The sequence below is a fragment of the Chelon labrosus genome (genome assembly GCF_963514085.1).
Source record: "Chelon labrosus genome assembly, chromosome: 2".
In the NCBI taxonomy this organism is placed as follows: domain Eukaryota; kingdom Metazoa; phylum Chordata; class Actinopteri; order Mugiliformes; family Mugilidae; genus Chelon; species Chelon labrosus.
In genome coordinates this window covers 23,228,570-23,300,049 of record NC_140338.1, presented here as the reverse complement: position 1 = coordinate 23,300,049, position 71,480 = coordinate 23,228,570, and the positions used below count along the sequence as shown (strand labels likewise).

The window sequence follows — 71,480 nt, the reverse complement described above, 5'->3', positions numbered from 1 at the left end:
TCGTCCAGACGTATCCTGTAAACGCATAGCCCTAAAACGCACTTTTCTGAAAACGGGTCCCAGGGTGGAGAAATTCGCAAACGCACCTCTTGCGTTTCTGTGTAGACGGCGAAAACGGAGAAAACGATGATGTCATCGCCACACCCCCGAGCAGCCTTCCACCTCCCGCGAGACGTCTCGTAACAACATCAACAACAATGGCGGACTACATGCTAGTTTTCCTGCTGGAGAAGATATTGAGCCTATTAGGGTTACTATGGCAAAATATCATGCTCCTGTGCCACCACGCTGAGCAAAAAAGGCGATTTGTAAACAGCGCTCAAGATTTGTGCGCATGCTCCGCCTCTTCCTCTCCGTTTTTGGTGAATTTCTGAAACTGAAACAGCACCACCTATAGGCCTGGAATATGAAGTAGCGTTTTCGGTCGTGCTGAAACGGATCTGTGTGGACGCGGATATTTCTTGAAACGATGCCATCGAAAACAGAGAGGGAAAAGATCGTTTTCGTACGTGTGGACGTGGCCCAAGTGTGCCAGAGTCTTACTTGAATAACAGGTTCGTCACAGCAGGTGGTTCACATGCTCCAAACCGACTGTCAATATTCTGACAAAACCCTGCTTCCATTTCCAGGGTCCTGTCTCTGTGAGTTTTCTGCAGTGACGGCAACCAAAACGAAATTATGAAGTAGACCGGACATTAGGAACACATGCTTGAAATGGTGACATAGACCATAAGTGTTAGACACCACCAGCAGGCAAGGCTAACAGTTAGCAACCTAGCTTAATGTAGGAGACGTAAAGGCATACCAAATGTCAGGAATCAGCATTTTAAATCAGTATCCGTATTTTACTCATATACAAAGATACTTTTTATATTTCACAATACATGCACTGAATGTACATACGAAATCAGACTAGGGTTTTAGACACACACAGACACACAGCGTGAAAATGTGCCTTCTAAAGTTAGGTCATAATATTTGTTTTGACTTTTTTGACTCCATGACACCATTAAGCCATGTTCATACGGGTCGGGTGGAGAAACACCACAAGTAACTGATGTCATTAACCTGGCCACACACACACACAAATGTGTGTTTCTATCTTTGTGGGGACATTCCACATGTGAGGACATTTTTTTTTCTTTCGAAAACTACTTCCTGTTCAAAGATTAGGCTTTTTGTACCTCTTAAATTCTACTAATCCCAAATACCATGGAGAAATTAAAAATGCACAGCAAACAAAAGCCCAGGTCTCCGGAGGTTAAACCTGACGCATTCCCTATCCCGTTGCCCCAACCATAACCATTTCAACTAAATGTCTAACCTTAACTTAATTTGAATATTTACCTTTAAGTCACATCTTCTCCCTCAAAAGTTGTGGGTCCCAACAAAAAGGACCCCAAAGTGACAAAATAGCCAATGCAACAGTTTGGCCCCCACAAGTTAATAAAAACAAAGACCACACACACACACAGACTCACCAAACCCTCTGAATATCCTTTAATTACTGTTATTTGACACTTTCTTGACGTGGCAGGGTGAGGTAAGTCAAAGAGAACAATTAAACATGACTGTTGTCTGCGCAAAATCAGAAAAACAGAAAGGGTGGCCCCAACTCTGCAGCTTGCACAGGAAAACTGGGGTAAAAAAAAACCCGCTACAATGGATGAAATGTGTGAGGGGTTGTCCCACCCTGCTGTTCCTCTCAGCCTTACTGAGCATCTTTAAGCACACTGTTTTGGTTTTGCTGGCCATAACTCTTAGATTTGATTACGGCACTGTTTTAAATCATTTTATGGCATAGGTTGTGTGAGAATTTAATTCTTATACAGGCTTTCAAAAGACTGGCATCTACTTGGATCAAAGTAATATTTCTCCGTGCTGGATTTGTCAATATTTAATGTTATTTCTACCCTTTAATGTGATTAAACAAATGTGCCAATTAACTCTATTGACATCGCTTTACTTTAAAAAGTTGAGTTGAGCATGTTTGATTTCATATTCCTGCTTATCTGGAAGATAAATATGGTTCATACCAAGAATGCCACCACATAGGACACTGACCACCTCCAGATGCAGATTGGGTCATCCAGTTCTTCAGACACCTTCACACATGTATTTTTTTGTCTGGTTATGATCTCCATATATAGATTGTAACACCTATGCAGGCTCACATCTGGCGTCATCATCTGCTAGTCTTCATACATACATCAGCCTCACTCTGGTCTTCCTAGAAACCATGCAGGCAGCTCATTCAGTGTTTTTGATTGACGCTATCAATATCGCAGCAAACGCTTGTTTGTGTCTCATGCCAGCTTGTTTGTTTGACCACATACAGGACAGGAAACCAATTACCTAAAAGAACTTTTAGATGAGTTCAGAATCATTTCAGTCATGCTGCAGGAGATAAATTTTTATTTGGTTGAAGTCACTCTGCATCATGCAGCTAATAGCGGTGGGAGGATTAAGCCCGAGGCCCCTGACAGGGGGCCCTAAATGCATCTGTTGTCTCTGTGCAGTGGGTAAAAACCTTTGTACTTTCGAAATGCCAACTTTTCAAGTAATGAGATAAATAGCCTCTTTTAAGCTCATCTAACATGTCTCATTAAGCTTACCCCTTGCTTCTGAGGGAGTTCAATGAGCCCAAGTGCTGTTAAAAATTGGTTTGATCCAAAAGGACTCTGCACACTCTTCCATCAAAGAACTAATATATGAAAATCACAGACTATGTTTTAACAAGACAAACTGTCTGCTGCTGTTTATGGATAGAGGGTGTTGGCGAGTCGTTCCTTTGTTGTGCTGTTGGGCTTTAGGGTTAGGGTTAGAGTTAGAACAAAAAACTGATTGTCATCAGTTTTTTTACTCTGGCAGGCAGATGCAAGTTCAGGATAGTGCGTATCTCACTTGTGCTCAAAATAAAAACATAAAGTGTGCATATAATAGTTGCTCTCGAAGGCGTTCGACAAGCTTATAACACTAACAGCATGAAAAACAGATGTTTATCAAGCAGAGAGGATCTAACAAAATGACACAATCACAATATATTACAGGATCTGCATGTGTGAGGGTTTTTAGGATCTCAAGTTCCTGCAATTCTTGAGTCTATTTGGGCCCTAGAGGCAAAAATGTCCACACTGGACTTGGTCATGGACAACTGAGGTGGACACGCTGTCTGCTTGCACAGTTAACTTTTGTTAGGTACCAAAGAAAGAACAAACCAAATAATGTGATCCTAGTGGAAGGTATTTCATTCAAATCTCTCCACCACAGTTGAAGCTCGATCAGTAGCATTCAGTCAGCTATTTAGTACAGCTATTGATTGCCATTCTCTGCTTCATGTAGCTTAGCTTTATCTTCTCATCTTCCACTTTCTTTCTTTTTTTTCTTTCTCTCCCAGCTGGATAACTTTGTTGTATTTTAAATTGGCTAGCATTGTTATACTTAACTGCTTTAAAGAGTCATGCACAGGACATGTAATGGGATAGAGTGTGAGGATTTGTGTCAGGGTGGTCTCCTACTGTAAGTGGCCACGTTCAGACTTCGCACTGACATGCGTCCCGGCAAACCGATCGCAAGCGGCCAGATTTAAGTACAGGTGTGAATTCATTTTAATACCAGGTGTGAACACAGATACTTAAAGCTGGCCACTCGCAATCAGATTGCAGTGATGGATGATAATGCAAGGTCTGAATGGAGCCGGACAAAACATAACACGTTGCCACTGCTGTAGTTTAAAGTTTGACAGACCATGGTTGTTTCCTACTGGCCTGAGAACCCAAGTGGTTGCAAACCGTGCCTGATAACAACCTACAACTCAGCGTCTTTTAACTTTTTGTACTTTTCCGTGCCGTGGCGCTGTGGGAGACTGCAGCTACTCCAGTCGCTCCGCAGCACTGTTCTTTTTCTTTTTTCTCTTCGGATTTATTATTTGTATCCCATGGATACAGCGGATTACAATTCGTGTACATGTATCTCTGACAGTGCTGTATGCGATGGAGATGTCAATTTCCCTGCGGGAACCTCCCAAAGGGATCAATAAAGTTGTCTATCTATCTATCTAAACCACAGATAAAAGACAAAGCAAATACAGTCTTGGTAGTGCTGTGGACTAATTTTAATATGTAGCTATTTTATTTTTGCACAAAAACAATTGCACCGTATGCTAGCTTGTTGCCATAACGTCTGTACCTGACTTCTTATAATGCGTCATTTAATTACCCCATAGACCTCTATGCTAAACTTTACTTCATTACTTTACAGCAGAAACATCTTCACAGACCCATACAACACACAGTTTTGGTCTTTGTAGCTAATTTCTTTATTCATGACAACTATAATGGGGAGATTTTTATTTTTTTTAAAAGAAAATTACATCAAGGTTTAGTGTTACGCAGAATTAAGAACATTGCTGCTGTTAGTGACAGGTAGGTGTCCTCATAGGTTGCTAGCTGCTGTCTTTGCTCAGGCTTCACTTCTTTGAGCACTTTTTAATTAGCTGGGAGTCAAGATGGCGACAGTCGGCGATGCCACACTCTGTCTATGTGCTTTGAAATGAATGAATCTTTATTTATTTATTTTTAGTGGGGAATGAAGACATCTTTGTTAAGAAATACTTAATTCATTTAGTATCACACCCAAAGTCATGCAGACTCGGCTGAGCTTAAAGATTGCATCAGAGGAGTTTTCTGATTTGAGGAACCTCTAAAACTAAAGAAACAAGTCACTGCTGAAAAATAAACAGCAACATTTTATATTTTAGAGAAATAATCCCAACAAACTACAAGCAACACGCTGTTGCAGCAGACAGTGGAGCAGGTGAGGCTGGTGACTGTTAACAATCCTCCACCACAGCTCAGTTCTGTCCTGCGGTTCCCGGAGTCTAAAGAAACGTCAGCCAACGAAACTCCACTCCGAGCTCAAGTATTCTTTCAGGAGTGTGCGTTTATGCTCACACCGCCGAGTGTGTGTGTGTGTGTGTGTGTGTGTGTGAGTGGGATGAGACTGAGGCAGGAAGAATAGAGTAAGAGAGGGGGAGGAGAAGAGAGGAGGAGGAGGAGGAGGGGAGAAGGGAAGAGTGGGGGGAAACATGTATGGTGGAGATCGTAAACTAAGACTGTAGCTTTTCACGGCTGCCTGCAAACCCTGGAGTGGACTTCCACCCCAACAGGGTAGATAGAAAACTTGCTTCCTCCTTGTTAAGTTCGTACGTTCAGTTTCTCTTGCAAAGTGATTTATTTCTTCACATTGTAAGCATCTTGCACATACACTGATCAGCCACAACATTATGACCACCGACAGGTGAAGTGAATAACATTGACCATCTTGTGACAATCCAATGTTCTGCTGGGAAGCATTTAGACCTGGCATTCATGTGGATGTTACTTAGACATACTATACCACCCACCTAGACCAGACCAGGCACCCCCACCCCATAGCAATGACACTCCTTGATGGCAGCAGCCATCCTCAGCAGGATGCAGCCTGACACAGACACACACACAAAAACAGTTTAGGAACAACTCAAAAAACATGAAAAGCAGCACAAGGTTTTGATCTGGCCTCCAAATTCACTAGATCCCAAACTGATAAAGTATCTGTGGGATGATCCAGAGAGACCCCTCCCCTCAACCCATAGGACCCAAAGGCCCCCCACTAACAACATCCTGTTGCCAGGCACCACAGGACACCTTCAGAAGGCCCATGTCCATTCTCTGATGAGTCACAACTGTTTTGGAGGCACAAGGGAGACCTACACAATATTAGGCAGGTGGTCATAATGTTATGCCTGTTTGCTGTTTACAGTATTATATAAATCTGTATTAGGTATACAGTGCATAGTGATGTTATATACATTGATGTGGCTTTTGATATTCAGAGACCAGAGGGAGACTTGTTTAACTTCCACCCAGTCAGAACTGTAATTATCAAGAATCAAAGGTAATCGAAGCTGTAGAATTTAATAACTGCAACTGTCAAATTCTGTGCAACAGAAATGAAACACAACAACACTGTTTCCATTTTAATCATAGCAGTAGCGTTGCAGGTGGCCTCTTGGATGTGGTGGCAGGTTGCAGCAGTAGTCTGTGTTCATCCTTCAGAAGAGGAAACAGGAAGAGCTTAGCCTGGAAGCCACACCAACTTCCCTTGGTAGAACTGATTTATGCGGTGATGGACAGAAGAGTAATAGCGACAAAGTCACACACAACATCTGAGGGCGGTAACAGCAAATTCACTGTAAAGGATGAACCATTAACAGAAATTAAGATCTGTTGAGAATGCTTTAATCGCTTGGTGTCATATGGTTGTAGGACTGTCCCATTATAGTATTTTCTTTGTATCAGCTGAAACACACCACATAATGAAATCCAGATGGAGTATTACCAGATTCATTATCGGATAAGAGTTGAGGACTACGATATTCCATAATACTACTTGGAAAACTTGGAAGAGTATATTTCTCTCATATATTTGTTTATTACACTCGGCAACTCACCTGTAACATAACTACCATGTCACTGACATAGTTTTACGCCTTTGTCCTCCCATTTATGTATTTATTTTCCTGCCAGTAGCTTTGTGAGTACACTGTATACACGCTCAGCTTTCTATAATGAATTGTCTAAATAACTGCTTGTCCATTATCTCTATAACCACAACTAGCAGTTGCACAACTTCAGATTTGATAAAGTCGCCTGTTGTGTGATGAAAATCAAGTCGATACTGACTACTTGCTGATGCTGTCACTAATAAAAACACAGTAGAAAGTAATGCTTTGCAACCATGACATCTTTATATTCTTCACCTGAATACATATGTATAGTGTGTGGTGAAGATATGTATAGCCTGTATAAAAACAGGCTGCAACTCAGCACCATCGATAGCATTCAATAGTACTAAACAGCGTGTCGTAAGATGGGTTTGTGTAGCCGGGTTCAAAAAATGCAATATTTCTCTGAAACCTTCTCCGTTTACTAAACAGCTAAAGGTCGAATAACTTCAGACAATGAAATTAACCAACATGTTGTTTATTTACAGCCTACTTCTCTCTGTTATCGCAGGGTGTTTGGTGAAGTTATTTGGACCGTTCATCTACTAGTGTTCATGGATGCCTTTTCAGATGAGTGTGCATTCGCTGTATTTCAGGACTGACTTACATATTCTGCATGTCACGGTAGTACCTTCTGTGAAGTATTTCCACACACTTGATAGACAGCTGCTAGTTTGCTGCAATGACCCACTGGGCTCCTCACCTGTCTTCGAGGAGGCGTCCATGTTGTTATTGTCACATGATCTGTGAGTAGTAGACATGATACTTAAAGCGTCAGGGCACAGCATTGAAGTAAACAAACTGACTAGTCGACTAGTCTGTACAACCCCTATCCACTACTACTCTCCCATGCTGCATGCATGACCAGTATCACGCACTCTTGCTTGCATGTTCTCTATATGTTACATATACAGTGTGCACTTCACCTGTTTGCTTCTGCTGCTCTTCTGTGCCACCTTCCTCTTTTTTCTGTCTCTTCCTGGCTGGCCTTAAGCAGATGGTTGTCCTTTACGAGTGGGGTTCTACTTAAGGTTTCTTCCTGTTAAAAGAGAGTTTTTCTTCCCACCACTACACCTTGTACCTGAATCACACTTATCTGTTGGTCTACAGTTCATTCATCCAAGACAATCATTTGGTTGGGAAAATATGTGTGAAGCTGAATGTTCAGATAGATGAGTCAAATATATAAAACTAGAAAATAAACTGTGCGCCCTTTGAACTTGCTTTCCTTACTTTCATCACTTCCTTTTGTCTTCCTCTGGTTCTCTAAGCTAAACAGCCAACCAGAGTCATTTCTGTCGGACTAATGGCAGCGGTGTAAGAGGTTTTACTGCATCCCAAAATTGGGTTGAATTCCCTAAATTGTTATAAACCGGGGGAATTATTTAAAATTTTTCCACAGCGCTGAATTTAGCTTCCACAAAGCAGAAATTCACTGCTAGACACAGATGTGCTCACACTCAATACTGAGGACACAGCAGGAGACACAAACATGCTGATGTGCTCAGCAGCAGAGTAGCCAGGAGATGGACAGATGGACGAGTGCTCTTTTACAGCCCCTTCTCCTCCCTTGTGCGTGTGTTTGTGCACATGCATGCATGTGTGTGTGCGTAACACTGCCTAGCATAACACTGGCAGAGCGCTGGTGCCAAAGTGGGCATCTGGTCTGTGGACTATCACAGGGGGGAGAGAGAGAGAGAGAGAGAGAGAGAGAGAGAGAGAGAGAGAGAGAGAGAGGACACACACTCTCCCCTCTTTCTCTCTGTAAAGTTGTGGATGCTGTTAATCCTACCACAGATCACGCTGAGGTTCTTGGATGACGCTGTGCAGCAATAATTAACTACAAACACACATGGGGAGAGAAAGAACACACTGGCTGCACTTGGTCCACCGAACAAACAGTTGTGAATTCACTAACAAAGGGACACACACACACACACACACACGGGCCAGAACAAAGGTCACACACACTTTGTTTCTCAGTGGCTTCAGTTTTTGCCAGAATCAAGCTGTGGTGTGTGCGTGTGTTAACAGTGGACTATATCCAGGTTGTTTAAGGGTTAAACCGTCTCTGGGGGCCGCACCACCCCAGGTGACACGTACCGATCCACTCTGAACATCGTCTTCCACCAACCTGCTAACTTTGAACCGTATCTTTCCAGCGTTGAGGGTGGAACCACCAGTGCCGTTCTTTATTCTGTGTGACTGATAATAAACTGTATCAGCAGCAGGACTCAGACTGAGCTGGTCAGGAAGCTCTCTGAAGGTAAGGACTGGAATATCACTAAAACACTCCCATAAATGTCAGATTCATCCCAGTTTAACGGGGTGAGTGAATCCTCTGCAGGTTACTGCATGCAAACACACTCAACACAATAAAAATAAGTGTGGTAAAGATACTCAAGTGGTTAAATGTTAAACAAACCAGTATAAGTTTTACATTTTAAATACTTCACAGTATCTACCTTTAGCTTTTAATGACAGCTTTCTACCCTTGCCATTCTCTCCATCAGCTTCATGATGTAGTCACCTGGAATGGTTTTCCGACTGTCTTGAAGGAGATCCCAGAGGTGTTTAGCACCTGTTGGCTGCTTTGCCTTCACTCTGTGGTTCAACTCATCCTAAACCATCTCATCAGGGTGTAAGTCAAGTGATTGTGGAGGTCAGGTCATCTGACGTAGTGTGTGCTCATATTAAATAATTTCATTTGTGTTTGGATTTATTTATTTTTTTAGTTAGTTAACAGCTACAAGGACAGAATATTTTAAAAAGCTCTTATTACTAATGAACAAGCACCACTTACAGTGTTTTGTCCTTGACAGGTCATCATTTATAATAGCAGTTGTGTGTTTTTTTTCTAAATGAATGAGGCAAAACTCAAGGGTGCTGTTAAGTGTGAGGCCTTTAATCCTCCCTCGGGATTCATTGTGTGTTTACACTACCAAAGGAATGCGGACAAATGCTGCACAGACCACCTCCAAATGTGGTCAGAGATCTCAAATGCGATCTCAATGCGTCCTGGGTTTGTTCACACCTGTACTTCGCTGTGATCGGATTCCTCAGGATGGATGTTAATGCAAGGTCTGAACGGGGATATAGAGACATGCACAAAAACTCACAAAAAAATGCAACAAACCACATACTGCTGTTATCCATACTATCTGCAGAGCAAGCAGTTATTAATTTTTTTATATTTCCAGTCCTTCCTACTATTATTATCAAGCAGTTCTTATCTTCTTTAGCATCAGTATTGTCGACATACATCTGACATAGATGACTTCCTTTCAAACCAGCCATCTATGTCAGATTAGAAAAACCTTCTGGAAACAGAGGAGGTGGACTGAGATTTAATCTGCCATCAATTCACAATACGGTTTTCATTTCTGTCCCAAAGAAGTTTCAACCCCATTCACACCTTGAGACTGGAGCCTCTGACCATTCATAAGGCAAGAGGACAGGGACAACAGCCCCCCCCCCAAAGGAGTATGGATGAGTGATGTAACATCTCCAAGTAAACTGTTTAATCTGTTTTAGGTACATGAAGCCTCTCTCGTGTGAGTGAGCTGCTCTTCTAGCACAACCATGATGGAGTCTAATCTGCAGTGTTCAGCTTCAGCCACCAGAGAGCAGGCTGTAACCACAGATCGGATGCCTCCTCACGAATGCCCTCTCCAGTCATTCCACTCTGCACTGAAGCATTTAGCTTCAACAGGCTGAAAAAACACTCAGATAATCAGCTGTGATCCACGATGCCCAGTGAGTTACAGAGCTGCAGACGCTTTACCAGCACACACACTCCAGATTAATGTGTGACCAAGAGTGTGTGTGCGCCTTTCTTATGACTGGTGGTTAAACTTCGACCTCTGATAGCTTCCCTGTCGGTTGGGACGCTTGGTCTCATGTTTTTGGTTTAGTGGTTGCCATGGTGATCTATTCCCCTGACAAGTATGTAACCTGAGCTGCCAGTCAGGTAGGACAGGTAACCGTGACATGTGAATGACTCCAAATGAGTCAGGTGTGTGTGTGTGAGAGAGAGAGAGTGGAGGCCGGGGCAAAAAAGAAAAGAAACAAGAGCAAAGAAACAGTGTGTAATGCTGGAAAACGTATAGACGGTTACTGTGTGAGATAAAAACTGAAAGAAGAGACCGAGCTGGAGGACAAAAAAGAGACGCAGGCCATGGAGGCCGAGGTGGACGTGGATGACGGGACGTTCACTAACATCTCTCTGGCAGACGACACAGGTAGAGCGATTCTTTCTGAGCGTGTGAAACAAACAAATATCTAACAACCTGCTGCCACAGTGCCAGACTTAACCATCCTTAACAGGATAGACGAGACTAAAACCCTCATGTCAAATAGTTTTGTTGTGATGTGTTTTATGTAAGACAATAGGGCATATTGTTCAAAAACACATTATAAATATAACATCAGGAGTGCCGACACTGTAGGTCGAGACTTCACGCAGGAATTTAAATGGATCATTTCATTACATACTTATAATCTGTTTGTAGTTAAAACAGATGTTATTTGACAGAGGCAGAAACAACAGCTTGTAAAAACAAAGTGTTTATGTGGGTTCGTTGTGCAGCGGCCAGGCTGACTGAAGTGTGGCCCTTTAAAGAAACCCCATGTCCTTGTTCTTGGTTTTCACACACTTGGACTAAAGTTTAGATTTCAGGTCTAAACCTTCATTACTGACATTGGAAGATACGCACTCTTGTGTCATGTGTCATGTGCCTAACAATTCTTCAATATGTGGGCAGAGATGATAAGCTCATTGTCACAGGTGTTCCTAAAACTATAAAGTCCCATTTAATTTGTTTTGCAGAGCTGACTCCATAAGACCTTACCTTACAGGTTGAGTGTGTGAATATGTGACCGTGGCTGCATAAATAGGTTAGGAGGCAAGGATTGGCAGCTGACTGTAATGCACACTTCTGCCTTCCAGCTTTCTAGTCGTAGAAGGTTAGCATGTCCATCTACATTGCACCAATCATTGACACATAAAGATGGATGAACGCTCCCTGACGTAACCTATAATCACTGGACACAATGAAGGCCTACTGTGACGTCACCTCACGTTGCCTGTTTTTGGACCAAAATGTTACGTATCAGCGGGTGGCAGCGGTATAGAGGAGAAACAGGAAGAGCAACTATTAGCTTGGAGGCTAAGAAGAGCTAGGAAGAGTTTCAATGAGATGAGACGATAACAAAACCACTTTACCATTTCACTTTTGTCACTTCTGTTTCTCTTCGCGTGTCGTGGTTCTCTAATATGAACAACCGATCAGAGTGGTCTCTCTGGCTGGCTCGTCCTACCACCAGCTCAACATGCTGAATCAACAGAAAACCAGCAGACAGGGCCAACGGTGGGCACACACCAATGGCACGCTGCTGAAAAAAGTCTGACTGTCAGCATACGTTTCTTGAAGAGCAGTTTTGATGCTCACCGTCTTGACAGTGCCTGACTCCACCTAACTCCTACGCTAAACCCGCGGCTACTTCGAAATTGGGAAAAGAGGCAAAGAGTTAGTGGAGCTGAGGCAGACACACTGGCAACCTGTGAGGACACCCACCTGACACTGAAATCACCATGATGTTGCCATTAATGGAGAAATTAGCTAGTGTAGCAGGCTGTAAATATGTTTATTTCTGTTGTAAAGTTTCTCCAGAGAATCAGACATCTGAATATTTATCTTTATAAGGTTGCGGACTCGGCAGGACTGGTGATCAGGATTAACGTTGTAAACGCTAACCTTTGGATAGCACTATACAGTTCCCTTGTCTTCTTTAGTATGTCCTCACAGCTGAATTATTCCAGGGTTAAATCTTTAATTGAGAGTTACTTATGATCCACTTTGAGAAACAGAGAGATTATTTTCATGGAAATAACTTCTAAATATGTAATTTATATGATCAGAGATGAATTCATAAGGGTTTAATCAATGCCAGGAGAGAAATGAGGAATATATGCCTAAATACGGTATTTCAGTTAGGTATAACCTGTTGAAGCCTGTTAGCCACAAATTATTATAAAGTCCTCCTTTGTGTTGTCGGGGAGTGCTGGATCTGTTAGAACCAGTGGAGGGATTACCATGAGATCTGTGCAGACTTTCTGCAAGAATTTACTTGATCCAGACTGTCGACCGACTGGGCCAGAGCATGTCCACAGCTGCAGCTCTCCTGGGGTGTTCCCTGTCTGCTGTGGTAAAGTAATCCAAGCAAAGGAAAAGAGTTGAACCGGGGTCATGGGTGGTCAAGGCTCATTGATGCATGGGCAAAGGTTACACACACACAAAAAAAGAACCACAGTAGATCACAGTTTGTTTTATTCGGGGCTGCATAGCTGTGGACATTAGAACTGGACCACTGAGCGATAAAGAGGATGGTCTGGTCTGATGTGTTATATTATTTTTTTTGGCATCATATGGATGTGTGAACTGTACCAGGGGAAAACGTGGCACCAGGCTGCTTGGTCAGCAACATCCACATACTGCAGACCCTTAAAGTCACTGATAAACTTTCAAGCAGAAAGGCCTGATCAGTCACTGATGAACATCTGTTAACACTGCAGTGTGTTCTGTGTATGGTGTGTCTAGCACCCACTATTGACCAGTGCAGCGAAGTGACACACGGATGACGATGTGCATAGATGAAGCACAGCTGTTATCTTCCTCCTACTCCTCATCATCACCGCGTAGTCTGTTTACAGTAAAACTCCGTTAAACGGAGAGGACGTTTTTCGCGTTGGGTGAGTTTCATTGCCAAAATGTTGCACGTTGTTTTGCTTTACATTCAAGTCAAAGATGCTCATTCCCAGCCTTTTATTTTTGCCATATTTTCTTTGGAAGCTAAAGCTAGCTAGCTAGCAGCCGTTAGCATGTAGCGGTTAGCCTGTCTGCGTCCAAGTTGTAAAATATATTTATCTTTTCTAAACACGCCGCTGACAATTTGGTTTCGTTTTGTTGCGTCTAGTGAGATACTAACCTTGCATATAGTGCTGAATTATTTAAGATATTTTGTAGCTTCGTTGGCGTTACTAGCCACAAAGCGTGTTAGCTTACATAGCTAACGCATACGTACCCATTATCGGACACGCCTTTGTTTTGCCAGATTTTGTCCGTAATTGTTGTTTGACATCCTCAAGAGTGTTTGTCCGATAATACGAGGAGTGGCTCTGAATGGGATTTGTGATTACTGGAGGTGTATTTTTTTGTACTAACGTGTTTTCGAGATGGCATTTAATTGTCTTTAAATTCAACATGGAAGCGATTATTCAGAAAATAGACGCATTTTAGTCATCCCTTATGTAAAACAAATGTATGACTCATACTAAGGATTTTATTGTTACTTCTGATCAGGCAGCATCGCCTCATAGCCTGGGATGCGGTGTCTGCTCATCAATGCTAACATCACCCACCGCTATATTAAATAAACTCAGTAGCCAAAACATTAGGTACACTATTGAAAACGAATCCCTTCTTTTATATCGGTCCTGCACTAAATTCATCTAATGATCAGTTGATGTTGTTGTTAAACTGGATTGAATTAAACACTAAAGTGTTTCTTGACTGACTGAAATGGGGTGGTCAAAATAATAGAAACGTGTCTGAACAACAAAATTCAATTCAGTGAATCAACAGCTCTCGGTTATTTGAAACTAATGCTGAATACCATAACCCTCATGAAGATAAGATTAAGTCCATGACTTTGTCACTAGTGTACCTAATGAACTGGCAAGTGAGAGTCAGATTTGTGGTTCAGTGTGTGTGTGTAATTGCCCTTAAATATAATGCTTACGGTCTGTAAAAGCTGCATTTTGTCATTAAAAAAACAACAAAAAAACCCCAACAGTTTACTCTAAAATATAAATGAAATAACGTATTTTTGGAGACTGTACCGTTGAATTGTACAGGGTTGTACTGCTTCTCAACATGTTTCTATTATATTAATTATTTAGTCTAGCACAATGATTATTATAAGCCTGTCCAGAGCATGTACTTTCTTCAGCACCAGAAAGTACGTCCACCAAAATGATCGTCCGGTTGAATCGTCACCTTTCTGACGCTGTTCCAACATTTTCAGCGTAAACTGAACAGTCATGAAGGAGGATTTATTGAGGGACTGCGATATAACAATGCATTTTGTTTCACTAGTGTACCTAATGAACTGGCATGTGAGTGTATATAACACTGTACGCGTCTTGACGGTGTGGTAACACTGAGGTCTGTGCCGCACCATGAATTTACACTGACTGACCGTTTTATTAGGTAAAAACAAATGTTGCATCAGACATCGAGACTCCTAAGACCGGGCGTCATTTTTTCTATTTGTGAATTCTATCTTCACTTTCCTGTTCTTAGTTGACAGGATTGGCTCTTGGTGTGGTCTGCTGCTGCTGTAGCCGTGCTTCTTCAAGGCCTGACATGTTGTCGATCAGAGATGCTCCTGTTCACACCTCGGTTGCAGCTCAAACCAACCTGGCCACTGTCTCCAAACCCTAACATTAACAAGGCATTTTGGCCCAGAGTACTACTGCCCTACAAATGGTTGTGTGTGAAAATCCCAGTAGATCAGCTGTTTCTGAAATACTCAGATGAACATGTCTGGCACCAACAACCCTGTAACACTCAGAGTCACTTATATCACCTTTCTTCCTCATTCTGATGCTCGGTTTGAAACACAGCACATCGTCTTGACCATGTCTCCATGCCTAAATGCTCTGATTTGCTGCCGTCTGATTGGCTGATTAGATATTTGCATTAATTAGCAGTTGAACAGGTATACCTAATGAACTCTTGTTTTCAACATACCTGTAAAGTAACATTACAGCGTCCTGTTCTCCGGAGTACGACCACTTCATGACGTGTCCTTATTCCTTATTCTCTTACAGTGGACAGTGGATCTGCAGCCCTGCATACTAAACAGGAGAACGAGCTTTTCATCATGAACTGCGACATAGATGGTACGTCTACAGCCTACATGAGTTTGCATCGTGTGCCAACTGTGATGGGATGTGATGTATAAACAGCAACACTGTTTGTTTCAGGAGACATGGAGAACCAGGTGGAAATGGAGGAGAAGACGAGGTTAATTAATCAGGTTTTGGAGCTTCAGCACACACTGGAAGGTAAGAGAGCCTCTCACACATTAACTTCATGAAAATGAAGGGTTAATAAAGACCCCAAAATGAAATAACAACATAAATCAAACATACCTTTTGATTTACGGAGGGACTTCTTTGATTAAAATGTTTGCACTGCTTGTTCTCTTCACTGAAACAAATCTTTCACGTCCCGTTTGAGCATTGCGGATTTAAAACACTGGATGTTTCTGTCAGCTCTGTCTAGCCCTGTGCTAATGCAGTCAGTGACGGGAACCCCAGCTCTTTTTAATGAGACTCAGCTCAGCAATTAGAGCTGGTGTTGTGGTGATCTGGCAGAGCCGGACGCAATTGGGATTTCCTAATTGAGTGCTTTCATCCGTCACAGAGAAAACATACCTCTATATGCAACTGGATAGTCGTTTTGTTCATCTCCTCAGAGCTCAGATGACGTGCATGACTATGTTGCTATTACTCTTCTGTCCATCGCCGCCTAAAGCCTGCCCATATGATTTGATTGGCCTGGGAGGTCTTTGCCAGAGCATAATTGCTTCCCAACAGAGCGACTCCACACCAACTCTCCCTTTTTTCTTTGGGCACACTTGTGCTGCATCTGTACTACCTATTGATTCGTGCTAGCTGGCAGTACTGCACTCGTTTTCACCCTCAAATCTGTGCTCAGTAGTTCTTTGAAGTTAGATTGGTCTGTCCCTTCCTCAACATTTAGTTTAAGAATAGATACCAGTGGGTTAATTCGACAGCAATGTGGCGGTGTAGTCTGAATTTCACCCTCGTGCTTTCTCTGTTGCGTTCCAGACCTGTCGGCACGAGTCGACGCTGTTAAGGAGGAGAACTTGAAGTTGAAGTCGGAGAACCAGGTCCTCGGTCAGTACATCGAGAACCTCATGTCAGCCTCGAGCGTCTTCCAGACAACCGACACCAAGAGCAAGCGGAAGTGAGCTACCCTCAAAAGAAGCATAAGGTCCTGGGCCAGCAGCTGGGAGAAGAAACCCAACGTGGTGACATGGAGAGGGGTTTCTTTCCTCAGCAGACCTGGCTGTTTTCTGTAACTATTTACCTGAGTCAATACAATGTAATTATCAATAATGTAAACTGACTTTATCAGCTATCCCTTTGGATATAGATTTAAGAAAATATTAATCCGGCCCAGGGCTGTCTCTTCATGCTACAGATGATTAAGACATCACCCTTTAACCACTAACACCTAAACAGAACCAGAAGATTGAGTGTCTATGGGTCATTTGTATCTTCAGTTTCTCCTTAATGCTTTGTAAGTAGTGTTTGTGAAATAATGTTAGGTTCTGATTTGTCAAACTGACCCAGCACGCTAAAACAAACCCTGAATATTTCTATTCGACCATGAACCTCTTTATCATAACTGGTTTCATTTATTTATTTTTGTAAAGTATTTTGTATGACAGCTTGATCTGAGTTTCCCGGTCGGTCTTGGATGTCATCATGTTAATAGAAAGCACGACCACGTTCCTCCACCTAAAAGCTGGCAGTATTACGGAGAAGGAAAACGAGCATATGACTGTATATGGGACATAAAATGACGAGTCTTTAAATCAGTAGTCACTGAACTGCAGAGTGTATAAAGCTGCTTTTCATCAATAGTAGGTGGATGCTAGATGTGTAGGTACCTTAGAGAGCTCAGCAACAATAGAAGTAAAAGCACAGAGAGACTAGAAGTTAAGCACTCAGTAACAGTGTAGGTCTTTACTAGCACCAGTGATGTTTGGTTTATTAATCACAAACACTAGTTTCTTTCTTTAGATAAAAATATCAGGCCCAATCTATGACAGAAGTCATAAATATATCTGAGACAAAGATTGCATTCTTCTTCTTCTTCTTCTTCTTCCCTGCTCTCATAACAGTGATGACGATGAGGGCACAAAGCGATGTTTTCCCTTTAAAATGCGGGAACAAAAGCAGTTAAGAGGCCTTGAGTGCTATTGATCCACTCAGTCTGGCCTGGAATTCATCGCCTGCTATTGAAGATTGCTTTGACTGTAAAGTGTGCTGATGTCCTGGGCGTGTCCTCCAAGATGTCTGCTGCCTCAGACAAGAGCGATGAGGACGGAAGGACCACAATTATCCTGAAGGCAGTACATCATACGCAAGTGAATCGGATTGAAAAGGGAGGGATTGGTAACAGTACGGGAGGCTGTGGACGCTGTATATGCTGTAATTTATTGAGGTTATTTTGGTATTTTTAACAGTTGTATAGCATTTCTTTCTGGCATGCTGACTATGTCCTACCTGCACACATCCTGGTACCATGTCGTGTGTAGACAACTCTGCACCTTTGCCTTTAAATGTTGTTTTTGTTTTAATAAAACTTATAAGATCACTTCTTTACTGCAACTTGTCATCGGCAAAGAGAACGGGTGAGAAAATAAATACCGTGCCTCGTTTAGTCAAATTATTGGATCAAGCCTTTTCATATTAAATAGTTTTATTTTTAAGAGCAATGTACAACTTGCAAACAAATGTAAACAGGGATATCCGCCAGCATCTGCAGAGAAGGTGAACTACAAAAGCTTAAAACAATATAAAACAAAGTAGCATCAGTGTCTTGGCCAGGCAACAAACAATCACCTGACCTCCAGCTAGTCTAGATATTCTGGGAGCAGTGCGTCTTTATTCTGGCTGACTGACTGACAACGTCAAGGCCAAGGCATTAAATATTACCTATTTTTGCTGCAAGCCTTGACGTCAGTTTTTCTTTGAAATTTTTCCCAGACGTTGGCTCAAAGTAAGCGTATATAATTTAAGAGAAAAAAAAACGCCTTGAGTCACTCTTAACACTGCAATATTACAGAATATTTTTATTCATACGGGCATTAAACAACTCATAACCAAAATAAATAGCGTCATCAGTGCTAATCTTCAATTGTTACAACTTAAAAAAAACACACAGAAGTACCTGATGCTCATTACAAACTACCTAAAATCTAAACAACATCCTTTTTTCAATTTTTTTTTTTAAAGAGGTAATCTTTAAATCTAAGCTGAGGCAAATTTTTCTGCTAAAACGTCCTGATGCCGCAGACACATCTCACACAGACTTCATCACAACCCAGCGTCCTCTCTCGTTACCGAATCCCCAGCAAGTAACTCGGAACTGCGTCCTCGCACGTGTTAAAACAAGGACACGAGAATAAAGTATAACGTCTGAGCTGTAGCCCCTATGATATGCTGCAAAATGGAACGAACGACAGCAGCAGCGCAGACACTCCCTGCCGCCGTCCCTCTGAGAGGAGACGCACTGGTGGATCTACGGTGGCATATGTTCAGAGAGAAGGCTTGGCAGCAGAGACGAGGGTGAACAGGAACCAAGGTGGAAGAGGCGGGGCTTTTCAGGCAGACAGGCGTTTTGACAGCAATGGCTTATTGAGGGGAAGAAGGATGAAGAAGCTTAAGATGGAGGAGGAGGGTAAACAGCTAAATGCACAACACACTCTCCCGGGAGCTCATCTGATACTTGAATGAGGAGACAACAGGAAGTGGGAGAAACGAGACATGGGACAATACAGGATGTGGCCCGGGAGACCGCAAACCTGGGAGGGTGTAGCGGAGGGATGGAGGAGACGTGGATGGGGCAGCCGGGGTGACTGCAGGCTACCAGTTGGTTTGGAGGAATTGCATGCTGCTCCGCTCTGGGACGTGGGAGCAGCAGCAGAGACGACCCTTCCACCTCCTCCCTGTCGAAAGGAGACCGCAGGCGTGGGGTTGGCCTCCTCAGTCTTTCCGTACCCTTCTCTTTCTCACAGCTTGTTTGTGGCTCTCCTCGGTGACATCTCCTTTCTCTTTCGGCTGCGGAACAAAAAATTGACAAAGGAGGCGTAAACAGCACACTTGTACTCATGCACATGATTTAAAATAAGTGTAGAATCAGCCCAAAGTGTTTAGATTACGCAGAAACTTGAGACAAATAAAGACCAGTTAAACACATTATCAGCGTTGAAGAAACAAGAGCAGCTCAACTCCCTGACGGCACATTACTCACAAGGACACAGCAACAGAGACATGAAGTAGACTAAAGTGAAGGACGGTGAGGCAGTGACCGCAGTGTTCACCGATGTCTGGAGGTCACCGTAGATTAAGAAGACTGCTGCCTTCAGATGCAGCTCGTGAACTTGTGGTTACGATGTGGGAACTTACAGGCTCCGTGTTTAAGTGATAACATTAATCCAAGTCTAAAGACCGATGTGACTAACTGAACTAATCTCATGTTTGAGGCTAATGACTAATGGGAGCGTGTGATACATGACATGAACAGTTTATCTTAAGGAAACACTGTCCGTGACTAGGGATGGACATCGCTACTGATTTCCTTCAATTCAGTTCCAATTCACAAGGTCCTGATCTGATTCATTTCCAGATATTTCAGTTTCAAAACTATTTTTACTTAGTTATCAAAGATATTTTCACAAAACTAATGGTTCCAGAGATTTGTGGCATGGTCCACCATATTGTACCTCTAATTGGCTGGTTTTATAGGTCTTTGCTTTTGTCCAGCTCTTCTGTGTCTGCCACAGTTTGGATGTCCCTCACACATGGTCTAATATTGTTGTACATTACCATACCATTAAATGGACAACAATCGAGTCTGAGGACTATATAAATCGATATAGATCTATAGAATCTATTGAAATCTATTTCTTAACCCCAGTCCTAAGTTCACCACGCTGATAGCGGGGTGGGAACAACGGGCGGACTCAGATGGAGCGTTGTCATTGCTGACAGTGGTAGTAGTGGTGGTGGCATAGAAGAACTAGTTCTGTCCATGCACTGACAATATTTTTATGTTCTGCTTGATGGGATGGGAAATACACAACGGGGTTACCTAGGCAACCAGAGCCTGGAACAGCCAGCTGTCGGCAACAAAGAGCGGATGAGGCCATTGGGAATAGCAACCCTTTCTTCAGACGTATAACATTTTAAAGCTAAACGACTCGACCCCTGTTTTTTAAACCAATGCACAACCAATCAGCAACCTTTAACCCCTTAACGCCTGAATTGATTTTTCAATTATATAAAGAAATGAATTATTTGTATATTTGCTCACCACTCTGACCGGTCCCACGAGAAACTAGTGCTTGCAAAAGGTTCCTAGGAATTTTTTGAATGTGCACAAACTGACATTGGAGTATTACATGTGTTATTTCGGCTGCAGTCTGAGCGGAAACAGTGCGTCGCGAATTCGCGACACGAGGCGTTAAGGGGTTAAAATTAATAATTACCCTAAAACCTGAGATCTGTCACTTGAATACGAGCTATGAACACAACACTAACAATGTAGTGCATCATAAGTTGGTACAGCATTCATTTGGACTTGTGTTTATGGTCATGTGATGAGTCCGATACTCTCCTGGTGACTTCTGTTTCCGGTTTAACATGTGTTAGAACAGGTGTAGCTGCTAGTTCACACTTCATCTCTACATCTACTGCTCTTAAAATATGTCCCACATCATTTAGGGTCTTCATGAACACGTCATTGATTTTCTCATCCCAACACCAACCTCATCTTCTAATGTTCTCTCTGGAGCTTTGCTTTCATCTTCCTCTTCCTCCTCCTCCTCCTCTTCTTCCTCTTCCTCCTCCTCCTCTGCTTCATCTTCATCATCATCACCCTCTAGATTGTCCCCTCCAGCATCTGCGCCATCGTCCTCATCCTCAGCCTCTTCTTCTGCTGCTGCTGCAGAGGGAGGAGAGTGAAAGATGAAGAATTACGATCCGGAACAAAGCAGCAGTAAAACACCCAATACCATACAGATGTCCTGTGTTTGACCCCCTCACCTGCAGCTGGTGCTCCGTCTGTAGCCTCAGCTGCTTTGTCTTCCTCATCTGCTGCTGCCGCATCCTCTTCCTCCTCCTCCTCCTCTTCTACATCAGCTTGGGGCAGATCCACCTTTTTGTACGTGTAGTCTTCCTCTGATTTCTGGGAGAAATGGTTTCATAGTTACGACGGATTTTCATAAATATGAACAGAAATCTAAAATCAGTTCTTGGTACCTTTGGCCAGCAGAAGAGGACAGCCAGACCTACGGGCAGGCCGACTGTGAGTACGTATATCACCCAGAGCCACGGTCTCTCCTCTGCTGCCATCATCAGCTGAGAGAAAATCCCTGGCTGTTGAGGAGGGATGAGGAAAAAAGGAATTAAAGATCAAGAACAATCTGGGAGCATCTCTCCCCATCATCCCTCACAGAAATGTGATGGCCCTATGATAAGTTCTATGCACCCAGTGACACTGTACAAGTGCTGCCCTGCTCCTGCTGCTCATACAAGGCAGCAAACTAACCTCGTTAGCGCTGGCCACCAGTTTCTTCAGCCCCCAGCTGTCAGAGGCCCAGCGGTCGGCCACCTCCTTGTGAGAGGTGATAATGAAGTTGTCGAAGTAGATATCTGAGGTCATGGACCACAGCTCCAGCCCCAGAGCCTTGAATGGCGTCATCCTGAATGGCTGCAGATCCTCAAAATACTCCGGGTTAATGATCTTACGTGGCTTCCAGACTCCCTTCAGAGAGGACAAACGTGGAGGAAACAATTAGAAGAAAAGACTTCAGCACGTTGGCGACCGCAGCACAAACAGAAAAGCCTGTTTGTGGAAGTGAAATGCGTACAACAGAAGTATAGACAGTACATCCAGGTACTGTAGCAGCAGCTTCCATGAAAGCTAAAGATCAGCTGCTACCTGATAGTTAGGATTGTCCACCAGAGGAGCTTTCCATTTGCCCTTGTACTGAGGGTTGTTGATCATGGGTCGCTTCCACTCCCCGCAGCCAGGAGCAGTCTCACAGGCTGGGTTAGGAATCTGCGGGGCCTCCCATTCTCCGTCCATCTCCTCGTCCCTGCACACAGGTGGGGACACACATGGATGAGCTGTCAGGCTGCATCGTTCCTCATTATAATCAACACGATTCAAAAGCCAGTTGGAGTGAATTCCTTTACCAGTCTTCTGGTTTCTCTGCATTAGGGTCAGGGACAAACTCTTTTTCATCATGCAGCCAGCCCTCGGGCTTCAACGCGTCAGGGTCCTCAATCTTGGCAGGTGCATCCTCATCCCTTGGACACACACATCAAGGGTTGTTTATTTACTGAGATCACTCATGTAGTTCCATTTAATCAAGCCTCATCTGGGACAATAGTATCACTACACACACGAGCTGAAACTATGCATCAGTGTAACCCATGATGTTAGTTATATTTGAGAGAAAGATCATCATCAAACAAAAAATAAAATAGAAAATAAAAAAAATAATCAAATGATCCAACAAATCATCTGTTAGTCAGCAACAAGAACACATGAGGAATAAAGTTCCTGAGGTAAACTCATGTGGTTTACCTCAGCATTAGCTATATGAATGGTGTAAGATGTTAGCTAAAGAGTTCTAGCCACCACTGGCGTGTCTGTCAACTAGTGAGAGGGTTACCAGTCATCAGGCTTGGCAGCCTCCGGGTCAGGAATCTTGGCTCTCTCGTCCCAGTCCTCTGGCTTGGAGTCATTCGGGTCGTCGATCTCTTTAGGAGGGTTGACTGGAGGCACCACGTCGTGCAGGAGGTTGCCGCGGCTCACGCTCGACTGGTCGATGAACATCTCATAGCTGTTGTCTGGGTTCAGGACTGAAAATAGACAGAAGTACATAAAACTAAATCTTCAAGGCAACATCACCGAGTGATCAGTACCAATTATTAAACTGTACGATGATCATTCGACATACCCAGAGTGTAGAGGTGAGTCTTCTTGTCAGTGTAGAACTTCTTCAGGTCGACGTCGGCCCTCTTGGCGTGCTTCTCCTCAGTGTCTTTGTTCAGGGGATTCTTGTGGCGGAAGATGAAGTGCAGCTTGTAGTCCTCTCCGCATTTGTCCGGTCCAAACATGATGGTGTAAGGTGTACGGTCGTGGAATTGCTCCTACGGGGTAGAAGAGAAAATAATGAAACAACATAGTGTATTTAGTGATACATGTCTGATATTTACTTGTTTGATAATAACTGGATACTTAGGATTTAAAATCTGAAAGATTTTGTCAGTATTTCCATAAATGATGAGAGAATCGAGTCCACAAGACCAAGGTTTTAAGAGACAGTAAATATTCTAGGTGTCTAGGCTAACGTTAGCTAGCATGCTACAGAGTTTTTGGTTTAATTGGCAGTAGTGCAACTTGCAAATACATTATCATCACCTACTACATGAATGCTTGTCTCTGTTTAGTGTACATCTGCTTCCCTGTGAGATCACAGTGTGAGTGTGACCTGACAGGGCAATCCAAGAAACATCTTGTCGTGTGTGCAAGTTAGCAAGTTAAGTGTCAAAACTAGGGAGGATACTAAATCACCCGTAGTCTTTGCTCATTTCAATTAGGAAAACATAAACATATACGCACTAACCAGATTGAGACTGCCAGTGTCTGAAAGTAGCTTGATGTACGCTCCACCACAGTCGATGCCATCCTGGAAATTCACCTCATACCTGCGACCAGAGCAAAATATTTCAACAAATCCAGGTCGTTATTTTTTTTTTTACACCAGAGATTAAGCGTTTCTGTGGACTCACTGGACGACCAGGGGTTCATCCTCGAACACAAAGGGTTTGTCCAGCATCGCGGCGATGGCGTGGTGTTTGGCGCGGGACTTGAGCACCAGGCCCTGGTCTCCTGGAACCTTGTTCTCTTTCAGCTGCTCCACAGCCCACTTCCCTACGGTTAGAGGAAGATTACTGCTTTTAGTTTGCGAAGGTTCTCAGTCATCCTGCTCATGGTGTGAATAAAAACAAAGCTGAAACGAGGGCGACTGGACTGGCAGGGTTTTTTGAAGACGTTTCACCACTCGGCTTCTTCGCTAAATGACTGTTTTTCTTTTTCGTTGGCTGGTACTCAGATTCAGCCAATCACAGGTAAGCAGCTGGTCGTTACAGACCCTAGCCGTTAGAGTTTCAGGTGGACAACACCCACAGATGATCTTATTTAAACCACAACTCCCCACCAGTCTTTCAGAACAGAAGAAGCTACTTGGATGAAACATCTTCAAAACAAAAAACGGACAACAAATCCAGTTGCCTTTTGCATTGTTGTTTAAATATTACTTCTTTTAAAAACAGCCCAGGCTTTGTTTTCACAGCCACAGCTATCACTTCTGCGGGTTATGATAATGTTTTCCTAACAGCTTAATCGTTGGCATGTGTGGTTTCAGACATTAAAGCATCTCGAGCTGAGGAACTGTGAGGTCGTGCTGCAGCGACAGCCAACTGAAGTGTTATTATGGCAAACAGGAAAGACGAACATTAGCTTGGCGGTAGCAAGTCTTTATCCTTTGAATCACACGTGAGAGAAGTGATTCTGGGAGACGTACAGACATCAAACACACATCTGGTTTAGCAGAGAAAAGAGAACACAACGGACCGTCGTATTTGGCGATCTCCTCTTCTGCGTCCTCTTTCATTGTTTTTGACAGCTGCCACCTGCAGATCACAAAACACTTCATTCAATCACACTCTGAGCACACACTCTAGTGTATTCTGGTCACTCGATGACCCAGCATGCACTAAACATCTACACTGTGTTTTTTTTACTCATGTCAGCAATACCTGTCCAGTGATCCATCATCAAATGTCTCTGCAAAGAACACATCTCCAGTGGGAATAGGAGTCTTGTACGTTACCTATTAAAAGATATCATACATGGTTTTAATACAGTGCTTTGCAGCTGTTGATAAAATATAGGTTTCGATTCATTTCAGCTCCACATTTGACTTTATCTTGATTTATGACCAATTTCCAACCTGGAAGGAGACGTCGGCATCATTCCCAGTGCTCCCACCCTCTGTGCCCTCGTCGTGTGTCTCATCAGACTGCTCTTCATCCGTCACCATCGCTTCCTCCTCTTCCGCCATGAGAACCTTTAGCTCCTCCTCGTCCAAGCCCAGATCGTCATCCAAGTCATCGGCCTCCGCCTGCTTCTTGTGGGCCGCCACAGCCGCCACGGCCAGGAAGGACAAGAGCAGCACGCGCCACATCCAACCTCTGTCCACCTTCATCTGCAGCAGGAAGGAGAAAAAAAAAAGGGGGGCGTTAGCGGGAGGGGTGAACGCGGTGTGAGATAAGGGAGGGTGTGAGAAGCAGAAGGAGGAGGGAGTGGTACGGGAGGAGGAGTGAGGGGGGATGGAAGAGAGGGCAGGTGTGAACAAGATAGCTTTTATTTATGGAGAGCAATGGGGAATGCGCGTGGCGGCCGTGGTATGAATAGATGAGCGTGCAAAAGAATGGAGGTCACATTAGTACACGGTGTTTTATGTTTTCATAAGATTTCTTTCCAAAAACCTTTTCTGCTGTGAAGGTCCTGAGGAGATACCAGCTTTTAAAATCTGCCTCTCTGAAACCTCAGTCCCTCCTTTTCACCTTAATAACCTCAATTTGTAGCAGCGCATGCACAAGAAAAATGTGCATTCGAATCCATAAAAGGTAATCTGATGAATAGCGGTATAATCAGAGATCTGCTACACCAAGCAACAGCTTCAACGACCTCCTATTGATCGGCCCACACCTGCTCGCTCTCCCTGTGAGCAGCAGGAAATGAAGAGCGTCACAGCAGACAGCACAGCGGCACGCTTTCCTTAATTTCTAATTAACTACAATTCCTAAACTGCTGTTGTTCTGTTTGCTCACAACAGAGCACAGGAGGAGAATCAAAGGCGTCGGTGTCTCAGGAGCAGAAACACTGACGGTATAAATTCTTCAGAGCTGCTGCATTTGTGCTGCACAGAATGAAGTCGAGATATTAAACGGAGTTAATAGTTTCTGAACGAATAATTGGCTTCTTCATGAGTTTAGAGTGAGCGGTCAGTTTCCTGTCTGCCCTTTCTCACCACAGACAAATGTGTCCTACAGGGTCTTTTATCTATAGACGGACGTGAGCATGACTCTAGCTGTCAACACACCACACACTTTTTATCTTGTGCTATCACATGTCTCTGTCAGGGTCTATGAACCGAGCCAAGGTTAGAGCTCGATGGAGGGGGACTAGGTTAAAATATAGCTTTCAGATAGAAACTTTAAAACAACATTGCTCACGGATCTTATGGTTATAATTTTAGTATACATTCAAGAGTCCTGCACTAAATCCTGCTTCATGACTGCTCTAATGTTCAGTTGATGTTGAAACAGCATCACAAAGATGGTCATTCAAGTAGATGATAATTAGGATGATGCCCACTGACTAAGATGTCAAAATAATAGGAACATCCTCATCTTCTTCTTCATCTTCTGTAACCGCTTGTCCTGTGAAGGGTCGCGGGGGGCTGGAGCCTATCCCAGCTGTCATCGGGCGAGAGGACAGGTCGCCAGTCTATCGCAGGTCTAATAGGAACATGTGTGCCTAATAAACTGGCAAGTGAGTGCATTTCCTCGTATGTGAAACATACACCAATCTGCCACAACATTAAAACTACCTGCCTAATATTGTGTAGGTCTCTTCTGCGTTCAGTTATGTGTCCTGTGGTGTCTGGCGCCAGGACCTTAGTAGTAAAGGGAGTCTATGAGCGCTATGGGGCCTCTGTGGATCAGGTTTGTTTCAGCACATCCCACAGACACTCGATCGGATTGGGATCGATTGAATTTGGAGGCCAGGTCAACACCTTGTGCCGTTTTTGAGGTATTTTAAGGTTTTGTGGCTCAGTAGGACGTATTGTCCTGCAGGGGATGACTTCTGTCAACGCAGGGCAATGGGGTCAGCAACAATTTTAAGGGTGGCCTCATTGAGTGTCTAAGCAACATTGCATTGTAACTATGTTATTCGCTCTATCACCATCAGCTGCATGTATGAATTCATCTCATTCTTTCTGCTGCTTTCCTCTCCCGCCCACCTCTCTGTCTCGCTACCCACCCTAGCCTCAAGCAGATGCCCTCCCCCCATATGAGCTGGGTTCTGCCTAAGGTTCCTCAATTCTTCCTGTTAAAAGGATTTTTTTCTTGGCCACTGCCTCATTGTTGCCTACTCTGGCGGGGTTCAGGCTCTCTGTTCTGCCTTGAAACCACTTGGATTGTTATTTGCGTTGTATAAATAAGACTGAATTAAATTTAACTTCACCGGTTTTCATCTGATCGGCATATGCAGCTAGGCCTTGTATGCTTTCAAACAGAAATCTGGAGGTCACACCTAAAATGAGCTGCAGGGACACATTGATAACATCTGTCCTGATGTCTGTCCAACAGTTACATTTAGCTGGGTCCAACTAAACAGCTGTATGATTATTACCAGACACAGTCATTATTACCAAGTGTAGGCAAAGGGACTACTTTGTGTTATCCAGTGTATGTGGTGTAAAAAAACAAACAGGCCACCCTCAAGCTTCAACCCAAGTGCGTTGTAGCTACATCCCGTCTCAGCCCCTAGTTGATGCTAGATAAGCAAGTTTTTCGTTAATAATCTCCATCTAGAAAAAAACTAAACGTTGTAGTAACACGTGCACTAAAAAATAAAGGTCATAGGACAGAGACGTGGAGCTAACATGGCTGCCAGCGAACACTGCAACGTCCAAACTCCTTTTAGATGAATGGCTCTGGCTGCAGCACCTGCTCCGCTAGCTAACGTTAGCTAGCCTGGACGGCGCGCAACGACAAGCACGAACGGCAAACGTTAGCATAACATCAGATTAGCTGGTAAAACTAATGGGCTTATAATACAGGCAGCCCCCTAATTAAAAGGCGCCCTGGCGTTTGAAACACAAAAAATATTTTTATAAGTTAAATGTGAAGAAAAAAAGTCCTGTTAGAATAGATAGCAACGGTTAGCCTGCTAAATAACGGCGACGGTGTCGCACAAGCAGGGATGGAGAGATTGAATGAGCGCACATAAACAAACCTTCTTGGAAGTGCAGGAGAAGAAAATCGCGATAAAACTGCTTCTTCCGGAAACAAGCAGAGGAGAAAATCTTGTGCGTTGGGCCCGCTGAGGTTTAGCACTGACGTACGGCTTGAAGGAACACGGTTCTCGGATGGAGAGACTGGACCGTAGATGACAGCTTCGGCCGGGATAACGGTGCGCGGCTGAAGTCCCTGCAAACTGAGCATGCGCAGTTCGAGCAGATGCAGAGCGTGAATGGTGCCTTCATGATCCGTAGAAATTGTATGAAATAATAGGCTTAAGTGATGCCGAAGGTGTTAAAAATAATTATTTGTCTTATTATTGCATTTAATATAAATAGTATTTAATTTTAATTTTTTAATTTGCTTATACTACTTACATTTATTTCATATCCGTGAAGCAAAAATATCCAAGTAGATGTTATACTAATAATATTTATGTTGGTCTTTATTTCAAATAAAAGAAAAAGAAAACACATGCTCCAAAAAGGTTTTAAATGGCATTGACAGATTGAAAAATATTTTTACTTGATGGTTGTGAAGTTCCGAATTTGTCCAAAGGTTAAAAGGGTGCGAGTTCCTGAAAAATGTCTAAATTACGAGCCAACATTTAATGCATCATGCAATCGAGCGGCACCAGCATTTCAAAGTAAAAGCTTATTACTATTAAATCATGCTGTTGTAATTCTTGTAATTCAATACAAAAAAAATGGAAAATAATCATTTGAAAAAGTTGACATAATAATGACAGTAAGTAACACAAATACACACATAACACACTAACGTATTTTGCGGCTTTTAATATGGCATGTGTTTTTTTCTCTTCCGGGTTAGAGTTCAGACATTGTTGATGGCGGCCACATGCTCGTTGGAGAAGTGAGTGATACCGCATAAAAACACGCAGAATGAAGGACACGCCGCTGTCCAACTGTGAGCGGGATTTCTTGCTTAAAGCCATCGAAGAGAAAAAGGTGCGCTTGATTCTCAACGAGTCCCTTTTTACACTAACAGCACTGATGCTTTCAAGAGATTTTCATGTTATGTGGTGTACCAATATTCTCCTGTCCTGTTCTTGCAGCGGCTGGATGGACGACAGACATATGACTACAGGAGGATAAAGATCACATTTGGGACCGACTATGGATGCTGCTTTGTGGATATGGGAAAAACCAGGTGAATCTGTGTTTATACATTTTCTACTGAAAAAGAAATACTCTGTATACACTGATGAGTATGACTTAATATTGTGTAGGTTTCCCTTTTATCACCAACACAGTCCTCACCCGTTTGGGGCATGGACTCTGCTAGACCTCAGATGGTGTGCTGTGGTATCCCCCAGCACATCCCACAGATGCTGGATTCAATTGAGATCTGGGGAATCTTGAGGCCGTGTCAACATCTTGAACTCCTGACCCATTGTTGTTTTGTGGCAGTGAGCATTATCCTGCTGAAAGAGGCCACTGACCTCAGGGAATACTGTTTCTATGAAAGGGTGTACGTGGTCTGTAACAATGCTGGGGTAGGTGGTACGTGTCAAGGTAACATCCACGTGGACGGCAGGACCCAAGGTCTCCCAGCAAAACGTTGCCCAAAAGCATCACAGTGGTTTGCCTTCTTCCCATACTGCATCCTGGTGCTATGTTTTCTCTTGCTATGAAATGCACCCAATCATCCACGTGATGTAAAAGAAAACCCCATGCATCAGACCAGACCACCTCCTTCCATTGCCCTGTGGTCCAGTTCTGGTGCTCGTGGCTGGTTCACCACCTTTTCTTCCTCGGACCACTTTTGATAAGTACGGACCACTGCAGACCAGGAACACTCCACAAGAGCTTGTCACTCGCTGCCTAATATTTCCCACCCACTGACAGAAGTCATAATAACCAGATCATCAGTGTTACTGTCTTCACCCGTCAGCGGTCATAATGTTATGGCTGACCGGTGTATGTAATGCGCTGCCTTCCACAGGGTCATGGCCCAGGTATCTTGTGAGCTGGTGGCTCCTAAAGAGAATCGACCAAACGAGGGGATCATGTTTTTCAACATCGAGCTGTCACCGATGGCCTCTCCAGGATTCGAGCAGGGAAGGTGAGGACAAACTGAAGGGACGGTGTTTGCATTTAACTCCACATCATATGTTTTTATTTGAGGGATGTGTTGGAGTGTGCGTGCTTCATTGAGTCAGACTGTTGTAGCGGTAAATCATCTTTGTCTCCAGGCAGTCTGAGCTGTCAGTGAAGCTCAACAGACAGCTGGAGAGATGCCTGAGGAACTCCAAGTGTATTGATACAGAGTCCCTGTGTGTGGTGTCTGGAGAGAAGGTAACACACGCACACACACACACACGCACATACATTAATATAGGAGCTTGTAACAGACAGGAACTGGACCCTTTGCTGTGTGTGTCATCAGGTGTGGCAGATCAGAGTGGATGTTCACATGCTGAATAATGATGGAAACCTGATGGATGCTTCCAGCATAGCCGCCATCACCGCTCTGAGCCACTTCAGACGGCCCGATGTCGCCATCCAGGGAGAGGAAGTCACGGTGGTGAGTCGGCAGCTGCTTCACTAAACCCGCTGAGGCTCACATTGTTTTCTTTAACTTAACTTCCTCTTGTTGTGTTTGTGTCCTCAGTACAGTCCAGAGGAGAGAGACCCTATTCCTCTGAGTATCTACCACATGCCCATCAGCGTCAGCTTCTCCTTCTTCCAACAAGGGTGAGACGTCACGTTTCAATTCAACATATTCTGTTCGTTTTTTCTTTTTTTTAGCAATATCTTTATTAAACATAAGACAAAAAAGGTCCACTCTACAAATGTAACTTAGGGAGGGGGTGCCATATCCTTATCTGACATAATTCGTGTTTCTCCACGTACAGAACATCACTAGGAGAGGAGAAAATAAATAAATAACGACAAGGACCAGTAAAAACTGCATAAACTAACAATCAAGCACAACTAAACAACACAAAGCATTCTATTAAAAGAAAATAATAATCTGGATGAATGAAAGGTTGGGAACCAGCCCCATCGGAGACAGCTTCAAAGTCCTGCGTTCATGTACAGGTCATCCTCAACATATTACATAGCCCAGGCTGACTATGATCCATCAGATCCTTCAACACAGTCTGCCACCAGTATACACCAATCAGCCACAACATTAAAACCACTGACAGGTGAAGTAAATAACATTGACCATCGTGTGACAATTCAGTGTTCTGCTGGGAAACTTTTGGACCTGGCATTCATGTGGATGTTACTTCGACATGTGCCACTCTACCTTAACCAGACCAGGCACCCCCACCCCATAGCAATGACACTCCTTGATGGCAGCAGTCATCCCCAGCAGGATGCAGCCTGACACAGGAAAGCACACAAAAACAGTTTAGGAACAACTAAAAAAAAAACATGACGAACAGCACAAGGTGTTGACCTGGCCTCCAAATTCGCTAGATCCCAAACTGATAAAGTCTCTGTGGGATGATCCACTGAGGCCCCTCCCCTCAACCCATAGGACCCAAAGGCAACCGCTAACAACATTCTGTTGCCAGACACCACAGGACACCCTCAGAAGGCCCATGTCCATTCTCTGATGAGTCACAACTGTTTTGGAGGCACAAGGGAGACCTACACAATATTAGGAAGGTGGTCATAATGTTATGCCTGATCGGTGTAACGTGCGGACAATAAGGGACAAGCAAGCTGTCTTTATTTCGACATTATGATGGTCTGAACGGTCCACTCTTTCCTCGTACCGCATCTCTGCAGAACCTACCTTCTGGTGGATCCATGTGAGCGTGAGGAGCGAGTGATGGACGGCCTGCTGATGATCGCCATGAACAAACACAGGGAAATCTGCTCCATCCAGTCCAGTGGCGGCATCATGTTGCTAAAAGAGCAGGTGAGAGGACGCCGTGTGTTGGTTTTGTTTCTGGGAGTGTCGGCTTTCATGAACTTTTCCGAGAAAAAAACAGAAAGATCTTCAGATCAACTGAACAAATGTTATTGCGCTAGTTATTTATTTATTTTTTATTGTTGAAGGTCATGAGATGCAGTAAAATAGCCAGCGTCAAAGTGTCTGAAATCACAGAGCTCATCAACCAAGCCCTGATGAATGACAAGAAAGCCAGGTGAGTGGAAATGTAAGCAAAACATAACACCTGCAGTGTTTTCAGGACCTAAATAAAAAATACTGCATTTTAAACTTTCCAGGAAGGAAGGCGGTAGGTGTGGCTTCGCGGAGACCATGCCTCAAGAGCGAATCACAGCTCTGAAAATAGACGAGACTCCCGTAGAGATGGCAGATGCGACGGAAAAAGCCAACGACATCGTCCAGAAAGCAGAAGCCCCGCCTCAGAAGTATCCTGAGCTGAATGACTGCAGTGGAAATGTATTTATTTTTCTGTCACTTTGTTATTAGGACACTACCTTAACTGCGTAATTCAGGGTGCCGTCCCCAGTGCTGCCAGTCCCAGGTGTCGGTCAGGTGGGGCAGGGTCTGCAGAACAGCTGGGGACTGGAGGAAGAGGACGATGAAGAGGAAGAAGAAAACGATGACAGTGGTGAAGAAAAAGTAACAAAGATGGAAGAGGAGATGCAAGAAAAAAAGGAGATAAGAGGTTATTTAATATTTTAATGTAATGGTTAGGTAGAGGAAAATAACACATTAAAAGAAAGTTTAATGTGAATGAGCCTTCAATTTGTTTCTCTTCACAGGAGATGTGGTTGAGCTATCAGACAGTGAAGAAGAGGAGGTGGTCATACTTCATCCGGAGCCTCCACACAAAGCAAAGTAAGCACACCAGTTCCCTTCCGTATATAAAAGCTGAGGAGTCCTGGACTCTTTAAAGACTGTAAAATTATTTGGTTGTTTTTAATCAATGTTGTTTTCCTGCTTTCAGAAATTCAGGCTCCAGTTCTCAACAGAAGGGGGCAGCAACGTCCAAGAAAAAGCAGAGAAAATAAGCGAGGGGTTCTTTTGACTTCAAAGATGTTTCCATCTACAGCAGCTCTCCCTCATCATAAATACTGCTCCGTCTTTACATTAAGACGTTGATTGCTTTACAGAAACAGAATTAAGTTTGTAGTCGTTTGGATCAGTTCAGAAATGGATGTACAGAGAATTATTTTGTCAAATAATGTATTTTAACAGTTAGAGGAAGTGTCATTTATTCATTTATTGACTTTGTGTTTCAATTCTGTCTACATATTGGTATTTTGCCAGAATAAAATGACAATTAAACCGTATTACCAAAAAAAATTACTTCGTGTTTCAGTCAAAGTATGTGGTAATTATACTGTGGTAACAGAGAATCCTTTAACGGAGAGTAGTGTAAATAATTATTTTTTGTGTGATGCGGTCACAGTGACACATGGTTCTGATAGGAAAAAATACACAGTGTTAAGGATATACAGAAGGGCGACTAAAATCACAGGTTCCACCGAGATTTGAACTCGGATCGCTGGATTCAGAGTCCAGAGTGCTAACCATTACACCATGGAACCACAACCGCCAAACAGTGAGATTGTTTGACCAAAGAAGTCAATCACTAGTGATAGTTTATATTGATGGTCATATAAATGATAAGAACTACATACATATAGACTAAAGATCCTTTTTGTGTTAGTACCTAGTATATACAGTCAATTGTTAGTACCCATTATGACGTCTTAGTGGGCGGGGCTTAGTGTTAAGGCAAAACAGTCCTTACCCAAGAAATACAAGTTTTGATGCAGCTAAGCGATGCTCTGTTAGCTGGGTTATAAATAATGAATGCAAATAACTGAACTGCATGTTTTTCTTACCATTGCTCGAACTTTGGGAAGGAAGGAAAAGGAAAGTGGCCCGTACGGGGATCGAACCCGCGACCTTGGCGTTATTAGCACCACGCTCTAACCAACTGAGCTAACCGGCCATGTGTGCGCCATGGTGTTATACTCTTTAAATATACAGCGTGTCACGTCTATTGATTGATGACAGTAAAGTACCTTTTGATTAGACTTGTGATTTTAATTTCTTTCTAAATTATTTCTTATAAATATCTTATCTATATATATATATGTACATATATATCCAGCTCAAATCTGAAAATAAATTATCACGTTCCATTGGTGGGTGCTACATGTCTGAGCAACATCCACACAAATGAATGCCAAGTCCAGAAGTTTCCCAGCAGAACATTGTGTTGTCACAAGATGGTCAATGTTATTTACTACTCCTGTCAGTGGTCATAATGTTGTGGCTGATTGGTGTATACCACATGTAATACAACACCAGGGACAAGGGGCATCCTTGACAGACTGCCAGAAACATGCTAGTGCTGAGGATAAGTCACATTATTCTGAAACCTGCAAAATATCATCACGTGATTGCTGTGAGTTAAATGATAATACTAAAAATCACTGTGATTTATCCAACTATTTTTCACCCTTTGTAGCTCACATGTTTTAAATTCTCTCTGGCATCTGTTTCCAATCTAAAGAACTCTATACCTATTATACATCAGACTCAGAGATGCAGGCCTCCTATTGTAAAAGCATTTTAAAGCTGGCAGTGAAACTGAATATGCTTTACTGTTGAAGCTGACAGAGCCAAGCTCATTCCACATTAGTTTGGTTAGTTTTGTTGCAGTTAGATGAAGCTTCACAGTGGCAGTGAAGAAAAAGTTACACGTAAATTCATTCAGTAATATTAAAACTAAACCAGTTGTTCTGGTTGGTCGGCCCGAAGCACAGCAAAACCAATCAGGTGTTGATTCAAACCAACCGTGGCCTGTGTTTGGTTTCAAATAATAAAAGCACTCGCTTTTATTTTTTTACTTCCGGGTTTGCCATAGTTTAATTTGTCAAGATTTTAGGTGACATATTTAAACAGTGGAGACATAAAACAACATGGATTTACTGAACAACTCACTAGGGGTTGAAGGACTTCCAATTTTTTAAAGTCGACTAATATGTGGTGAAGTTGTTAATTGACTGTTGGACCGTTTTTCTGCTAGCGTTAGCAGATGTCTTTTCAGATGAGTGTGCATTGCAGTAGTACATTTGTTGTATTTCAGGACTGACCTACATATTCTGCATGTCACGGTAGAATGGGCTTCATCTTTAGTGAAATCCTTCTCTTCCTCGAGAGTTCAGGGCTACTTTTATCTCTTCTTCTTCGTCTTCTTCTTCTGATTGACTGATAGGGTGCAGCGAGCATTGCTGTAGCATTTTTTTTTTTTCACACAAGACACCCACACATGTGCAAGCCTGGTAGCTCAATCAGCGGAAAAGTACTGGACAAAGCAGAGCCTGCCCTCATCACTGCCATCGATGGTCTGACACACAAAGACACGGCTGGGCTTCTCAGAGTATTAAATGACCCACATGGGCGGCGCGTGGACTCAAACTCAAGCTATGTGACCCTTCACTGCACAAGCGGGGTCGCTGTTACAGCTGTAGCAGCCACCGCAGTGCATAATTTAACAGCCAATACAGCGTTACGGTTGTGTGGAGGCCTGGGTTGCTCTCTGTGCTGGCTTTCTTTGCAGCTTTTCTGAGTGTGCATGGAAAAAGGGGCTAAACACACTCAAAACGTCCCTCTGCATCTCCACTGCAAGGCCCCATCAAGAGGACCCTGGTGCATTTATTGAGTACCAAGTATTGGTACTGATAAATTAACCATATTTGGTCACATGCGTACTTTGAATTGGCACAGAACCTAGGCAGCGACTAACTCACGGGAACGCAAGTTAAGAGAAGGTTGCTAACCACCCACAGGCTGTTGAGTAATCTTTGATCACCTACACACCTGTGAAGGTGTAGGTATTTTGGATGGAGCGTGTGACAGGTTAAAAAGTACTGGAAAGAAATTAAGAGAGTTTGCTTTGCATAATCAGACTGACACACAAATTCATTCATTCATTCATTTTCTGCAACCGCTTGTCCTGTGAAGGGTCGCGGGGGGGGGGGGGGGGGGGGGGGGGCTGGAACCTATCCCAGCTGTCATCGGGCGACAGGCGGCGCACACCCTGGACAGGTCACCAGCCTATCGCAGTCGCTTCTATAAATTAGGACACCGTTAGAAGATGGTCAGAGTGCACGTACAGCACAGGTGCACAGAAGAAAGTCCCTAAAAAAATCTACTACCACATTTAGAAAAGTGACATCAAGCAGATTTTATTTTTATTTTTAAGCAGGTGGAGAATAGTTAAAACTGTGCACATAGAAGGTGAATGCTCAGAGCAGCTCAAGAAGGGTCGCTTGTTTCTGTTTTTGTCTGCTGGCCAAATGAAACCCTTCAAACTGAATCTCTCCCTGTCTCCTGAAACTTTTTTTATGTTTTAGGGCAGAAGATTAATGGTGTGGTGGAGGTCATGCTCAGAACTGGCCTTTATTTGTGTGAATTCTGCCCCATCGCGATGCCCGGTGCATTTATTGATACCAAGCACTTCAGACTTGCACTCTGGGTAATTTGAACTTGACTACAAATCACAAACTGGGGAGGATGAGAGGACACAGTTCAGTAACTGCAACAGCAATGTAATTTCCCCACTGTGGGATAAATAAAGGATTATCTTATTTTATCTTTATCTGTTACTGACCCCCCCCCCCCCCCCCCCCTTATTTATCCTCAGTAAAACAGATGGGTCAAGAACACATCCAGATATTTGGACTGTACTTGATCATATGCAGATGAAGAATGTCTATGCATGCTTCCTTACAATGTTACTATAGTCTCTAGACTACATGTCTGGAATGTCTCCTACGCCCTGGAGTTTTACCGTTTGAGGTTGAAACCGTTTTGTCTTTGTCAACTGTATGTCAGACCTTGAATCATCCCTTGTCACTGGAGATTATATCAGACCTCAGCAATAACAGCATCTACATTCTGTCCCCTCCTTTCTTGTTTTTTGGATCTTTATCTGTTTCTTTGCCAATGTTCTCGTTTGGCTTACCTTCCCAGACCCGAGGCTCTGTGTCAAGAGCAAAAAATATCCTATGACATCATACCTTAGAATAAGGACATTGAGTGAATTTTTTAACTGAACAAAGCGTACTTTGAAGTGGAACATGACTTTTACCAGTCCAGACAGAACGAATATTGAGAAACGCCAGCAAACAAATGCATAACCTTGTTTACCTCAGTCCTGTACACCTGTGAAGGTGGAGATAACCAGAAGCCTGAAGAAGATTTGCATTTTTAATCTGATTTGTGGAACTAAACCATTTGGTTTTTGGTCTCACATCTGGGTTATACGACAGCTGGGATAGGCTCCAGCAGACCCCCGCGACCCTTAACAGGAATAAGCGGGTACAGAAGATGAATGAATGAATGAATCTGGGTTATATGTTGCGGCCCTCGAGCCAGGTCATAACCGGTTTTAATGGTCTTAAAAATATAAGCAGCTAAAATAATTATGATTTCAGTGTTTTGGTAACCTTAGTATAGCAAAGAACAGGGATCCAACAAGAAAACAGAAATGTTAAATACATACATACACAGAATTACCTAAATGCGCTTAATCATGTATTGTAAATAAACACAATTTAAAGCAACTGCTACCTGCAGTAATTCAGATGTACAGTCCCGCTTAAAAGTATTTGTGTCTCTCAGAATTTTCTACATTTCTGCATAAAAATTATTCAAAACATCACCGCATTTTCACACAAGTCATTAAAGGGGGATTACCGCTTTTTACAAAATGGACCTTATTTCTGGCATAAAATACGATTGTTTATTCACCCATACATTTTTTTCGCCATTTGGAGTCATTCGGATGATATTTAGATCCAGTGGAGTGCTGCGTATATCCATATAGTGGGAGTGAATGGGGCACCGAAACGCAGCCTCTAAATAACACATTATCTGCCTCAAAACACGTTAATTTCACCAATATTTTGTTATGATACGCTAGTGCTATTCCCCGTTGAGTCTGGAGTTACCTGTTATCATCATCCGGGGTCTGTAGATTGACCTACTAACCTCTGACCTGGATGATGTTATCTCTGAGTTTCGAGGCAGATACTGCGTTATTTAGAGGCTGCGTTGGTGCCCCGATCACTCCCACTACATGGTAACACGTGGCACTCCACTGGATCTAAATATCGTCCGAACGACTCCAAATGACACCAAAGTTATATGGGTGAGTAAACGATTTATGCCAGAAATAAGGTCCAGTTTCTAAAAAACGGTAATTCCCCTATAAAGTAGCAAAAGAGAACCCAGTCAAATAAATAAATTGATATTTAGCAAACTGCAGACTGGCACTTCTAATCTGTATTGTGATGCATTGCTCGTTTCAGTTTTTGATTTATTTTCACTTTGTCATTATTGGTTATCGAGCGTAGATTGGTGGATAAACGCTTTATCCATGTTTATTAAATGTGCAAAGTGTGCGTCTAATATCTGCCGCAATTTCCTGTAAACCTGTAAATAATCATAAAGTTTAAAAACATTTAAAAAGAAGTTTTGACATGTAAAATGAATAACAATACTTCACATTCTTTATATTCATTATATTTAGTTAATTGATGTTAACCCTTTCATATAAGAGCTCAGATTTCAGATCTCAGAGGATCGTTCAACCAAATCAGCCTGCAGCCAATTATCACCTGTGTGAAATTCTGAGCAAAGCTTTCTTAGCATCAAATCTTGGGGAAGGAAAGTTTCAAGACACAGGCCATCAAGTTAATTTGTTGTTCTCCCTCTGGGTCTTTCTCTCCCCTCTAGAAAGACGTCCTGACCCAAGATGTCAGCTCTCAAATGACCCAGGAGGGTGACATTTCAAACCAGCTGCTTAAGGCCGGCCAACAGAGACACAGAGGCCTCATCAGACTGGAATTCAGTCCGATTCAGTCCTGTCTTTCCTTTCATCTTCTTATCATTTTTTAGGGGTTTAACTGATTCTTTTTGAACTTCAGCTGAACCTAGAAGGACTCTCTGAACGTGGTGTAACATTTGCTTTTCAGGGAAACTGTCCGTTGTAGCATGTCAGCGGGGAGCAGCTATTAATAAGCGTTATCCTCTGCTTTGAAACCTGAGCTTCTTCGTACTAATTAGAGGAGTTTTTTTGGTTGAACCCACCTTTTATAAAAAGAGTGAGAGAGAATGACAAGCACAGAGCCTCTCCTCCACCTCCACTAAACCTGCACATCTGTCCTCACACCAGAGCCATCTGGCATCATATAATTTGCATTGAATGAAATCATGTATTCATTGCGTTACTCAGTACACTTACTGTATGTTGCTTTTTTTCCTTTCGTGACTTGAGGCTCAACCGATCAAGCTACCCCCTTAAACTTTCCAGTCCTTAACGAGGTCATGTAGGCAAAGCGTGTCGAGGCCACTCAACATAGTTGGTTGTTTAGCTGCTCAGAAGCTCAAATGTCGTCTAAGAGGCAAACTGTTGGACCAGATGTGATAAAATGAAGCTTGGTCACATGAAAGCATTTGCACTTAAGGAGTCAGTATTAATAGTTCAGTTTGGTGGTGTTGATGGCCACCAGTCGAAGAGCTGGTCTTTGTGTCAGCGGTGTTAGTGCATGGATCTATGTCTGGTTATCTACCAACATGATCGAGTTTGTTGTTGAACAACAGCAGGATCAAACAGCTGATCAAAAGATCTGTATACTGGGTTTTACAGAAATACATTTACTGCCATTTGAAGTTAATACTGCTGAATTGAACCACTGATTAGTTATTGCACCACCAAAAAATGTATTGTGTGTTTAACTGCACCGACATCTCTAAAAAGAAAGCCAAAACTTTAGTGCTCACAGCAGAAATCAAATTTAAGTTGTTGATTCACTTCCTGGGTTTTGCAGAGAAAAAACAAACAAACTGTTGAATAAAACGCCTTTATGGTTTGTAGAGCACAGACTCATTACTTGTTGTTTGGGCAGCACATTTTTGTCCAAGGTTCAAAGTGACACAGTGACATGTCTCTTGCAGCTGAGTGGTTGGTTGGTGGTTGTTCAACAGGTTCTTGTACTCCTCGTGTCCATCCCTGGTCCTTGGATCACTGATGATAGGTACCGATCACTTTCCCTGAATGTTCTGACCCAGTGGTCTAGACCACTGGTGTAGTCCAGGGTATACGCAGGTATACGGCGTATTCCTACTTATTTTTCAGTCAGCATTACGTATACCCACTTCTAAATCCCCCCTGATGCGGCTAGTACTGGCTGTCAGGGCCTTCACTGATTACACTGGTTAACTTTAGGCACGAGGACTAATGAGACAATCAGAGGCAGAGTAGGACGGGGGATGCGCTGACCACCTCTGGAACCTGATTGGACACCTCAGGTGCTAGTACGACTCCAGTTAATTTACAGGTCACTGCACGTCCCGTTGAAACATGCGTGTGATTCGAATGAATGGAATGCGAATGAGAAACGCAGCATCTTACAAATAATTTTGAGGTAAGATGATTTCCAAATGAGTCATTGTTTTGAACTACTCACAATATGACTAAACATTTAGAGAAGAGATTTTGTTGCCAATTGTTGCACTGTGCAAGTAGGCAAAAGTTATGGAAGGCTAACGTTATGTTAGCCTAAAGCTATGTAGCACTATATGGACATAATGTGGGGGGAAACCATGCCATTGTTGGTTAGTAAGTGTATAATCAACCCAGGTCATAAGGATTTCATACTAGACTGTAACGTTAGATGAAACTGTAATAAATGCCCAGAGATTATATCAATGTCCATGAAGCTTGTATGTTATTGTAAAGGTCTAAAAGTATAACGTTAGCCAAGTTACTTCACCTGACGTCAGACCCTAACCTACATAATCTAGTTTAATCTTATGGTGGCTGGGTTGGTAGTTGATTTTAAAGTAAGTTAAAGCACAGGAATGGAGATAAATAATTTAAGTTTCGACCTAACATAATACTGAGGTCTAACCAGGCTGTCTTATTTTGTGTAGGGACAGATAACAATGAAAAGGAAAGGGAAATATTGCAGACTTGTTTATAAGGAAGCACATGTCAGACCCAGATCAGACCCAGACAGACCCCAGCCATGAAACCAGCAGCCCTGGCAGCTCCCAACCAGGAGAAACCCAGTACTGGGTGGAGACAGTATGTCACTGTTGATGTGTTGTAAATGCATATATTTTTGTGAATTGTTAACATATTGTTTTGTTGAATGATTTAAAATAACATGTTCAAAACAAAGCATTCATCCAAAATATGATACTCAGTATTTGTAGTGATATTTATATATATCTAACAAAGTATGCTAGAATAATGTTCAGCTATTGGAAACCAAATAGTTTGCTTCAATTTTATGACAGTACACTTTTGAGTTTATCTGATTGGTTTTGATGTGTGGAAGGGAATGATTTTTGTATATTATTTAAGGTGAAATATGTACAAGGATTCATTGTCAACTTCAGATTTTAAGTATTTTATTTACATAAATGTTGAAAAATCCCTGAAACATCATGTTTGCCCTAATGTTGAACACATTTTACGGTCATGCAGGCTCCTTGTGTTCCTACAAACTGCTCCTGATCAAGTCATGATAATTTTGTAATAGTGAGTAACTTGCTGTAGAGCCTGTTCTGTGTTTTTCCTTCTTGTGTTGTTGCTTGTCTGTTTTCCGCAGGTACCTTAGTGGTCGAGTCTCAATTTGGGTAATAAGGGGCACCTGGCCAGTCTCCCTGATCCTTTAAGATCTGGCAGTCACAGCCCTCACTTGCTCTTCCTCTCTGCCTCTCGACCTCAATCCCTCCAGCATCACGTTTTTGTTCTGTTGGCTTCGGCCTAGTTACTGTGTTTTACAGACATACTGATACTCCCACTCAAACCACATTTCTTTCTTATGGGTTGGTTGTTGACTTTATTTAAATAAAGTGGTTAAATTTTACGCTTAATCTGTGTCTGTCCTTGTTTTGCCATGGCTTACGAGCCAGGTCATGACAAAGGGCAAAATTGAGAGTACCCACTTCTCCAGGGACCACTACACCACTGGTCTAGACGTCACAAACTGGTCCTTGTCAGAGTCGCTCAAATTCATCCACTTGTCCATCTTTCCTGCTTCTAACATCAACTTTGAGGACAAAATATTTACTTGCTTTCTAATATATCCCACCCACATGTGCCATGATAACCAGATGATCAGTTATTGACTACACCGGTCTGTGTCATAAATGGTGGTTGTAAAATTATATACAGTACCAGTCAAAAGTTTGGGCCTTAAGCATTGCATGGTAAAGGGGACTACTGTGAAGAATTTAAAATATAAAACATACTTGGGTTTATTTAACAGTTTTCAGTTTACTACATAATTCCATGTGTATCCATTTATAGTGTTGATGTCTTCAGTATTAATCTAGTATGTAGAAAATGATAAAAATAAACCACTGGATGCTGTTAAAATGGATTGAATGAAACACATTAAGTGTTTCTGTTATTAAGCCTAACCCACTGACTACAATGGGGTTGTCAAAATAATAGAAACAATAATAATACATTTTAATAATAATACATTTTATTTAAAAGCACTTTTCAAGATACTCAAAGACACTTTACATAAAAAGGACATCAAATTAGCAAAACAATGTGAAATATAACATCAAAAACACAATAAACTGAGCTAAACATTAAAAGCAATTTTAAAAAGGTGTGTTTTTGTCAGAGATTTGAAGGTAGGAAGGTCGGTACAGTCGCGGATGTGTTTGGGGAGAGAGTTCCAGAGGGAGGGGGCAGCTGCAGAGAAGGCTCTGTCGCCCCAGGTTCGATGCTTGGTCTTGAGTGGTGGAGTAAGGAGGTTTGCGTCACATGAACGGAGGCTGCGGGATGGATTGTGGCGATGGAGCAGGTCAGTGAGATAGGAAGGGGCCTGGTTATGGAGGGCTTTGTGTGTGAGGAGGAGGATTTTGAACTGAATACGCTGTGGAACTGTGGAACAATAGTCCTACAAAGCACAGCTTCCAAGATGAAAACAGTTAAATCAACAGCTCTCGCTATTGAACTAATGCTGAATACTTGAACCATCATGGAGACAAGATTTAGTGCAGGACTGTTACATCAGAATTCATTCATTTTCACTAGTGTACCTAATGAACTGGCAAGAGAGTCTATACATCCGTCCAAATGTACAATTTCCTTGACTTAGCAGAGAAAAAGCTGCTCTGTTGGCTTATATTCTGTCTTACTCACCAGCAAGGAAACAAAAAAAATGGTGATGATTTTTAAACACACGTTTGACTTGTGTGTTGATAGTGTTTTATTGCCTTCAGTTTTTACTGCCTGTCCTGCCACTGATCAGTAAATTTGTCTAAGTATTTGTTCGTTCACTGCAAGGACTCAGACAGAAAATTTAGTTTGAGACTTTATTCTGACAGAACACCACCCCATGGGGATTTACATTCATTGATTACAAAGTATGACCTTGCCAAGTGGCAAGAAAGAACGGCCTTCACAAAGGTTCAAACAACGCAGGTAATGAAAATAAACATGCATAATAGTATAAAACCAAATAATATATATTAAGAGAAAACATACCAGATCTCCTAATATTAGAACTGTCCAGTACACATACATGGCGTTTAACATACATACGCTGCATTGTTCAGGCCGTCCTATACACTGTGGACGGACGGCTTTGTTGCCTTTAGGGCCAGATGTGTTCTTGTTGGCGTGTACGGTCACTTGAATTTTCTCCGTATGAGCAGCGGCTTGAAGTGAAACTATGTTTTATATTTATGTTCTGCAAAACCCAAGGAAAATTTTACTTTTTAAAAAAGTCACCAAGCAAACCTTGTGCTCAATGCACAGCAAACACCTTTGATTAAAAATAAAAAAAAGAAGAGAGGAATACAAATCAGGATTAGACTTTACAGTACAAGATTATAATACAGGTAGAAACCACCATCACACATATAAAATGATGCATGCGTTGTGTCTTGCATGCGTCCTGTTTTGAGACATATCTCGTGGACATTTACACAGTAGACTTTGGAAGGAAGTCAGAATCAAAGTTTAAAGTTTCTATTCTTTGTACTAAGAACCAACAATACCACTCCATGAGGTATGTGAACAGTGATTAGATCGTACGTACATTTTACGATGTCCAGCAAAACGCCGCCACCTGCGGAGTGAAACCAGTTTCCAGTGACAGATCTTAAAAGCAACAATATGGTATAGATTTTTTGACTGCCACGCATGAGCAGGATTTTCTTTGCACGACCTACTTCTGTGTAGGGTCAGTACAACCAAACATACATTAAAAAATACAAATGTTTTAACAACCTGTTGCTTATTAAAAAGGGGTCAGAATTTGTACTGATGTCAAGCTAAATTCTCAGTCTTAGCTGCAAATATTTTCAACACCCCAGAGGAAAAATAAAATAATGATCCCACTGTAAACTATAGCTTTGCATAACAAAACATTACAGTAAAAATATAAGAGACAGACTGAAAGGCACCTCTCCCACGCTGAAGGAGGGAGGGGAAAAAACGAGGAGGAATGGGTGAGGAGGAGGATGTTGATCTCTTGGCGCAGAAAACTGCTACATTCAGTTTTATTTATCATGTGGGCGAAAGGCGGCCGAGGGGCTTACAGTCTGTCCACGCTGCCGTTCACAACAAATCCGAGTGTGAGCTTTGCTTTTGCTTACGCAACAAAGCCACCAGCATTGCTCTGCAACCGAGCTCAGAGCAGAAAGGATTGGGACACTTGAGTCATCTGTGCGTGCTGGACTCAAAGTTCATCAACGTGTGGTTTGACAAAAAAAAAAAAAAAGCCCTGTCTGGCTTCAACTCGTTCACAGTGAGAAGGAAACCAGGTGACGAGAGAGTGCGGTGATGTGTTTCCTGCAGGTTTATGATTATTATACAGTAAATGACGATGCAGATGGCATGTTGCATGTGTAACCTTGTATGTTTAACGGAGACATGGCTTAAAGACCACCATGAAACTCCAAGCCTGGTGGGGTACACCACTATAAGAGCTGACAGGAACAAGTGTATGTAAATCCATCGTAAGGGGGCTGTGTTTGTTCGTGGATAACAGCTGGGCTACACAATACCGCATATGTGAGCAAGTGTGTACTCCGGACTATGAAATATTAACTGTATCTTTGAGACCATTTTAACTCCCGCGGGAGTACGGTCAGATTACGGTTATTCTTGCAATCTGTCTGACCACTTGCCTACGCTTCAGCAATATGTTGATTGTGCCACACGCTTACAACGGACGCTTGATTGTTGCTGTGGCAACATCCCGAGGCGCATTAAAGCGGTATGCAAACCGCCTCTTGGAAAATCTGACCACAGTGTAGTCCACCTTTTGCCTAAATATAAGACCATGGTCAAAAGAGTGAAACCAGTTACTAAGCAGATACAGTTGTGGTCCAACAATAGTAAAGAACAACTGAGAGACTGTTTTGATGAAACAAACTGGGACATCATCTTTGAGTCCTGTCAGGATGGGGACGAACTCACAGACGCTATCACATCATATATTAAGTTATGTGAGGACCATGTGTCTGAAACAAAGGCTGTATAGGTATTCCCAAATAATAATTAAATCTTTTGTAGATTCAATACTGAGGATGACACGCCTGAATGTGACAGGATCTGTAAAAATCTTCCCTCAGGATCAGGTGCATATCCTTCTGAAAAGGCTGGTCGATCTAAATGTTGACAAGGGCCTGATTCTTTGGACCACAGACTTTCTCTCCTGCCGCCCTCAAAGGGTGTGTTTTGTTAAGGGTACTCTTTCAGGAGAGGCTGTCATAAGCACAGGCTGCCCACAAGGTAGCGTTCTTTCAGCTTTGCCTTTTTCCTTATATACAAATGAATTCGCACTTAATGATTATAACTCCAAGCTGATTAAATATGCAGATGACATGGCCTTAGTTGGTTTGTTAGCGAGGATGGACTCTTCTGGCGAGAGCTCCTATCTTGCTCACATTAAAGCTTTTGAAGCATGGTGCTTAGATAGCAAGCTGGAAATCAATGCTTCAAAAACAAAGTTGGTTATCTGCACAAAACGAGATCTGACAGTAGTGTCGGTTTCACTTGATGGTCAACTTGTTGAAACTGTGGAAACTTTTGAACTGGACTGCCAACTGGACTGCAATGGCAAGCAAAACTGTGGGAAAACCTCCAAAGTCTCTGACCCACATTTATACCGAAAGGATGGGGAGGAAAACTAAGCGAATCCTGGCAGACAGCTCCCACCCTCTTTTTAATCAGTTTGAACTTTTGAAGTCTGGGAGACGCTATAGAGTCCCTCTGGCCAAGGTTTTTTTTTAAAAGTCTTTTATCCCTAACTAAGTGACCAATAGGCATATAGTGATTTGAACTGCCATCCACTGCTTTACTGTATTTATTACTATGTCAATGCAATGCTGTGTGCCTGTATTTATGTTAACTTTTGTATTTTAGTACTGCCTGTCTTCTGTGTTGGTGAGCTGAAGACAAATTTCCACCCAGGTGGACAATGAAGTCCTCTCCGAGCCTCCTCAACAGCTGGTGGTATCCAGGAGCTGCTTGTCCACAGAGGCGTCTTCATTTTCAGTGCTGGTCCTCTTGACATCCTTGACGTTGGCTGTCACTTGCTGCTTGCGTTTTATCTTAAAGACATCCCACTTCTCAGACAGCAGATCTTTGTTGAATATTAAAGAGGCTAGCCATGAAAAAAGCAGAATGGACACAAGCGAGATGACCATGATGGCAGTGCGGAAGGGAAAGTACTGGGTTAGCTTTCCCTCCGAGTCCAGCCGGCAGCCAGGGAACTGGATGGCAGGTGGGAGGCCGATGAGGGGCTCACCACTCAGGACCCTCATGATGATTCCCATCAGGTAGCCCACAGAGGCTCCGTAGCCGTTAGACACACTGAAGAACAGGATGCAGACCAGCTGAGGAAACATGATAGTGTAGGACATGTCTACACCCACAAGCCAGAAGACCAGGACACTGCTGTCCAGGAAGGTGAGGCCAGTCCCTGCCAAACCTACCACCACCACAGATATCCGGATCACCCACTGCATCTCACGGTCTGAGGCCTGAAGTGGCAGAGGGAAGAACAGGAAAGACGAGAGGTTTTACATTACACCATGCAGCACTGTTAGAGACCATTGTTTGGGACATTCCTTAGTGGTTGAAATAATGAAATAGGTCATTGTTTTTAGAGATCAAACATAACAAACAAGACTCAGTCTGACACTGTGGGCTTTCTTTACAATATGTGAAGCATGCTACTTTGTTACTGCCTCCAGCTTTTGTTGTGAGAGTACAGTATAGCTTCCTGACACGATCCCAAATACCATATGCACTGCCATGTTTACTATGTTCTGCATCTTAGCTTGGCATGCTAGCTTTGCTTAAAAATGTAATTGTTCAGGATGAAAAGTTACAGAATCAGCAAAGCCTGCTGCCTTAAGGTCTGCACATAGTTTTGTGCCAGTTTCTGTGATAGATGTGAAGATATATCACTGAAAAGTCAGACGGTCACTACAGCCGTAGGGTAGATAATGAATGGGTTTAAAAATCAGCTTTGCGAGCCGACTGAGAGCGAACAGTCAATTTTAATCAAGAAAGCCTGAAAATGAAATGATAGCACACGTACTTTTTTCTATACAGTGCAACATAATAGAACTTGAATGGTGTGGTCATCTAGAAATATTAAGAGGCTGAGAATACAAAGACACAAATATCCTACATGTCTTACTTTCCTGTGGACATGACTTCAGCCATTTGGTTGAATAACTTTAAAGAGTAGTTTTTCTTTGGGGTGGGCAAAAACTTTTCTGCTACAATAGCTAAAAAATGTTTTGGTGAAAGACGTTTTGTCCTGCCAAGCCTACTTCTCTGATGTTTTTCGTCCGACTTAAGCCAGATTTATGGTCATGTGTCACACCTTTGATGTAGGTATTGTGTAGCTCCATACCTTACACAGTAGCCTGACTTGCATCTCCCTAGAAATATCATCAGACAAACACAGAAAGTTGTCTCTCCTACACACCATCTCTTTCTATGACCGAGCTTTAATCTCAATTCAGGACTCCTATCTGATAAAACTGAATGGCTTCATGAACATATCAAAGAACTTGTTAGTATCACAGCCATTTTGAACACAGATTGAAACACATGTCAAATAAAGGTACTGATAATATTTTAGAATGTAATATTACAAGCTATATATAATGTGAATATAGAACTTTGAGCTAAAAATGTCACTCTTTACACCCTTCTCACTGACAAAATTGAACCATAGATCAGGGAATGTCTTTATGTTTCTTTCTCATTACTGGGTTGTTTTGGGAGCAAGAAGAAAGTGTCACTTGCAAGTCTTGACATTATAGAGAAAGCTCAACAACCTTTTTCCCTGTTGTATTTCTGATTACAGTTAAACTGATCTTTCAGTAAGTTGGCCCGTTAAAGTTATGTTTATCTCTTTGGGACTTGAGACTGTAGTGGTTCAAATTCCCACTACATCCCTGGATGAAGGGCCCTTGAGCTTGCGTGGCTACTTGCTGCAAAGCCATGCAGCAAGTAGTGCATGTGCGAGTGAGAACCAATCCTTTGTGTGTATGTACATTTGGCCAAAATAAAATTGGTTGACATCTTGTTAAACAATTCTCACCTGCTTCCTGATGATGTTCTTGTAGATGTTAGAAGAGAATAATGAGGCAGAGGACAGCAGGGCTGAGTCCATGGACGACATGACAGCAGCAGCTACTGCTCCAATGCCAAAGATGGAGATGTAGGGGGGTGTGAGGTACTGCAGAGCAATTGGGAGGATGGATCCCGCCTGGTCACGCTCATATGGGGTGGGTAGTCCATAACTGGTAGAGTTCCAGTCTGAGAGTAAGGAGAGTAGTGCAGAGCAGTGAAAATAGGAGAAAGATTAGTAACTTATTTTTGTTTCAAATGAAAAAATATAAGACAGCATAGACACTAAGCTGAGGCAAGCAAACATAAGAATTTTCCAGAGGTGTAAGTTAAATGGAATCACCTGTAGACGCAGCCACAGCCCCGACCAGGATAGAGGGGATACCCAGAACCAGGCAGAAGGCTGAAGAGGCGAAACACGTCACTTGAGCTTGAGTGTATGACGAGGCCGACAGGATTCTTTGATAGAATGCCTGGTACGCTAAGCCGCCCAGAGCCTGTTCCAGGGTTCAGACATGATGACAGGAATCAGTTTGTACAGCAATATAGGACAAGACCAACAGTCCTATCATGACTCTGCTGCTGTTATGCCGTTTGCACATCTAATGAAATAAGCCCATTCAGTTTAACAGCTGGGCTAAATTTAAATGCAGCAACTGCAGGAGTGCGGTGTATCCGACAACATTTAGTGCTCTGTCTGTATGCACTGTGAGTGTATAATAACCTCTCCCGCTCCACTCACCAGCAGCATGAAATCATCAAACCACTTGCCGGCCTCGTCAAGCTCCACCGTGCCAACCCAGGGAGCCTGGAAGGTCTGGTTGTACGCCGTCAGTGAGATGTCCACAGAGTGAGGATTGGTCATCAGGAATGGTACACACAACCACTGTATACAAAAAACACAAGGACACAGCTAATCTGATTATGGGTCCAGTAAGGCAAGTTTTCAATCAACACTGGGAATCAGAAATCTAAAAGAGTTACAATTAAAACTCCTTTTTCAGCATGTTGTACAAAACCCATAATGGCATATTATGGTTCAGCTTACATCGTTCTCATTATTCCAGATATTAGTATTGACAAAAATTTCTCCACAAGATCCTTTTACTGTTCTGGAGATTTTAATTGTATCAAGTTTTCTTCATTTATTGTCTTCATAAAATTGAAAGGGTTTGATGTTAGGGCTCATCTGCTGATGAAGATCATGTGAAATTATTGAAAGCTCAAACACAGCTTTTAAATGGATCTTGTGGGGACATTGTTTTGTGAATAGTTTATAAGGCTAAGAATGATTTTTTAAGTTATCAACGTGGTTATCATGTGGTGATGAGGCTATTGATTTGGTTGCAGATCTTCTTAGAAAGTCATTTTCACGGCAGACTTTGAAGGACAAGCTGGATATTGTGAGGAAAAGCCACCCAACCCTGGAGCTACCTATCCAGACCCAGCCGGGAAAACTTTCAGAACAGCGACCATGAGCGCTACTCTTGGTTGACAGGCTCTGAGGAGAAGTCTAAATTGTTTCTTAAGTTCTGGTGAGTAAAATTGATTTTACTTACATCCTTTATGTATATTTTTGCCATTTCATTGTGTCGACACTGATGTTTCTGCTGGATTTGACGTATGTGGTGTTGGTGTGCAGCTGTACTGCAGCGGAGACTTTTTGAATTGTTGAACAGCATCAGACAAAAAGAGACTCAACAGACTGGCTGGCTTTGTTATGGAACATATGGAGGTGGTGGGTGAACAGAGGATCAATGCAAAAACCCCTTCAGCAGCCGACTACTTTACCCGTGCTGTGTGAAGGAGTGTTACCGGAGGTCCTTCCTTCCTGCTGCTGTAAGGCTGTACAACAAAGCCTGCTCCCAGGGATGTATAACTACTTTTGTAATTAATTTTTGTTTCTATTTAATTTTCACTTTTTCACTCTTGTGTGCACTGTGCTGCTGCAACGCACAAATAAAGGATTATCTCATCTTACTGAAATTGGATTTCCCTAAATTCTTTCATACGCTTTTTTCTTCGATGTATTTGAGAGTGTAACGTGATGGGATACATGCTTGAATGATGTCCATCACTCAACAGAAGCTGTAGATGGTTACGCACCAGGCTGACAAAGATGAGAATCAGCTGGATGACATCTGTGTAGGCCACTGAGTAGAGTCCCCCCAGCAGTGTGTAGATTATGGCCACCACTGAAGATATGATGATGGAGTAGACGTAGGGCAGGTCCAAGATCACACTCATCGTTCCCCCTGAAACAACATGACAGAGCAATGAGCGTTGAAGGACTGACAGCAACACCACTAATGTACAAATGTCTGTTGCTATGGATACATGCAAATGCTTACTCTCACCATCTAAATAAATGTCTTTATTAGGTTCTCAGTCTCTCACTTGCTTTGACATATTTCTCCTCTCACACAGACACACATATACATGCAACAACTCTTTAAGGTTTAATAAAAATGTAGACCACAGCACTGTCTTGTTAAACTGTACCGAAATGCAGTATTAACACTCAGATTACTTTTAACAAAACATGAGCAACACATCTGTGGTCATTTGAGTCAAAAATGAAACCTAAGAATGGGTGGTTTAAACCTTTAAAAAGCTCCCAAAAGCTGACATTAAGCAACCAGCCAACATAAAAGTGATGATGATAAAATTATTACCACAGAGAAACACATAACAGAAGCAGCCTATTGATTGTGACTCCAAATCATTCCTTTTTCACCCTCTTTTATAAATGGTAATTCTAATATAAAAAAAAAGAAGAAAGTAAAGAGATGTGTCTTCAAGTAGTGAAACAAGTGTAGAAAATAAAAATGTATATAAGTAAATGTAAACAAGTGAATAAAAAAAAAAGACATCTTGTTACTCAAGCAAGGCAAGCAAAACATCACTACCTTCACCGTCTCTTCTGCCACATTGCCAGGATCCCCCCAGCCGCAGCCTGCAGCCACACCACAACAATGCCCTTAAACAGAGAAGTGTCAGATCGGCACCATCGATCGCCACTCACCACCCTGCTGATCTTGCCCCCACCCCCACCCCCACCAATGCATTGAGACCTGCCCATTTCAGTTTTACCGTACCACCCTTGGATGCCTGGGATGCATTTTTTAAGTGTGATCTTGGAAACTCTTTTTCGTGATACTTCTTTTTTCCTGCTGTTTCAAATGATATGATCTAAATCAGACTAAAAACATTTGAATCAAGTATTTAATTTGACTTAAAATTAAGACAGACATTTTCTATTTTGTGTACCTTTATTGTTGGTGGTATCTCTGCCTAGGCACTAGAATTGCTAGAATTATTCACACGGGTCAGTAAAATGCATCATGTCCTCACTGAGCTTTAGCGTCATATAACAAATTACCTGCATTTAAATGTCATCAGTGACACAAATGTTATGAGACAACGGTGAAAATTAACTCTGCATAACAAACCTCAGAAACCCATCACAGGAAAAAATCATTTTTTTTTGTATTAAAGGGTTTTTTAACACATTGGTTTTGATGCTTTTGTTCTATTTTCTGTGTAGCATTGGTGCACTTTGTATAATCTGTAATAGATTAAGCAAAATGTGATTACCAGATGTCAACTAATGCCATGTGCAAACTGAAATCCATCTCAGCTAAATCTGGAAGGATCTGGATATGTCTGGATGCACATCCAGCACTGGCCCCACTGTTGTTTGACCTGTAATGTCTCTTACACTCAGGGATGATGCTACATACTCACGGTATCGTAAATAATTCCTGGGTGGTGTGTTTTTACAGATATAGCACCAGATCTTTTACGTGTGTGCTGAGCTGTGCTCCACTGGGCTAAATTTAGTAAGAGGAAAGCTGAAATGAACTTGGGACTTAACAGCCAGCACCAGGGATGGACACAGGCAAAGAGCAGGTTTTAGATCCTTGTTCAGTTTACAAACCCTCAGGCATGTTTGTGCATACACACAAACACATCCCTTTCACACACGTTCTATGTCCCTACTGTATTTCCTTTTTGGCAGAAATTTGACTATGACTCTGCGCTACGGATGCTATTCTGCTGCATCACAGTGTATGGGTAAGTGTGTTTTAAAATCTAAATCCCCTCTGGCACTGACTTATCACACACGCATGCACACCCACACCTACACCCACACACTAGCAGATCATAAAGCTCAGCTGATACTACACTTTTGTACACATACAGTCTCCCAGCAACAGCTCCCCTGAGCAACATGCTCTGAGCACTCTCTGGAGTGTCAAGTGTTTCTGTGTGTGTGTATAGGCATGTGATGCCATGTGCAAATCAGTGACGTCTGCATAACTGTCCTAGAAAACAACGACAGAAGGTTTTACTGAGAAGTAAGGGGTCCCCTGATTCTAAATTGGTTTAATAGGTTCGGACAAAACCGTCCCAGGAACATTCCTGCCTCCCTACCAGTCCTTTTGTGGAGCGTCGGCACAGCTTTAAGTGGTCAAACACTGCCAGTGGATTCATTATTTATCTCCAAGTGCTTTTAAACATTTTTGCAACACAGTAGTTAGATTATGAATCAGAATGTGACGATTTCTACGCGTCTGTCAGTCAGCCAGGCCCTTGGCACAAACTAGGAAAAAAATAGTTTCCAGTTACATCAAAACTGGGTGTGAATAAGTGATCACCTCTCACAATCAACAGGCTGCTCGATGTCTAACCCCTTTTTTCAAATAACACTGGAAAAGAAAACAGCATTAAAATACACACACACAGGAAACCATTGTGTACACATATTTTCTCTCTTTCACACACACATGCACACTGTGGCACACGTGCACACACTGTCTAAGCGCACACATAAATAATCACTCACAGAAACAACATTATCAACAGTGGTATCAAATGTAGTAGCTTATATAGAAACAACAGAATCAACATAAGATATGATGATATGACATGGAGCCACTTCAATCTTCAGTAGGTCATCTTCTCACTATGAAATAATGATAATCCTCAGCTGCAGGTGGTTATTTTTAGTGACTGACCTTCATTGTGCTAACATGCTAGGGGCTGACATTAGTTAAAACTAATTCATGGTTTAAACTGTATGAAGTTAACTGACCGTTAGCTAAAATGCACTCCATGTGTAGACTATGTTCAGGATTTATTACCTGAAACTCTCTCAATTTACGAGTTTAAAAGAACTGGTCATTTTTCAAACTATTGTATTATTATTATTGTAGTGTTAGCTGAGTATTTTTAGTCTGAAATCTAAACACAACATAGTCTGCATGACTAATACAGAAGCAGAATGTCCCATACAGAAGACAGAAGACATTACTGTTCACATATTATTAGAACAACTTAGTCACAGTATTATCAGCGTAATGTTATAAAAGAAGGACTTGTTTTTACAAAAAGATGCAAATGTTACTTTGCAGGGGGCTTCCTGAAGAAGCACCAAGGATGAGTGGTGAAATGGCCTCAAGAAAACTCAAATAAGTTCAGTTGCCTTTGTGCAAGATATACCATGAAATTGATGACTGAAAATCTCATCAGAAAAACTTGCACACAATGAGGAAATATGGCAGTGGATCTGCTAGTTTCTAATTTATTTTTAACAGTTAACCTATAATCTCACAAACATAGCTATAAGCCAGAATTCAGAGAAAAACTCAGTTGTTCTACAGTGGCCCCAATTTTCTTCTGTGGTTTTACCCCTGCAGAGTTTTACTTAAAGGCAGTAAAAATAACAGACCCTCTCATGGTATGTAATACACACTCTGTGGAGAAGCCTGGGAAACAAGTTGTGCCCAAGTATGGTCGCTGAGCTAACAATTGCAGTTTAGAAGAGGGGCAACAGTCAGTTGCATATATATACATATATATATATATCACATTTTTACAAATAGATTTTTACAATTCTTGTTATGCATCTGTTATATCTATCTATGTTTATTGTTCAAGATTGTGTTCATCGTTAGTGGTGCAGTTTGAGGAAGTGATGTTATTATGCTCACAGGACTGAGCTGTTTCCATAAAAGTACCAACGCAGTGCCACATGCTAAGCTGTGCCAAGCTGTTTTTCTGCTTTAGTGTTTGCGCACATTATGTACCCCGATTGCACAAGTATGTGCATGTACACATTATATTGCCAGACCCTATTTCAGGGTGAGATAACTTACCCAGGCTGACCAGTGTGCGCGCCACCCACAAGACATCGGCCACCAGAGCAGGAAAGATCAGGGCACTGCTCAGAACATTTCCATACTTCTTTTGGAAAGGGTCCATCATTGTCATGTACTTATTCTCTCTCATAGGCTTAGCAAAGAAAAAGCCACCTGCAGAATGAGGGAAGGCATTAGCACAACATCTTATTCCTTCTCTGGAAATGAGGTAGTCATCAGTTTTATGTATGTCTACAATTTAAAAGCACAGATGGGAATGAAAGGAAGAGGGTTAGCAGGAGATTGAAAGAACAAGTGCGTGTGAACAATGACAAAAACAAGTGTTCCATCCAGCTAACACAATAAATCTGCCCCCTGGACTGGACTCATGGGTCCACTTCACCAACAATGGGCAAGGAAAGTATGGGGAATGTTGTATTTCCTGATCTGAGACTGTAGTTTCCAGTTCCCATTATTCTAGCACCTTGCACGCTATTGTGACAGTACACAAGTCACAATAGCGAGTCCCTATTATTTCACCTGTTGCAAATGTTTACAGATTAACTACTGAGTTTGTCAGTGGAGTGAATTCAGGAGAAGGCAATCTAAGCCTGAGTGAACTCATGTCTGTGCACCTGTTGCCTCGAGTTACAATCCTGAAATGATTTCTCATGGTACTATTTTTAACATGAGCGACACTTTTATTGGGGCAGAGTCGGATGGGGGCTGGGGGTAACAGTGCCCCACTGGTGGTCAACACTTGAGCACAGTGAGGTCTATTTTAATATTATGCTTTCTTAACTATGAGGAGAAACTTTGGGAAGTTAGTTATGCTCTCATGTTGTGATTAAAATGCTAATCCTATTGAGGATTGGGCTTGACGCTGACTTACGACACTGTTGCTAAGCTATAACAGTAATGCTACTCTGCTGACATGCAACTCCTGTCTTAGTGTGTCTTGGTCACTGGCACAACTCACCTAAGAAGAAGGTCAAGACATATGGCACAGGCATGAGTGCCCACACTGCGCCCATTGTTGGATTGTATGTTGCCTCAGCTATACCGAGGATGAAGCCTCCACCAACCCATGTAGCTGTAGAGGAACAAACACACAATAAAGGAGAAACTTCACTAATGTTTTGATGCAGACTAAACCACCACTTTTTCTCTCTTCAAATGCATGTCAGATACATCAGAAATACTCAAAATGATAAGCCACTGTCTCAGATGAATGCCTGTAAGTTTACCTGTAAGAGTGAAGATGCCCACTAGCAAGTTGATGTTTCGTCCAGCGAGCAGTGTTATTTCCATGCCGTCCCCTGAGCATTTTTTCTCCACCTTCCTTGAACGCACTGATGCCCAGATGCCCGTGCCCAAGATCAGTATGTAGAACATCGCCATAACCACCAGACCCATCACATTGAGAGCCATCCTGAACTACTTTTCAGTGCGTTTCCTGTTGAGAGACAGAACAAAGAAACATGAAGATTAGAGTTGCTACCAGCTAGAAAAAGAAATGTGCAGATGCTGTTTGAAATGACAATGTGCAAATTAAAAATATAATAAAAACACAGTAACACACATTCTTTTTTTTCTTTTTTGTTTAAATAAAAGTGTATAGGGCTGCAGGACAAAGGGGGGACAGGGGAGGCAGGTTTGCACAAACTTAAGAGTCATCTAAGAGGATTCTGACAGAAAATAGTGCATTCATAATGTTCAGAAAGCTGTTAAGCGCAAGTAATAAACAATGAATAGAAAAAAGAATGTATTCATATCAATGAAAACAGAAGCAAGATGGAAAAGAAACACTATATGTCCTCTTGAAATAACATGACCTAATAGGCCTCAGTGGAAAAAAAACAAGAAAAAGAGCAGCATCATCTTGGATGACCTGGTTCTGCTTGGCGGTCGGGAGATGAGGCAAGATGCGCGTGGAATAGGAGAAGAAGGGAAGGTGGGGTAGAGAAGGAAAAAAGAGAGGCAAAGGGCATGATGGATGGAGGGTTGAAGAATCAAAGAGACGAAAGGGGTCTCACCATAATACTTGGCAGCACTGACAAAGATGGCGGACAGATGTTGTCCCCCGTCTCCAGTGGTTGGGCGGCCCCAGTTTCGACCACAAACATTGGGAAGTGAACACATCTCATAGCCACATTAGAATGTACATACTGTGTGTATGTGCGTGTGTGCAGTTATTGTAAGGGTGCGTTGGATAGATGGCTTAAGACATAAGAGAAAAGTCTCTGTATCTATAAAAAAAGCGATAATCTATACTGCTTTGCACCCACTCTGCACCCGGACATGGCTAAAGTAGAGTACACTGTGCTGACTAATTGTGGTAAATGCCATTCAGGGAAAGTGAAGAAGTAGGAAATAAGAAAAGTTGTCTCTCTAAAAGATCACAGTAAATCAGTGTCTTAGAAAATGTTTTATTATTGACAGAAACCCTTTTTTTATGGTATAAAGAAAAAGACACAGTTCATTTCAATTGTATTGAAAACCACATCGGTGGGCTCGAATCATAAAATCTGAAGAATGAATGCAAGTGTAACCACTTGGGAGAATGGGGAGAGTGAAAAAAAGGAAATGTTTGTGAAAGGTATGGACTCAAAAACGTGATGAGGAGGCAAATATACAGTGTGTGTGTAAGAGTGTATGTGAAGTAACGGGTGTGGGTCTTGGGGGAGATGGCTTACCGCCAAAGTCAACAAAAGCCTAAAAAGTTCACTCACGTGGCTCAGGTGTTTTTCTCTAAGTTTGTGTTGGGGCCCAGTGTTGCCTCCTGTGCTGTGCTGTGCTGTATGCATCTGATTTAAATGTACAGTTCAAAGGTACAGTACAGCTGAAGCAGTAGAATGTGAGAGGGGTGTGTGTCATACAAGGGAGGCAAAAGCATAACTGGTTTAAAAAAGTAAGAAGAAACTATAGGAGGGACAAACGAGTAAAACCAGTTTTTTTAGCACAGGCCGAAGACCCCCTGGTTCTAATGTTTTTTCAAGTTCAATGCTTTCAACCCTGGTGAGCTGCTCCTATGTGCACAGATATCTGTATTTTTCCATCTCTGCATACATTTGTAGACACTTTTTAAACAGATATTAATGTGTTAAAAGAAATAAAAAATAAAAAGACGCGTCTCGTACATAGTGCAGAAAGCAGAAAAAATGGGATTGTCAGTTGGGCAAGTGGTACACTAAACGTTGTGAACATGGAGGTTAATACCCTACCACTGTTTGCCAGCAAACAAAAAAAAAAAAAAAAAAGGACTCACAGGCATTTGGGAATGTTTGAAACTTTTTCAGGGACCTGCAAAAGTTTTTTACAAGGCGTTACATAACCACAGGTGAGGGAGTATCCCCTGTGGGCTTCTGGTATTTTTCGTTAGCTTGTAAAAGCTTAAGAACACTTGAGGCTAAAAGCACACAATGTCCCACTGCTCCTACGTAACTTGAATTAACTTGAATTTGGGCACAACACAGATCACCTAGGATTTGTATTTCACTGACATAAGAACTCGTAACACATGCTAACACATACAAGGCCCTCACATATTATTGACAATCATGTTGTCTTGGCTAACACGCCAGCAAACGGTCACAATTTAAAACTTGTTGAGCTTTTGGGGTAAAAGCAACTTGTGTTACCGCTAAGAATTGGGTTGATTATGGTATGAATTATCTGTAGCACTACCTAGTTAAGTGATGATTCTCTTCAATTCATTCAACATTAATGGTACATCTACTCATTTGATTAACAGGTAATGTAAAAGGTTGATTTGTGGAAGTTTATATTACCTAAATTCAGTTTGTATTTACCATTCACCTCAGTATTTTCACAGTCCACACTACTTCAGTGGGGCCCCTCTCCTCCTTGTAACAATTTGCAAGATATTTCACAGACAAGTGAGAGGCCAGGAGTCCCTCCATACATACATATACATATACATGTCTATTGGCCTATTTTGGAGTTGGAAAAAGGTCCCATTATACTGTAAGTCTCCATTGCTCAGAACACACATGGAATTTCTTTGCCTTCCTCGTACAGTAATGTGGATCGTCTGTCTTTGTCTGATCGACGGTGTGTCTTCATCTTACTGACTTTTGGCCCAAGTACAGCAAGGCAAATTAATTATTTCAAGCATTTAAACTGAATCTGTCATACTCTATTTGCACTATCAAAGTTTTTGCAGCTACGGACGTTCTGGGTATCGTGTAATTTCTCCCTTACTTAGATCCTGAGAGAGAAAAATAACGTGTCTGACTAAAGGGTGCAATAGGCAACTTTCAACCAGGCAACTCAGTGTAGAAGAGTCATACAATTAGCCTAAAGAATCTCCTTTAAAGCACTCCTGGCCATGGCAATAATGTTCATTTAATAGGTTCTTTGATTTTCCCTTGAATAATAAGTATATAATGAAAGCTTCCAGTTGCCCCAGCTGCCAACAAAACATTATTTTTTTCTGTGAAGCTCCTTAAGTGGGGTCATAGCTCACACCCACGGTTCTTGTAAAATCTGCATTTCCAAAAGTGTCTTTAAAGAAGTTGTCAGAGTCTTAAGCTACAGGTCCAGACTCAGCTGTTCTCTGACGTAACTTTTCCAATTGAAAGTACACTGCACATTACACTACCTGATAATCAATCAGCTGTGTGGGGTGATAAATTTCCTTCAAAACAAAATTCATGGCAAATATTATGTCAAAAAAACAAGATAATAAGATGAGTTTCATTGAGTAATATTTACTCAATAAGCTCACTAGGATAAAAAAAGACTCTCTTTGCAAAACATTTTCCACCCTCTGGGGGTGTGCTGGGACAAATGGGATCTCACTCACTCACACATGTGATGTGTGTGTATGTGTGTCCTGGAATCAGCTCTCAAACTTTATTCTCCTGACTCTAAATTGGTCCCACACACCCTGCCAGCATTATCATCTGGCTAAGCACACGTTTGTCTCTGACCTTGGCAAACACGGACAGCTACATGGGTTTTTAAACCCTTAATTTTCCTGATTTATCGAGAACTCACATAGAACAACTCTAATAACCACCTCACAATAAGAAAGGTTCCATCAACAGCCATTTTCCTGGCCATTTGCAGACTCAGCATCTAGTAATTTTCCATTGTACTTCCTACGAGGCTGAAGCATGACTACATCACAACGACAAATATTGGCCCTTTATCTATCATTACCGGTTGTGTCACATTCATTTTCACAATTAGTAAGAATTTCTTACAGCTATCAAGTATTTATCACGATGTTAAGGTGTAGAAAGGGCCGTGAATCAGATGTGTAGATGAATGCTTTGTAGTGGGTTGTAACTTGTGGTGCAAACCGAAAATAAAGGGGAAAGAAAACCAACCTGCAGACCACAAACAATTCACAAGAAGTCCCTGAAAAGCCCCTACAGTTTCACCTTTCACTCGTGCAGACAGGACTTACAGGAAGAAAATGGAGAGCATTAGACTGTTAAAGAGGCAGAAGAGTTATATAATCATGTTCTATTATGTAATAAACAATATTAATTCCAATTGAAGACCATTCAATTATTGCACGAGTCACTAGCATTTAGATCTTACAGGTTAAAATATTCCAAAAATATCTGAGGTGTATCAGCTGTTAGTGTTACAGTCCGTGGTTTATAAACCAAGCCTACAGTGCTGCACATTAATTTATATTGTGCAACCATATGTGTTTGCCATTGGCCACACAGAAGGTGTTAAAAAGAACTTTATGAATATATATTTAGTTGTTGTTTGGGTATTTTAGCAGTGCATGAAGCCTTTCATTTGTGTTTAACTTTGCTCATGTTGATGATTGATTATCTATGTCAACCACTGACTTTTCACTGTCCCTCTTTCTGTCACAAATGTGGAATAAATCACTAAAATGCTGATAAAATGTTTCAGTTTTTCATTTTTGTAAGGAACGCGACAGTCTCCTCCGCACCTACCAACTTATTTGCTTGTCAAATATCTCCAGTCAGCAGGTTTAGGTTCATCCAGCTCTCGTGATCTATAGGGGAACATTTAGTTTTCCATAAGCATAACAAAGCCTGTATACATTTCATGTTGACAGTAGATATGCTGCAGGTCTGAAGACACCTAATGACCTGCAGGCTTTATGCCCAGGCTGAAGTCTTTCCCTGTCTACAAATTGCTGCAATATTCTCTTGCACACAGGTGAAGAAGCACACCTTGTCTGTGAAACAACAGGTTTCCACAAAGTTCTCCCCTCAAGACTCAGGGGGCCCATCAGTCACTCATACACCACATCTCCAGGCACTTCAGTACTTTTCCATTCAGAATGTGTCTTCTGCTGGCCTCATCACCATCTCCACCCCCTGTCATGCTTCCTGTCATTTGCACATTTAAAACCAAAGAGAACACGTGCTACGGTCTAGTGCACTGTCATAGAAGTGGCTGCTTAGAGACACAGAGAAGCACCTTGAAACACAGATGAACTTTCAATATCTGTTCACGAATTAATTTACAGGAAAAAAGATGAGTCAAAGATTAAGCTGGAAAGAATGAGACAGACATGAAAAGTAAAGGCAAATAATGTGGAGGACAAATGGCAGCTAATTCCTATTTAAGAGCAGACAGCGTATTTTATAATTTCTCTCAAAGGTACAGTGATGTGTATATGGGGCTAAATGAGCCAGCCCACAGGGGGCATGACTTTGATTAAGACCAGTTTGCACGGAGGAAACACAATAAATAAAATAAAGACACATGCATAGGTATCATTGAGAACTAGGTAAATATGAAAATGATTTTATGCATCTACAGAGAAGCCTTCAAAGGACATATTATTCAAAATAAATGCCAACAATCACTCAGTCTTTACAATCACTTGGTTAGTGCGGGCTACATACCTCAATTAATTTTTTTGACCTTTCAAATATCAGCAAATATTCAAATTGAAAAGTCTGCTTGACACTGTTAAGAGCAATATATACTACAGTCTGAACAGCCTCAACTACTTCTCCCTTCTCAAAACAAGTGCTGTGGAAAATTACAGCTTATCAAATCCACCGATAGAGAGGATGCAGAAAACAAAGATTGGCAGCTGCGGTCACCAAAGAGTAAACCACAAGAGCCAGTTTGGACCCTCTGTGCTATTTCTAGGATAGGCATGCACCCTCACTTTGTGAGTGCCACCCTAGCTAAGTTTGAACAACTTTACATTTCATTCACGCATACAGAACTGGACTTTTAAGAACAGTCAAAAATATGTACATAGAGCAAACAACCTGATGACAAAGACAGAAACCCCCATACTCAGAATACATACCTAAAGGGAACAGTACGTGTCAGTTCTTAGAGATGATGTGAAGAGGGAACAGAGACTATAAATTCAGTCCAGCAGAAAGAGTCATCCACAGTGTTGGGCAGTGGTAGACCGATCAGAAAAAGTAAAAAAAAAAAAAAAAAGTCTGCTTCAAAAGAGTCCCTTTAACAAAGTGCTCAACAGTGAAGAAGGTGAGTCAGGGTTGAGGTTTGCTCATAACGGACGTCCCGCTGGGGAAGATGGAAGTCTCTAGAATCAACTAAAAGACTTCCCTTGGTTATAAAGCATGCGGGGTGGGAGGGCTTAGACTGTATACAATATAGCTGCCACTACTTTCACCTGATTGGTGACTGCCTCGCTGCCCCTGTCTGCAGCGAATTATCAGCGCTCAGAATGCGGGGGCAGAACCAGCCCTCCGGTCATCATGGGGGGATGCTTTGAGTAGCTCACCGACATCTCCCCCCTTATGCCCAAGTCCACGCTCATTTAATTTACCATTCATCTATTTTCCTCTTTAACATGCAACTTCTTGACAAAACTCTGTCTTTTCGCCTGGCTCTGCGTTTCTCAAAGGATGCCACAACCGCACATCCCGCTGGGCTTTTAGAATATATTTTGGGGGGCGGAACTTTGCGGAGTTTACGCCGAAATGAGAGCAAACTTTTACGAGCCAAGCCGAAATTTTCAAAAAAAACATGGCCTCTTAATTTTTTTCTTTGTTTTATTATTATTTATTTATTAACTTACTTATTTATTAATTATTTTTTTACTTTTATTTATTTTTTCTCCTTCAACTTCATATGAGATATATTCAATTACCTATTTCTCTTGTATTATTAACATGTCTATGTATTTTTGTTTAAAAAAGCTATGTTAAAAAGATATTTGGAGCACTGGGACAAAAGATGGAACAATGAGATGAGGATTTTTGTTTGTAATATTGACATGTGACTCCGAATAAAACAAGAAATGGAAAAAAAATAATAATAAAAAAAAAATAACATGGCCTGCGAGGCTCCAAACAATGGCAACGTCCATCAGTGTCACTGTTTATAGTAATGAGGCTTTAATTCAGAGTTTCTTTCTGCAGCGCTCTTCCATGTTGCCTTCACTGGAATGGGACGGGAGCATATCATGTAATATTTCACTATCATGTCCAGTGTGTCAGGAGGAAACATGCGATCTCCTCCTTCGTACTGGTCGTGGCGGAAATGAATTGAGTTTCTTCCTCATAACTGCATTAAAACCTCCCGAGGACACATAGCAGAGGTTAGATTTTTGGGAGAGATATTCCACTGTTGGATTTCAAGTGAAAGCAACTGAGCTCTACTAGTGATTTGCAGGTCGGTGAGTTTAGTAGAAAATACTACAGAAAAAGTCCCTTTATAAATAACTTACAGAAACTGAAATGCCGTAAATCAGGCTGTTCTGATCTGTGTGTCAAATACACACATACACACACACGCACACACACACCCACACACACACTCAGGAGTCATGGAAGAGGATCACAGAGACATATTCCTTTATTTCTGTGATCATCCAGTAGTTCCTGTCATGCTGAAAACACGCAAAGACATCTAAAAGATAAAACATTTTAGTGGTGACAGGATTACAGATAAGGCTTTCTCTTAACCTAGTGGAGAAGATAACAGAGCAGACTGTAGATGAACCTGTGCATCCGGCTGGGGTGCCATGTGACACATGGATTTTTCAATCAGATCAAGAGGGGTGGTGTAAACCTTTGATCAACTGTTTTACTCTAGTTGGAATAAATACATTCCTTCAGCATGTTTGCCTCAAGTTGGGAAAAAAACTTCTTCTTCTGTAATATTTCCAGCTGACACACCCAGCAGCAGAACCACTATCTTGAAACCAGAAACACTTCTACTGAGCGGAGATTCATCCAGGTCCATAGGCAGTATAATGGTGTGTCCAGATTACTGGTGAAAAAGCAACTGGTTACAAGGTTAAAATGGCAACAAAAATATAGCCCACAAAGTTGCCTGAAGCTTGTTGTGCATGACAGACACACAACAAATCTAATTGAGCTCATGTTTTTCAGGACTAAACCAATAAACCAATCACACTTCCTTTCTCTCTCAAAATGTTCCGTCCTTTTTGAAAAGAAAAAAAATAAAATAAGAAAAGCGTATTATGCTGTTTGCCACTTCCTAGTGCCCTGTGATAGACTGGTGACCTGTCCAGGGTGTACCCCGCCTCTCGCCCGATGACAGCTGGGATAGGCTCCAGCAGACCCTGCGACCCTTCACAGGAACAAGCGGTTACAGAAGATGAATGAATGAATGCCACTTCCTAGTGCATTAACAAAAAGAATGCAGAAGTGCAACACATCAGCAGAGACTCCATGACAATGTAGTAGGCCACGCTTGGCCATTTTTGTCGTTTGGCATAAGGCACAGTATGACTGAAACACACTTCTCTGCAGGTCTTTCCAACTTCTCTCCAACTTTCAAAGTAATTTAGCTAATTTCCAATGAAAATTAGCATCTGTTTTTTTTTTCTCTTGTTGCTGTTCATTAGTCTAATAATTTGTTCAAAATCATAAATATAATTTCTTTTCACAAGGCATTTTTTGCTCAGTTCAGAAAATAAACTTTTCATGTGATGGGAGTCGGTAAGAGACCTACATAATGGATACAAGGCGCTGGCCCAAAACAGATTGAGGACCACAAGCTACATCAGACATGACACATTTCTGTCTGACACCTACCCGCCTTGTGTCACATAAACTGAACAGCCAGTGTGAGGATCCTGGTGCAGTTCATCACACTGGCTATACAATTTATGTGACACAAAGCGGGTAGGTGTCAGACAGAAATGTGTCATGTCTGATGTAGCTTGTGGTACTCAGTCCTGCAATACTACAGAGAAAAACATTTCCTACTCCAAGCTGCCCCTGATTTTTTCTTCAGTTTTATTGGTGTGTGTGAGTGTGGGTGCGGAGCAACTGCCTCCCTGCCCAGGACTTCCACAAAGCTTTGCTTGTTCTGTCCATATGGTTTAGTGTATCAAGCATTTAGTGGATCACATGGTAGGAGCCGCAGAGAAACTATGGGGCCAAACAAGTTGCACTGAAGATGCAGACGTGAAATCGAAAATAGACAGAAAAAGGAAAGAGTTTCTTATGTTTGCAGAGGAGCTCAGAATAGTTATTTGCCAAAAAGAAAACAGCCACAAGCCAAATATTTTTCAGACAGCTTTCAAATATTCTCACATGAGTGGGGAAAGATGAATGTGATGCACATTCAGTAAACGTGACATATGTGTGAATTCTTGCTGCCTTCTACAGGAATGGAGCAGGACGGGAGCAACATTCTTTGGACAGCTCATCATTTAGATGCCACCCTCTAAACTACACAAAGATGAAAATGTAGAGACATCATATCATGATACAAAAGAACCCATAGTTCTGTCTTTTACAGCTGATGAAGAGAAACAAAAAGCACTCCTGACAGGTCCTACTTCCCTGAGAAGTCAAAAACTACTTTAAGATAAGAGACAACAGTACAGCACAACAAGTACTCACAATACACCCGAATACAAAAACGCAATGCAATAGTGCAAATGGCAACGGAAATCTTTCAAAGGGACCCCAAAAAGATACGAACCTAGCTGGGACATGCTTGTTAATGACTTTGGGAGTTGTTGAAGTTAGCTTCCTGTTAGTATGTGTGTTACTGTTGGAAATGAGATGTAATGTAACTTGTTGTATGCTTGTTATATATTTTTTAAATATTTATACAAAGAACTACTACTGATTTAAAGTCTTAAAAGTTATTAAAACTTAAGCATAGGAACGAGGCATGTCAATCTCCTGTATTTCCCATGCGTACATAGTTTAGGGTAGCCAGACTCAATTCTTTTTCTTTCTCTTTCTATTTCTCTCAGGACCTGTCAGCCAATAAACTTTCTTGAATCAATTAAGGCCTGGTGTTTGTTTGTGAAATACAACACATTTTAGTCAAAGTCAAAACCAAGATAAAGGTAATCCGAAACCAGAATGATGATTTTGTCAGTGAATAAAAACTGACAAGCAATGATGTTAAAGTTGGACAAATGAACTAATTCATGTTTTCATGCAGTAATAATAGGTGATAATTGAAATAAGTGAAGAGCAAATGGACACAGACACTATTTTTACATAAAAAAATATTCTATTAAATATGAGAACACATTTCAGCCCAGTTGCATCCCTTTGAGGAGACAGCTGCCGCCATCTTTGAGTGCGGTTACTATGGTTACGGATGCTAATCACGTCTATCATAATATGATAGACTCAGCGTCTCTCTTAGTATTGGCATTAGCGGTTAACTTGTTCTGTCCACTGATGTGTAGCAGCCCAAACGAAACACGAGTCAGTCACTCACTTGTTCGTCAAAAATAACGCTTAGCTTGAGAGGAGGACGCTGGGCGGTTGGAGAACACTGGCGCACTATTTAGTGACCAGTGGCAGGATGTTGATACACTAACTTACACCTTCTGACAGCATCATGAAACATACCTGAGGGTAAGCTGATAATGAGTAACGTTATTATCCTCATCAACGGCAGTACTTCAATCCCATACATTAATGGAACAAATTTATTTTTTTATTTTGCTACTCATCAGCTGCAGTGAGTGACTGCACAGGTCAATGAATCTGTATTAAAACAATTATTTTTTTTGTCCCTAATTAACATTATGGTTAATCATGTTTATGATCATGGTTAGTGATCACATCAGGCAATTGATCACATCGGTGTTAGGGACTTAACACCGATGTGATCAATTGCCTGATCACAATTGCTCTTCAATTGCCTGATCACAATGGAAGAGCTGCAAACAAAACAAGCAAAACTACAACAACAAAAAACAGATAAAATACCAGTGACAAACTGACAACCGGACATAATAGATATCATGACTTACTTTTTTCTTTCTTTCTTTCTTTCTTTCTTTCTGCCTGTCTTTTGAATTAGTTTTAGTCCAGTTTCCGTGGAAAAACAAACCAATACACAAATCTATTTCGTTGTCCGTTTTCGAAAAATGACAAAATTAACATGTATCCCCGAGATATAGAAGAATGGTAACTATGCAGTACGCAAAGATGGTGACAGCTGTAAACGTTTTTAAAAACACACACACAAAATAGAAAATTATTGCTAAGCCCAAATGTACATTTATTTATTTACTTTTTTATCTATGTAGGCTAATGTAGGCTACTCACTTACAACTTCTTTCTTCCTGACTGAATGGAGTTGTATAAACCAACACATCCTCACGCGCTACCACAAGTAAAAACTGTTCTAGTAAGGAGTTTATGGCGCCATTATTGTAGCCAAACTATCTGCAAATGTGTATTTCAATCCGTGTGTGTGTAACTGGATTTGCAAATGTGGATGGCGTGCTGTAACAACATAACAGGGCTCTCAAATAAGACACAACCATTTCAATAAGTTCACACGCTCACACGCCACACTTCTTTTATCACAGAAATGATAAAATTATGTAGTTACAGCACGCCATCCAGCCTCCATTGCATCGGGACCGGGACCACCGTTCGTCCCAGCCGTACAGTCTGTGGTACCAGCCAGCCCAGGTAGCCGGTAGCTAATATCATTGGGTGCTAGCCTAGCGCCCACTGGTGGTATGTAGCTGTATAGCTACGGAGGCACACAGACTAATCTCCACACGCATTTGCAAATCGCTGCGCGCATTTGCGGATCTGCCGCGGCAGAAGTGTAGCAAAAGTCACGTGTAAGAACACATCCAATGGAGAGGCCAGATATTTACAGATCACACATTTAAAGATTTGTCTACGCATACAGATCAATGTACGCATTTGCGGATTTTTATTTATTTATTTATTTTTTTACACATTTGCAAATCTAGTTACACACACTGATTTTTTTTTTTTCACATTTGCAAATCTAGTTACACACACACGGATTGAAATACACATTTGTAGCTAGTTTTGCTACAATAATGGCCCCATAGGAGTTGTTCTATTGCCTGTATTTTGCAAAAGTTCTGTATCAATGGTTTGTCTGTCCTCTGTTTGCAAGTTTCTCTGTTATGAAAAGTAATCAAATTTTATAAATAGATACATGTAAAAGTTAGAAATACTCAAACTAATACTACAAATCAACATTATGTAATAAAATTGACACTGAGATGTGTAATACAAGGATAATGTTCATGGTGAGAACACGTTTATGAGAAACGTTACATCCAGTATAAACCTAACAGACTACATGGCTTTTAAGGAGTGCAAAGAATCATTATCGCACACATAAAAAAAGTCTTTACCAGTTATCTTGGTTGAAAACATTGTTATGTTGTCGCTGACATAAACCTAATTCAAAGGCAGCTTGTCCAAAATAAATGATCAATGATCTGTATGTTACATTTCTGAAGTGTATTAAAAGCATGGAAGCAATAAGGATCTGCACAGCGTTCACAGAGTTCTGAGAGGAGGGCTAAGCCCGATGAGTAGAAACACATGTGTGGCAAATACTTTGCAGGGGTTTGAAAATGTTGCTGCAAAAGTCTATTGAACATCTTGTCATCAAAGGAACAGCACAAGCTGTTATCGGATACACTGAGACAAAGTAAACACCCTTGAGATGTCCAGTCAAACCCAAGGGATGGACTCATATGCAGAAATCAGAAATGATGGCTTCAGTCCATCTGCGAGTGCCAGTAAGTCATTACAGCTCCAGCATGCTCCAGTTTTGCAAGAGTGCCAGTGTGGTAGAGGAAATCACATCCCTCTGGTCATGTTTGTTCCCTTCTCACTATTTCTGTCCAGCTCTCTCCATACAGAACAGAGGACTTCCCGGATGTTCAATGGGCTGTAAGCAAACACTGATACATGCCAAACTTTTGTAACTGGACGGGCCTCCAGATATGATTTCCGGCTGCCTGGAAATTGCTACATGTAGCACACTGCTGTTTGCTTCTCATCTGCTCAAGAGAAAACAAGAAATAATTGTAACAAAATAAAGTGTCAAAATACCCAGCAGCGCAATTACATAAACTACTGTTATGTTGTAAACAGACCTGTGTCCAGAACAACAGGTCACAGAACTGTTACGTTTATTTAAATATCTGACACATTTTTACTTGGCCTAAGCTCTTTATATGTGAGCACATTACACCATTAATATTTTTAATATAATGCAACCATGTTTCAATAACTAAACATGTAAAATTTATTTATTAGGCAAAACAGGAGTGGTTGAAATATCTGTTAAAACAGGTTTGATTGCGTAGTGAGATGATAATGACTTCTGTTTGAGTGATTTATGAATTAGTATCAGACTTAACAAGTCAACAAGTTTGTTTTCCAGTAAGTTCGTTTTCCAGTCAGACCTGATACTCTGCTTGGTTGTCCTCCAGTGCGGTAGAGGAAAACACATCGTTCTGGTCATGTTTGGTCCCGTCTAACTATCTCTGTCTCAGCTCTCTCCATACAGAACAGAGGACTTCTCTCTGCAGCTTTCCAAATAACCAGATCGTTGATTTAATTATTTTAAAAGTTCGTTTTTCAGTCATACCTGATAATCTGCTTGTTTGTCTGCATATGTTTTTTTTTTTTGTTGTTTTTTTTTCACACATGTGAGGCTGACTCTGGAAACCCAACAGCTAAATGGAATGGTGGATTACACCCTGCGCAATTGTGATGATGGGTTCAGCTCACTGTGGTGTCCATAGCAACAACAATTTGGGTTTCTGTTCGTCCTAAAGCAAACAATCAACAATCAACCTGATCAGCTTACACCAGATCTAGCTCTTTGTGTTCTGTCCATACTAAAAACCTGCCTGACCTCTTGGCTAGCAGTGTACACTATTAAGTGAATGCTGCTGTGTAATGCTGAGATGAGACACAGCCTATATACATATCTGAAAGGGTTTTACTAAATGGGGTGATTTTCCAAAGTACTACAACCAAAAACAGATCAGAGTCAGCTGAATGAAGAGGAGACCGAAATGGGACTTTTCAGGGACAAATGTGTAAGCCAGCCAGTTATTATTTACTACTTGTCTTTTAGAGAGTCACAGGAGGGTCACAACCATTCACACTCACAGCTAATTTAGAATCACCATTTAACCTATAGGACCTAACACATCAAGCAGACAGTTAACAGTGTTGGGCCACTGGTGAGTGTCTGTAGCCCTAGTTTTTGAGGTGCGTCCTGCACTGGCACTAGTCGGAAACCTGTCTAGAGTTTTTCAGCCGGAGGAGTCAGTCAGAGAGATCCCTCTGAATGGGTGCAGGAAAGGTGAGATGAAAGTGATGAAATTATAAGCAAAATGAAAAAAGAGAAGAAGGAACACCCAGAAGGCTCACATCACATCAATCATAGCGTGATTCAGGAGAGGTCAGCTCTGTAAAATGTTTTGTAGCTTCATAGCAGCTAATAGTGGATCTTCTGGTTTCCCCTTTTGAATGACAAATACACACTACTGTCACCTGCTAGTATGAAGAGTTATTTCCTCTCAGACAGGCACAGAATGTACAGGCTAGCTGGTTGACTGTGGTCTTTCCACTGTGTTCAAAGATTAGTAACGTTCACCCTTCATTGCTGGTAGTTCTTTGATGCCAGTTTAGTTTGTCTGTACCATAACATGTATGTTTTCTGACTGTTGGAGGAAATGGCAGAATACAGAAAAACCCACGCAGGACATGAGGTAGCAGTATTAACCACTGCAACGGCATGCAGGCGGCCAGCGATTTCAAAGCTTAACACACTCTACACCTCAGGCCTCTCTGTGTCTGCACTCATGCAAACCTAGAGAGCTATGGTCAGGTGTCAAGTTGCAACACGTTGAGCACCCAGTTATAAGGGAACGTAATGCTGTAACTATGAATTCACCAACTTCTGCAT

General features: G+C 41.8%; 4 protein-coding genes across 5 annotated transcripts; 2 read left to right on the top strand and 2 right to left on the bottom strand.

Annotated features, from left to right (window-relative positions):
* The first annotated feature begins 10,310 nt into the window (after positions 1-10,310).
* Positions 10,311-18,024, top strand: scoca (short coiled-coil protein a). 2 transcript variants are annotated; one of them, XM_084571040.1, is made up of 4 exons: positions 10,311-10,788; positions 15,441-15,512; positions 15,597-15,677; positions 16,467-18,024. In XM_084571040.1, the coding sequence occupies exons 1-4, from the start codon at positions 10,725-10,727 to the stop codon at positions 16,607-16,609; spliced, it is 360 nt and encodes a 119-aa protein (XP_084427166.1). In that variant the 5' UTR covers positions 10,311-10,724; the 3' UTR covers positions 16,610-18,024. The 2 variants fall into 2 exon arrangements, with proteins under 2 accessions (XP_084427166.1, XP_084427167.1); XM_084571041.1 differs by lacking the exon at positions 10,311-10,788 and adding an exon at positions 12,550-13,298.
* A 451-nt stretch (positions 18,025-18,475) lies between these two features.
* On the bottom strand, positions 18,476-28,712 carry clgn (calmegin). Its single transcript, XM_084571026.1, has 15 exons — positions 28,537-28,712; positions 25,460-25,714; positions 25,266-25,339; positions 25,081-25,139; positions 24,237-24,378; positions 24,071-24,152; positions 23,402-23,594; positions 23,114-23,303; positions 22,632-22,745; positions 22,375-22,531; positions 21,982-22,197; positions 21,693-21,809; positions 21,477-21,618; positions 21,200-21,375; positions 18,476-19,490 (listed from the first exon to the last, which is right to left on the bottom strand). The coding sequence occupies exons 2-15, from the start codon at positions 25,712-25,714 to the stop codon at positions 19,416-19,418; spliced, it is 1,992 nt and encodes a 663-aa protein (XP_084427152.1). The 5' UTR covers positions 28,537-28,712; the 3' UTR covers positions 18,476-19,415.
* A 661-nt stretch (positions 28,713-29,373) lies between these two features.
* Positions 29,374-33,803, top strand: exosc9 (exosome component 9). The gene is made up of 12 exons (XM_084557623.1): positions 29,374-29,509; positions 29,617-29,711; positions 30,507-30,626; positions 30,757-30,859; positions 30,951-31,088; positions 31,176-31,258; positions 32,309-32,441; positions 32,582-32,670; positions 32,753-32,899; positions 32,987-33,159; positions 33,257-33,332; positions 33,442-33,803. The coding sequence occupies exons 1-12, from the start codon at positions 29,444-29,446 to the stop codon at positions 33,503-33,505; spliced, it is 1,287 nt and encodes a 428-aa protein (XP_084413749.1). The 5' UTR covers positions 29,374-29,443; the 3' UTR covers positions 33,506-33,803.
* Positions 33,804-43,455: 9,652 nt separating this feature from the next.
* LOC311496927 (high affinity choline transporter 1-like) lies at positions 43,456-57,262 on the bottom strand. The gene is made up of 8 exons (XM_084556966.1): positions 56,546-57,262; positions 56,278-56,391; positions 55,317-55,472; positions 51,262-51,410; positions 49,898-50,041; positions 49,499-49,652; positions 49,127-49,344; positions 43,456-47,546 (listed from the first exon to the last, which is right to left on the bottom strand). Exons 1-8 carry the CDS (start codon positions 56,727-56,729, stop codon positions 47,004-47,006), a joined length of 1,662 nt encoding a protein of 553 aa, XP_084413092.1. The 5' UTR covers positions 56,730-57,262; the 3' UTR covers positions 43,456-47,003.
* Between the last annotated feature and the right edge of the window lie 14,218 nt (positions 57,263-71,480).

What these genes read in the sequence shown, in the direction of transcription:
- scoca (XM_084571040.1), top strand. Translation starts at nt 10,725, where the DNA reads ATGGAGGCCGAGGTGGACGTGGATGACGGGACGTTCACTAACATCTCT. An exon ending in CTCTCTGGCAGACGACACAG is followed by an intron (nt 10,789 to 15,440) that starts GTAGAGCGATTC and finishes ATTCTCTTACAG; the next exon opens with TGGACAGTGGATCTGCAGCC. An exon ending in GCTTCAGCACACACTGGAAG is followed by an intron (nt 15,678 to 16,466) that starts GTAAGAGAGCCT and finishes GTTGCGTTCCAG; the next exon opens with ACCTGTCGGCACGAGTCGAC.
- clgn (XM_084571026.1), bottom strand. Translation starts at nt 25,714, where the DNA reads ATGAAGGTGGACAGAGGTTGGATGTGGCGCGTGCTGCTCTTGTCCTTC. An exon ending in ATGCCGACGTCTCCTTCCAG is followed by an intron (nt 25,340 to 25,459) that starts GTTGGAAATTGG and finishes ATCTTTTAATAG; the next exon opens with GTAACGTACAAGACTCCTAT. An exon ending in GACTCACCTCTACACTCTGG is followed by an intron (nt 23,304 to 23,401) that starts GTATGTCGAATG and finishes GTCTATTTTCAG; the next exon opens with TCCTGAACCCAGACAACAGC.
- exosc9 (XM_084557623.1), top strand. Translation starts at nt 29,444, where the DNA reads ATGAAGGACACGCCGCTGTCCAACTGTGAGCGGGATTTCTTGCTTAAA. An exon ending in TCATGTTGCTAAAAGAGCAG is followed by an intron (nt 32,442 to 32,581) that starts GTGAGAGGACGC and finishes TTATTGTTGAAG; the next exon opens with GTCATGAGATGCAGTAAAAT. An exon ending in ATGAATGACAAGAAAGCCAG is followed by an intron (nt 32,671 to 32,752) that starts GTGAGTGGAAAT and finishes TAAACTTTCCAG; the next exon opens with GAAGGAAGGCGGTAGGTGTG.
- LOC311496927 (XM_084556966.1), bottom strand. Translation starts at nt 56,729, where the DNA reads ATGGCTCTCAATGTGATGGGTCTGGTGGTTATGGCGATGTTCTACATA. An exon ending in TTGATGATTTCATGCTGCTG is followed by an intron (nt 49,653 to 49,897) that starts GTGAGTGGAGCG and finishes ACCCTGGAACAG; the next exon opens with GCTCTGGGCGGCTTAGCGTA. An exon ending in GGCTGTGGCTGCGTCTACAG is followed by an intron (nt 49,345 to 49,498) that starts GTGATTCCATTT and finishes CCTTACTCTCAG; the next exon opens with ACTGGAACTCTACCAGTTAT.